This window comes from Gymnogyps californianus, chromosome 4 (assembly GCF_018139145.2).
Source record: "Gymnogyps californianus isolate 813 chromosome 4, ASM1813914v2, whole genome shotgun sequence".
In the NCBI taxonomy this organism is placed as follows: Eukaryota; Metazoa; Chordata; class Aves; order Accipitriformes; family Cathartidae; genus Gymnogyps; species Gymnogyps californianus.
In genome coordinates, this window is record NC_059474.1 from 57,040,103 (window position 1) to 57,112,191 (window position 72,089).

General features: G+C 38.0%; 1 protein-coding gene across 1 annotated transcript; it reads right to left on the bottom strand.

The window, feature by feature from the left end:
* Nucleotides 1-1,707: 1,707 nt before the first annotated feature.
* On the bottom strand, nt 1,708-41,494 carry TACR3 (tachykinin receptor 3). Its single transcript, XM_050896264.1, has 6 exons — nt 41,401-41,494; nt 40,706-41,162; nt 25,419-25,607; nt 23,846-23,996; nt 4,964-5,160; nt 1,708-2,023 (listed from the first exon to the last, which is right to left on the bottom strand). Exons 1-6 carry the CDS (start codon nt 41,492-41,494, stop codon nt 1,708-1,710), a joined length of 1,404 nt encoding a protein of 467 aa, XP_050752221.1.
* Between the last annotated feature and the right edge of the window lie 30,595 nt (nt 41,495-72,089).

Here is a 72,089-nt window from a genome sequence, read left to right on the forward strand (position 1 = left end):
GCATTTAAAAGGAAAGCCATTAATGAACTTTGCTTCAGTGGATTTAAGATCAGGCCTTGGATAGGAAAAGTGTGAGTCTGGAATTGTGATACATTTTTAGCAGAGTGCGATACTCTATGACCAGGTTCTTCAGTTATTCCACACGTGGAGGGTTTAATGTTAAATACCAGATTTACTTATTTGAGGATATTTCACCTTACGCAGGATTTTGATTTAGCAGAGTGACACAGCAATGCACTGAAATCACAATACAAATACAAATTACACTTAGCAGAACATAGCAATTGACTATACAGATAAATCACAGTACAAACATGATTCTCGTTACTAGTCTCTTAGGATATGCTCACTGTCACAACGCTGGGCATCCCCAGTCACTGGGAAAGGAACGTGGACTAAAGCCAGCTCAAGCCTTTCTCTCTTCAAACTTCTCTTTGTTAATTGCTCAGCTTTGGTACTGTATTGGGTTGAGCCAGGTATACACTCCCTTGTGCTGGTCTGGCTAACTCAGGAAGACATTCACACTCTTTTGCTTAAGTTTTGATTAACTGTTTGAGAACAAACATTCACACAACCAGTTGATCCACGCAACTGATATAGCTGTCTATCTAAAACAAAGGCTGCCCTCTGGTCCCTTTTGTATTAAGTTCAGCTTTCTTTGCAACAGTGATGGTCAGTGGATTTTGACTGAATTGGGTGGGAAAGTGTCTGTGTAATAATGCCTAGCATGTTTTCAGATGCAGGCAGAGGAGTATTTTTACATGCATCTAGCTATGGAAAATTTGGGAAAATAGCCCAAATATTTTTTTTCCTGGTGAAGGGGTTTCATAGTGAAACATGTTACTGTGTCTTCTGCAGAGAAGAGTTCATTGACACAGTGGTATTTTTCTTATACGTGAATCTCCAGTTTAAAATATTTTGACCTTTCTAAAGTCAATCACAAAGCTCCTGTTAGGGTTACTGGAGGAAGATCTTACCCTTAGCACTAAGATACAAAGCTATAGCACGTTCATCTAAGCAATACATCCTCCTGGAAGTACACATTCCATTGGAGTATAATGTTCACTAATATAGAAAATTCAGTGGAATTTAACTTAGTCTCTTAGAGATTTTCTCCTTTTTAAAAAAACATTTTACATATATATTTGAAAAATTGTACTGTCGCAGACAGAGCTGAACTTCATTCACATGAACTTCATTTTGTCTGTTTGCCTGGGAATAGGGCTAAATTGTAAAACAATTGAATACACTTGCAGCTCATTAGGTCTTCATTATAAAGAAATTTTTTTATCAGATCTTATGTAATTTCGTTACTGTAGAATTAATACACTCATAATAGAAAACATGGTACATTTCAGCTTCAATAAGTAAAGGAGCCTGTTACATTTCAGTAAGTGAAACATAAATGCCACAGGTCAGATACAGTTTAAACAACGTTTTTTATGCCATTAGCTTATTTTAGATAATCCCTACAAACATTGCCGTCTATAAGGTGCAACTGTGCTTTCGGACTGATGCATACATATGTCTTCAAGTTCCTCTTTCTCTCCAAAGCAGAAAAGTAAGTGATGCCTAAAAGTCTCATGATATTTATGGCTAGGGTTGTCAGTAGAATTATGTTTTTTTTCCTGTGGTATGAATATCTAGTCCCAAAGTAGGAGAGCATTGTCCAGTGCTGCCCTTCTAGCAACTGTCACCATGAAATACTTAGGAATAATCATCTACTGATGTGTGCAGTGAACTGATGAGACTTGAGGCTGTGGAGACGGTCTTGGAATTCCTCCATGAACAGCCACTGAAACTCGTATCCCTTGGAGCTGCTCTTTTCTTACGGCTGGCGTGGGTGTTGTCTCCATCATTAGTGTTGAACACCACTGTCATGCTGGACTCCATTCGGGACACAGCGTATAGGCTACTTTGCCGGGTGGGATGAAACCTGGCTGCCTTGAGCTCTAGCTCGTCATAGCTGGACACTTCAATGAAGGGGCACCAGCGGAAAGCTCGCTTGAAGCCAGCTCGGAACCTGGGAGAAAAGATGCTTGGTGAAAGCCTGTGCTTGTGAGAGCCAGCCACAGACCTTCATCTGAAAACATATACCGTGCTGACAAGGACACTGAGTCGGCTAATTATCTTGCCCCTAAGCCTGTTTGTGGTGAAGTCAGTGGGAGTTTGCTTGACTAAAGTCTGAGTAGGGTAAAAAAGATAGCAGTAACAGCTCATTTCTGTTCCTGATTTTCTATATACTTTCCCTGCATTTTAACATTGGTATTTTCCTGATACTCAATTTCCCTTCCTTTGCCTGTACCTAAATAAACAAACATCAGCTTTCATAGCACTGTCTTCACAGAAATTGTTTTGATTTGACCTATGATGAAATCTGCACCTATATTTTCATCTTCTCTCAGCAAGAAAATTTGTAGCATTCTTTTCTCTAAAATACCATCCCAGCTTCCAGATTCCAATATCCCTTCTGTGTTTCCCTCTCTAACAGAGATGCTTAAATGGGAATGATGTAATGACTAATAATTGTTCATATAAAATATTTGGAAAATCATTTGTAATAATTCAAGAAGATCCTAGAAAGTTGACAACTGAATGTGAACAACGTACAAATGGGAATTTTGAAGCTTTAGCGCATTAGTGCTTGCAATATTCATACAGTGTTATTTTATTTCAGTTCAGAGGCAGAGATTTACTATAAAGACTATTGTTACTTTTTGCGTGTATGCATTTCCAGAACAGAAGTTAAATATATTAGAAAAACAATTCTCTGTATATTTACATATAACCTGAAAAAGAACACCTTTTCACCTAGACCTAAAAGTTATCAGACTTTCTCACTTGTCTTGCTTTTCTTCTTTTTGTTTCAACAATCAGCTGTGTTGTTTATTGTGTTTGTAAGCTTTTTGGACCAATGGTTCAGCTACCACAGTGATGACTACAGAAAAAAATTTAGATTGTTTTCAGTGAAAGTTGACTGATCTCACAGAAATAACTTTTTTTCCTCCTCAATTTTTTAAGTTTGCCATGGAGCTGTCACATGATGACAAACGAGCAGGTAGATTGCTACTCTGCATTCCTCTGTTTAAATGCAGTCCACATTATGAAAAAATATTGAAAGAACCTCTGATGGGAATGGATTTAGTGAAGGAAGCTGTAAAACTGAAACATCTTTAGACTCTGTTATTTTTCATCTCACCTTCTATCCTCTTTCTCATTCAAGGCATGTTTTTTCTTCATCTTCAAATAATGCTGTCTTTAGATACGTTATATCCTAATTAGCCTGGAAGATGAGGCTGGGGATAGGCGTTATAACTCCGTCTGATACTAGATCCAGCACAGGTAACAATACTGCATGCATTGATCTGACTCCCAGCAACAGACTATATTTTCCTACTGCATGAAAAAGAAGCAGATGTTCCGGCTTCTTGATTTCAATATGGAACTTAATTATAAGAAAACTTTCACCAGTATTTCATTCTTGCATTAAATTCTGGACAAGGTGACCTTTAGTGTGTCTCAAAATTATGAAATTTTTGTTGATTTGTATTCTTTAATCCAGATGTTTAATTTTGCAGTGTATGAGTGTCAACATAAGCCAAATCAGAGATATTAATTTTTTATTAATAACGTCTTTTGTAACTCTGCCATAAAAAGTTTTTGAAGAAAATGGCAATGTTTTAGAGGTTTTATGGTAGTAATTGAGAAAATATGAGGCCTGGTTCTTCCTCACCTTTGATTTTGCAGACACTGGACACCCAGTGAAATCTGGTTTCTATTGAAATTAATGGGAAATTTACCATTTGAGTTAGGATTTTGTTCTGGCATACTAAAACTTTACCTCTTCTTTAAACAGTTGTAAATGATCAAAAGGGGCAGAAGGCTGTATGAAATCAGGCATTACCTTGACATTTAAAAAAATTATAAATGTTAAGCATCATAAGCTATCCTCATCAAGGAGGCAGACTCCAGTGTTTTTGCACCAACAAAAACTTGGCAAGATTTAGTCACTTCGCTTTTGATTAGCCTCCTTTTGACAAGTATTGCATGATCTTTAGTGGAGTTTTATAAATATTTAACAAAGTTGATATAAGGCTTGTCGGCAATTAAACTTGACACTGGGTGCTTATTCAAAAGAGATTTCAAATAATATTTAAGATTACTTATTCAATACTGATTCATACTGACTGAGTTTGTGAACTAATTCATTGTTCTTGGTGGTCTTTATCCAGTAATACTAGAAGAAATACTGAAAAACAGGATGGCCAGGATGATGTTTGTTTAGATCCTGGTCGTACAAGCTGAAATGAAAAACAAGAGTTCATTCTGCAATCCAGTAGTCTCAAACTGCCAAATATCCATAAAATCTCACCAAACTCAACAAGTGCAGTGCCTTTGAAATTCAGAGCATAATGCGTTGCTATCAAACAGTACTGTAATTTAGTATTGAGTAATGAGAATATAAATATTTGTTTTATTAGCCTGTTACAGACCTCAGAGCTCAGTAGAAATCTAATGGTGAGGTATAAAATACACAGTAAATCACATTTTATATTATATTCTTTCAGCACTGCAAAACAAATTTGTGGCTACAATTAGTTAGTGAACACACAGATTGCACTGTATATCACTGATGACTGTCTTTACTTCTTTATTTTAATGTTTTGCAAGCCAAAAAATATTAAACTGCTATAGATTTTAAATTTTGCATATGGAAATGGGAATGGTTGGTTTCTGAATACTGAATTTTGCTCTGAAATTTTAAGTATTTACTGGAAGTGCACATTTGTTTTTTTGGAATTCATTTCAAGTACAAACCTAAAGGAAGTTTTTGTTTTGTTTTGTTTTCTTTCCTACTAACTGAAAACCATTCCAGTGAAATTTCTTTGTCTTTTATCCCATTTAAACCATTTATATTCTCATTGGAGTTATGCATACCAACTGTTTCATAACCAGCTCTTACCTCTTATTAAGACAGCAGTAGATAATGGGATTGTACATTGTAGAGCTCATGGCAAGCCAAAAGCTGGCCAAATAGATTTGCTGAATGTATTTCCACCGATTTAATTGTTGATAGATCCCAGTAACTATGAAGTAAATGTGGTAGGGCAGCCAGCAGATGGCAAATGTCAGCACAACCACAATCATCATTTTTACCACCTGAAAGAAGGAAGTAATAATGCTATTTTATAATATACCTTAGCCTTTTTTATTTGGACTAGTATTTCAACATCCATTAATAATTTTCTTGCATTTGATTATTAAAGTTAGTCAAAGCAAAGAAAAATATGCTTTTATATAATTTTCCTTTCAATCTGACTTTCCTAAATTTCTGTTTATTTTCTTTCTTTTTTGTTTTTCTTGGCTGAAGATCCTCCTTTTCCTAAGGAAAATAGCATTAAAATCTTCTCTAACTTTATTTGTATTGATTCTTCCAAGCAATATATTTGCTTACTTATATTTGGCTATCTAAAATATTACTTTTTTCTGTACACCTAATCATGGAATAAGGTTACAGGGTATTTTATTTGGAGGCCTCATTTTGGCCTTTATCGACCCTGGTGTCTTCTTCTGTTGTGGTCTGCAAGTATATTCCTTGTCCCCAATTATTAGATGTGATTTAAGTAAACACTAGGTTGTAGGAAATGAGCAAATGCAGTATCCTGTTTAATTTCCATGGCTGCTGATCATTGTTTGTTGTTTTCTGCAGGCATTGTAACATCTGTAAACTACCATAGTTTCCATTAAGCACAAATGAAGAGGAGCTCTGTTTTATGCTTGAAACACAAGAAGAAAAGTTGCGAGTCATGTAAAATTTTCACTCCTGTCTTCCTGTCTTCAGCTATGCCAAATACTAGCCCAGCTACCATTTTCAACACAATATGTCACATGTTTACACAACAGATTTTCTTTTTGTAGGTAAAATGAAACCAGACATGATAGATCTGTGCTGGGAGGTCTCTTGTTCATTTGTACTGTGAATGCTGAGGAATAATAGGAATTGCTATCAACAGTTCCTTTCATTTCTCTGTATAAGATGCCATTTCCTACTGTTTGTAGCTTTGCCAGGAGGGGGGGGGGGGGGGAAGAGAGCCAAAATTTCCCATACCTACATGTCTTAGGTTGATATTTTTATAAAATTTCAGCTAATGTAATTAAATTATTTTACACATAAAGGTCATGGTGCCATCCTTAACTTGTATTACATCTTCCTGTGGGAAACATAAAGCAATTTTTCATTTAATATCTGGCACCAGTTCACAAGCTTTCCTGCTGGCTGGGACTGTACTGTACAAGATTTTGCTTGTGAGAATGTCATTATTACTGATACATATACCGATCGTCACTTAGAGATACAAAAGGGGCATCTGTACACACATACAACAACACTATTAATATTTGGTTCTTCTAAAGCACTTTTCATCAGTGAACTGTAAAACATTGCAGAAGGAAGATCAGTATTATTATAAGGGAAGGCAACACACCAAAACATAGTATCACTTTCACCTTTGGTGAGTGTACAACTGTATGTCTATATCTAGGCATGTATAGATGTATATGGGACTGTATGTGAGACGTTTTTTAGGGGAGGGAAGAAATTGTGACTCTGTGTGAACAGACATTTCTGGACTATATTATGTATCTATCTGAAATGACTGTCAGATCACAGTCTATCATTAAGTGGCATGTCTTTTCTACTCCTTTGGACATAACTTCCACTATTCTTCTGCTGGGGACTTACACCTGTGCCTTGCACACATTGTACAGGTAGAAGACTTAACTCCATAGGTTTACCACAATACTTAAGCCCTCTGTCCGTTGATTTACAGGTGCACTTTGCTTGTTGCTGTGTTTTTATACCTGCCAGGAATGATAAGTATTACTTCAACACTGTTCAGGATTTCTGTAATTTCAGAACACTTGAGAGTCTAATTACTTGCCTTGATATTTAATTAGCAAGTCTTGCAGTACCAGCTGTGCATGTGAAATTATTCCTAGAATTATTTATTATTGGAATATCATAGGTACTAAATGGAAGGATTTTTGTCTCCAAGTTTTCAAAGTGTAATGAGGCAAATCCATATTTATACTGAACATTTAATCTGTGCAGTGCTTGAGAACTGAAACAGTAGAGCTTTCCAGCAATAAATGTAGTTTAATCTGGTTGAACCCCGTGTCACTCATGCCCCAGAGCTGCTAGAAATCACAGTAAGAGTGCAGGTTGCCGGTTTGGCCTACTAAATTGTGTTAACAACATTTTCAAAAGAGAGTTGTTTTTCTTTTGTCTAACATCCAAATTCTTATTGGCCAGTTTTCTGTGTTATATTGAAGGGCAAGGCAAGCAGTGCTTCAAGAGTCTACTTAAAGGTCTCCTAAAGCTAATAAACCTTCATAGGCTGTACAAATAATAGCTTTTTGATTTCAACTGCTGCACTCAAAAATTAACACAAAATAAATTAAGTTTTGGTTTAACCCGAATATAGTATTTCAGGTTTTCTTCAGGGAAACAGAAATCCCAAAATAACTATTTACACTATGACCCAAATAAAATCCTCAACTAAAAATTTTTTGTCACAATTTCAGGCAATTTTTTATCTTTTTTTTTAAGTTTTGAAATGAAAAATGCCAAATCACCCCCAGAAAATCACATCTTTTTCTGCAAGGTTACTGCTTTGTTTAAAACAAAACACTCATCTTTAAAAACAGTGAAATCAGCATAAAATTTTCTTGTTGCTGTTTCTGTCTGGAAATCCATGATTAAATATTAAGTCATCATCATCCTGAAAGCAGAAATTTCTGAAGCAAATAGTTAAACTAGACAACAAGCAAAAGATGATTGTAGATGGAAATTAGTGTTTGATTTAATTTGTGAAGTAACAAGTCACTGGAATGACAGACAGTGAAGCACACTACGTTCTTAATCATTCAGGTTTGCAGCTGGTTTTCATAAATAACAGAAATTGCCTAAAAATTTAAAGTATCATTTTTCTCTCAGATAAGGCTATATCAGTCTGAGTTTCACTGAAGTGAATGGTAATATACTGATATATGTATGTTTAGGGGGAGACTTGCAATGGCGTTTCCTTGTTAATCTGTAAAGTGTTTTTTCCTGGAACAAAAAATTGCTAATTTTTCCAGCAAAAAGGAACGTTTAAGAAAAATCAAGGTTAAGTTGTTATTCTTTTGAGTATTTCTGTAGTACAATGCACTCATTGACGTATTACCTAAGAAGAAGAAAAGTGAAATTTTGCAAGTCTGTGTGGCATAAAATTGTTTGAAACACAGGGCAGTTACAGTTGAATTTGAAGTCAACCACAGAAGTTATGAGAGGAATCAAAAAGCACTATTCTGTCCTCGTTTCATCAGCTAAGAAATAATATGTTGGCAGAAATGGAGGAAAAGAAGAATAAAAGGAAGCTGAAAAGGAGGGATATTATTCCCAATTTCCTTTCCTCTTTCAGAGACAGGCACACACACTGTGCAAGGCCATACCTTACAGTTTATGGCTGCGGTTCTTGTCCATCCCCTTGGTCTTTCCAGTGTTAAGTTTCATTTCTTGATGATATCAATAACTGAACAGAAACTGCCTTCAAGGTCTATAAACCCAGAGCACCTTTATTTTACTTGGTATAAATCCTGATGAATGAGTGCCAGTAAACAGTTAAGCTCAATTAGGGCACAGGGAAAATAAGTGAAACAGGCCAAGTATGAATTTGCCACAAAAAACTGATTGTCTTTTCCCAGTACACTGTGATGTTTCACTAAAAAATCTCCAATGACACTTTGCAGGTTCATCTGCAGAGTATAAAAGACAGCCTCAATGGGGTTGTTTTTTTTTTTTTTTTGGAGTACTTAGACCTGTGGCTCTGACAATACAAAGTTCTTTTATTTTGTTTCTTTTTAATATGCTTGTTCTGCTTTATTTTTTTGAGATATTACAATTTTTCAATTGCTTTCTTCCTCTGCTCTGTGTTGCATAGAATTAATTAATAAGGGTTTGCTCTTGTGCATTAGGAAAAGTTTCTAAAGCAAGCAAACCAGAAAATTACTGAATTCAGTTGTGCTTAATCTCTAGCTCTGTTCCTGCCACCATTTCACCACGGAGCTTTCCAAAATGTGTGATTGCAGTGAACACCACCAACGTGTGTCCCAGTGGCACCGTTTTCCCCCGGTATTCTGTTCAATTTCCCTTTGTGTATTATGGGCAGCATGGCTGGAGGAAAGGGGTTTTTTTCTGTTCCAGGATTTTTGTTAAAATGAGTTGTACTGAGTCTCTTAGTTGTGCAGCGTTTAGGCAAGTCTTGAGGCTAGATTTGGAATATGATGGAAAATCAAAGTGTTTTATATTTTTATTTTCATCAACATGTTCTGCTGATATTGTTGTACTTCTGCCTATGTCTAAGAAAAACTATGTCTATATAAAAAGTTAATTTATGTGCTTTGTAGTCTTGCCCGTTCCTTTAAATCCTTCCTCTCTGAGTAAGAAGCATTCTCTCATTAATGAATGGTATGTAATGAGAAATGGATTTGAAATGGATTTAAAAGAACAAAACAGACATAAGTTCATTGGAATTGGAGTTTGCAGGTTTGCCTTTGTTGTGAAACATTTGAAGTGGTAAAAGTGAAAAGGAGCTAACAGATTCTGCTACACTTGGAAAGAGCAGCAAATACATTTTTTTTTCCCTCCTGTTTTTATTTTGCATGAAAAATAGCTAGAAAAATGAGTCTGATTTAGATGTAGCATTGAGAACAGCTCTTGAAAGATTAGGAATAAAATATGCTTTTCTGAGAGACTCAGTTGCTGCTGGGGGGCTATAGCAATTCACATTGCAAGGCGTTGATTTACCATCAATACCTAAGACTTAGGCCACGGAATCTTTTCCTTTTCATTCTGCTCTGCAGCTCCTTATTGCCTTTCTAAGTCATCTTTGATATTGCTGCTTCTACAAGGTCAGGAATTTGGCTTCTGCTTTCATTTGCACCAATATGCCACACTATAGCTTCATTAGTTTCAGAACTTTTACTTCTAGGTGTTATGCAGATGTAAATGAGAAGCAGAGCAAATACTTTAAGAACATATACAGTGTAGGAATGTCTTTGTTTAGCCACTCATGGATATCATTTGTCCATGCATACAACTTAAACACAGTTCACAGATAATCTCTGGGAGTCATAATGTGTTCCTCTTTCTGCTCTGTGCTCTTTTGGAAGAAGTAAAATCCCGAACTACCATTGCACAAAGTATTTCTCCCAATGTGTTAGGATGCAATCAGTAAATCCACTTCCCAATCCTGGGGAACATACATGGCACTTCTGCACTAAGCACCAGAGAGAAGGGAACACCATTAGGTCTTTGCTTCTCCACAATGCTTAGTTGGAGTAAACTATCTATCTTTTGCAAGAAAATTAGGATTCAAAGGTAACTCTACTGGTATTAGTACAGAGATAGGACTGATCTCTGAGATACCAAGTGCTGTGGGTTTTCATATAATTTTGACACGCTCAGGGATTCTCTGTGCTCTTTTAGCCCATAGAAATGATAGATTCTTAATAGCTGAAGGAGATGCACATTTAGAAGGAGAAAGAATCGGAGAGCTTGGAAGTCGTTCAATCAGGTAAGGTACTTGTCAATTCCAGTGCTCAACAAATAATTTTATTCTTCTGACTTATACTTTCCATTCATTTTTTCTCAGCTGCTTGAAATAAAGAAACTACTTTTCATTTCAATTTGCATAATCCCTTGCTGCAGACAGAATTCACAATCACTTTGTTATTTAAGCTGTAAAGTTGAAAAAGATATTCTGTTCTAGTATAAAGTAGCTTTGAATCAGATTGCTGTCTTACCAATGCTAAAATGTGGGGTCCCTCCCTCCAAATCAAAGCAATTCTGACATTTTTCATGAACGGTCTTAGCTACTGCCATTTTTAAATGATGCTTTTCTAATGTTGCATGGAACGCAGCTTTGACAGTGACTTTAAGGTTCTCTCAACATGTCAAGAAATATCTGTTCCATTGAAGAAAAGGAGTAAATCTTTTGCTCAGGCTTTTTTCCTTGAGAAGACATGATTTTACAAGTGTCTGACTGGGGGTGGGGAGGAAAAGTTGCCACAAGTCTTATGTTACTTTATCTAAAAGAGATGTCTCAATTTCTCACAAGAGATTGTTAGATAATAGAAAATATGCTAATGTCTGCTGCTCAAACTAAAAGAGTTTTTTTCTGTAACCTAGATGACAAGTAAAAGTAGATGGCCTTGTATCATTGCCTTGGTCGTCAGCATGGAGTAGCATAAGAAGTTTCTGTTCTTTAGAATATTACTCTGAGTGGTTGTTGTGGGATCGGCATTACTGGATATGGTTATCTGCCTGAGATCTAGTTCTGAAAAAAGTGAAAAAGCTGACCTAATGCTTTTGTACTTAAAATTCACACCATCAGTTATTTTACAGTAGTTTCCTTCCTGACCTGGAGTGAGTGATGGGGCACACTTCAATTCCATGCTTCCAAGCAGAGATGAGATTTGGTAGGGGGGAAACAAAATAATCGTATCTTCTTTTGTTTTCCCAGTAGGAGTAGTTGGTTCTTAAGTCTGCTTTCTGCCACAATTCTGAAAATGTTCTGGGACCTTTAATTCTCATTGAAGGCTCCTCCAGAACCTTGCCAATGTTTTAAGACTCACTTGAATTATCCATATAAGACTTCAGAGGGATTGACAGATGTGAATTTTTTCTCTTGGAAACCAGATCTTATATTGAACACTGCAATAAACAAATAAGGCTATGATGAATTATGCCAATGAATTATTCAAAAGTATCCCTACACGTGGTTTGCTATATCTGGACTCCTATCAATGGAAACTGCCCTCTTCAACCTAAAATGAGATGGGTACCTTTGGTTATCTTCAAAATAGGAGCACAGACTCTTATTTCATATGGAAAGTCTACAGTCTTTTGGATTGTTTTCTTTTCAGCTTATTTACTTAGAGGAATTAAATAAGTGATTTATATAATTAGAAACCATTTTAGTGTTTACCATATTTCTCTATAGTTTTGGCACAAGAACATCATGAGAAAGAATGCAGATTATTTAATACATAGTTTGAAAAACCTCTTTCTTCTCTTTTCTCTTGACAGGAATAAAATTGTGTTGCCTGAAGATGAAATGAATTATTCCTGGACTGTAGTTGTTTAAAATGCATGGCAAAATTCTGTTCAGAAAAAAATACAGTTAAAGCTATTCTTTTATTGCCATCATAATTATGCATTTGCAATGGTAGTAAATCTTCCCTTTTAAAGTTTGAAGCAAAAGTGTTTATTACCACCTAAGAAAAAACCAAAAAAATTAATGATTGCCCCCAGTCTATTTTAATTTAAACTGAGTTGAAAAGAAATTGTTAATGTCAGTGATGCTTGAGGTTTATATTTTGCATTTGATGTACTTAGTTTATTTTTGTTATTCCACAAATGACTGTACAAGGTTATGAATTTATTAGGAGAAGCAGACTTGTAGCTCACATACAGAACATTTTGGAAATATTTGGTCAGTAAAAAGGCGATATATGCTCTGGTCAATTATTCTTGCTAAAAAGTATCAGGAGTGTCATTGTCCTGACAACATCTGCTATTTCTGCTTCTGTACAGGCATTTTAGCATCGCTTCAAGTATTAAAGTATCCACACTAGTTGGTGATAATGGTCAACACACTGATCATTACTGCACTCGTTTGATACTCCTGTGGAATAAGGTGTAAGCTGGCCCATGCCAGGGTGGCTGAAACTGTTTCCTAGGAAACCTGCTCCAAAGCCTGTAGAAATCAAAGAAATTCTATCGACCCCAGAAAATGAGTGATAACATAAAGGTGCTTTGAATAGGTTGTTTACAATGTTGCAGTACAGAAACTTCTAAAGTATGAAGTACTTCAGTTAAAGGATTAAGTTTGTTAGGTGAAGGTATCAATAGACATAACACAGACACCCCTCTGTGTGTAGGCGATAATTTTCACCTGCTTCTAAAAAAGCACATTTGGAATATTGTAGGTTCTCTGCAGTTCAGCTTCTGCCACCATTTGTGACGTCTCTGGGCTGTTTCATCTGGTTTCCTCTTTGTAAGTTTATGCTGTAGCAGGAGTTTAGTGAGGTCTCTCATGCTAAGTCTTAAGGAAGTAGTCACATAGCCTTCTGCTTTAACTCAGAAAAAGATGTGCTGAAACTATGTTTTATTTTTACATGAATAGCAACATGAATGTAAAAGTTACAAGTGCAATACTGGAACTGCAGTTCTGCTCTGCTGAATATACGGCTCTCGGCACTGCAGTCCTCCAAAATGACTGATCTGTGTCAGGTTTCCTGGACTTTTCACCACACAGGTGCTGGGCACCATTCCAGAAAGCTCAACAGACTCAAAACTCATGCTAAAATTAATTTCTTCATGAATTCCCTACAGGGACTCATGAGGAAGGGGCTTCTTATGAGCTCTCCCTTATCTGTATATAATATACGTATACACAGACAGGGCTGTACATGTGGTCGCAATTTAGTATATGCAATGGGATAACTTTGACTGCAGATTAGATGAGACACATTCAGAGACAACAGAAGACCTTTTGAGGTTTTCACGGTTTGTTTGTATGCTGGTGAAAGAATTTGCTTAAAACTTAAAGAGCATACTTTGTCCTGAACATGGGATATTAAGGTTATCTGTCTGGAGAGTCAGGTCCCAAACTTGAACTTGGGGAGAACTACACAGAGCAAATGAGGGCTGTCTTAAAAAAACCCAACTCCATAGTTTTAAACATGGCAATCATAATCTCCATGCTTAAAATTTAAATTTTAAAAAAGAGACAGATTTTGTTTTTATTTGTCTTTCTGGTAGTTATCTTGGTTTTATTATCAAGGAACGTATCTAGTTCAATTCAGCAGTGCATTTAAAAACACACTGAGTTCACTAACATTGGAGTATTTTGTTGAAATTTTTGATCTGTTTAACCCAGTGTTACTTCCATTCTTAAAAATATGAGGCATTACTAAACAGAAATTTGTGCCCTAGGACTGTAACTAGACTTAATATTTCACATGAATGTTCTGCCACAAGTGATCAGAAATATAGAAATACAGATGAGAAGCATCACAGAAATTCTAAGTGCACAATCCTGAGCCTACTGACTGACCATGCAGAACCAGTCTGTTAACTCTGCCCCTGACCTGGTGTTGTTGCCAGCTGTTCTATAAGAAAGTTTTAACCAGAAAACTTGCATCAGTCTGTCAGTAAGTACTTACACTGTGCAAGGTTTATGCACAGTATAAAGCCATTTTTAGAATTTACTATTCTTTTACTCCCCTGTGGTTGCTGCTTGAAGCACGGACAATGAATGTGATGTGTTCACAGTTCATAGCTGAGTTTTAGGAAAACTTGAGACAATGAATGGAAGCTGGTACTGTTGCTGAGTGTGCTGTAGCTATTTGGAAGATAGAGAGCAGAGCAGGGCAGCTTCCAGTAATTTTATTATACTTCACTGTTTTAATGCTGTTCAGAAAATGATCAGGAGGTCTGACTTTATTGTTACCTCAACAGGAAAAGTTGTTCAAAATGTGGGCAAATTATTAAAAAGAGAACAAATTCCTGGGGGAAAAAAAATCCTTAAAAAAAGAAAGGATGAACCCTGTTTTAAAACTTAAAAAAAAATGTTTTCTTAGAGTATTGGTTATGCTGCCTCGTACTGCTGGAAGAAAGCCTCTCTGTGTGCATGTATTTAGGGAGGCAGTCATGCATTGTCATTAATGTGTTGATGGTGCAGAATTAGAATTTAATTAATGGTAAATAAAAATGCCCAAATCAAGTTTTCCTCTCTGTGTTCTTGCTGAGATTTTTAATAGCTATGGGAATGTATTACTGATCAAAATAGGAAAAGATATCTTCTTCTGCTAGTAGATTCACCAGACATATTCATATGATATTCTGGCCCTTATTACCCTTTAGAAGCTTTTGTTAAGCTTATGAGAAAATAAGGTAAAAAAAATCCCTATTCTGCAAGCTTTTAACTGTAATAGCAATTACTTGCAAGTAGTGACTTTCACTGTTGTGTTAATAGCAATCCGGTGAGTCTGGCAGGGTATCTGTCTTTATAGGTATGGGACAACTGCTCAAAACGTTAGTGGAACACTAACATTTGCAGTACGGTCCAACAATCTACTCCATCACCAGTGCTGACGCACCCATGCAGAGCCATGGAGAAGAACAACAGACAGAATTACCATCAGTGCTTCACAGGAAGCATGCTAAGAAGCATGCTACATCCCCTTGTGTAACTTCATCTACAGTGTTACAAAACCAGTTTTAAGCATGTGTAACAGTTTGTGAAGTCAGGCTCTAGCTTTATTAGGATTGGTTTGCATTTACCATGTTAACAAAGATATTTCATACTTCCCATAAATTGTCAGAGTTAAGGATATCATAGTAAGAGGTGCCCTGAAGCAGAAGCAGAAGAAACCTATCTTTAGTTATTAATTTTTGCAAGTAACTTTTACCTATTGCATTTCACTACTGAGCATGATTTGGGAAACACTTTCCACTGGAAAAGTGGGGAGAACCATTTTTTATTAGAAAATATTTACTACTAACCTCCCTACAAACCAGGATATATTCTGTAAGTGTCAGTCTTGAGATCTGCCTCATTTAATGTATTTACTGAGGAGTTTAGTACAGAAGAATAAGAGCATGCCAAATAAGTTTCTGCAGCTTTGCTGCTACAGAGACATAGCAGAGGAAGAACTTGGATGTTGAAGAACTGCGGGAGCAGAAATGCAACTTCAAAGTGCTAATTATATACTTAGTGTGATACCTGTAGCGATTGTGTCTCTAAGTGGGGTCATGGCAGTGACAGGTATCACGGAGCAGATAGAAACTGCTGGATTGGTACTGTGCTATTTTGGGGGGTTGTTTTACACTATTCTTCCATAGGTAGGATCATACTCAGAAAACTTCTGAGATTTGCTGAATTAAGGACTAATAAAATTTTCTGCTGTGAGTTGTGGAATGAACTGTTGTGAACAAATGAGGAGGAGACAGATGTATCGATTCATTACAGCACGACCAGGTCATCAGTATAATGAGAGGAATAAATAAGATATTAGGATGTTCCAGATGAGGCATTTTCAGTGGAGACAGGAAACTTATTACCACGGTGCAGGGCCATGGTGAGACTTCATTTCTGGCATTCCTTGTCTGGTTTTGGTCACTTGTTGCATACAGATGTTGTTATATAAAAGAAGACCAGAAGCACTTGTTTCATTTATGTAATGAATGTAAATAAAGGCTGAGAGAGGATATGGCTATAAAAACATCTGTAGAGGTGGCACCACTGAGGGATAATAAGTAATCAATTAAGCTAACAGAAAATAATGGCATAAATAGAGCTGTCCATAAATAAATTTAGCCTGGAAACTGGAACTCTAGGAGTGGTGAGATTTTTAGAACACTTTCCATTAGATGTAGTGATCCAGCAGGAAAAATGGTTTTAAGATGGAGATTCAAGGTGTTATCAGAGGAATTCTGTTAGGGTTGCCTGTGATGACAGGTCTTGGGCCCTGAGGCTGGTTCCTGTCCTGTTTTCATTTAACATTTTAATGTTGAGAGAGACAAACTGACACTCAAGGACTAAGTGGAGAAAGCTGTGGACACAGTTCAACATCTTCCAGTGTCTGGCAAACAAGGGATGAGTTTGCTTTTGGAGGAGCCTTTAAAAGCTCCTGAGAATTCCTTCTTCCTGGGTTGTTTTTTCTTTACTTTAAGCAAGAAATGTGACAATGTCTAACACAACCACAGATAAAACTGATGTTTAAAACTTGCCATGTCTCATTGATATGAAAATCTTCAAATGGATTTAATTTCTAGAGTAGTTTCACAAAGTCTAACATATATGACTAGGTGAGTCTAACCTCAGAGGAGACTGATAGCTGGGATAAATTTTCCTTCAACCTGATATTACTTAGTCTTTTTGCTTTTTGAATGTGCTGAACAATGCTTGCTAAATTTATGAATGGCTACACTGACGTACAGCTGTGGTTTTCCACCACAATAAAGCTTTGGCCTACAAGGCGCTTGTAATGCATCAGCGTTTTGGATAAATAACTTAACTGTAGCTGTATGAAATTTCAGGTAGTCAAGCAATATAGCCATCTACACAATATAAGCCATAGTGCTATGTCTGCTAGATCAGTGAGACCACCTGTTCTTAAAATAGGGTTTAATTCTCCAGCTTCCTCTTCTCTGCTGTTTCTGTTCTAGCGTACCCCTATCTTTTTTTCTCCATTTTATTTTCATTGTCAATCTCTGCAAAGTCAAAGAGTAGACCCATTTACAGAAGAGGATTACTGATGGACCAAAAAAATACACAGGCACCTATTTTTGGCAGGAGGTATATATTATTCATAACAAATTGAATTTCTGCACCTCATTACTCCACGATAGAATGGGTAGGTTGTTTCACTTATCACTCTCAGAAATGTAAAATCAACCAAAGGAAAGGGGTACCTTCCCAGGGGGGAAGCGCACATGCCCCTTTCTGTATGTTTGCACAGTTCTGGAGTGGGTATCTTGTCAGTATGTAAGCAAAGTGCTCCTACATCACCATTGCAGTCATTTTTGTCCATGAAGCACAAACACAAATGAATCTACAAGGTGGAAACGTTCATGTGCATGAATAAATAAGTGGCAGGAAAGGCACGATGGCAATATAAGTCTCTTCCACAGTCTGCTGTTACATGGCCAGTTTGGATGAGCTGTAGCCCAGATGCCTTCCCCCTGTATCTGTGTGCTCCAGGATTTGGTTCTCTTTGCATACATAACATGGAGAAGTGAGTATTTAGACATATGTGCAGCCTTGGTAGACCATTACCTGAATAAAGGCCAAAAAATTCTGTGGTTATTACTATCTGACTTTTAAAAAACGTTCATAGGTGATGATTCGGTATAGTCTAGGGTGTCAGCTGTGAAGATATGGCTATCCCTTGAAGTCTGTAGTACAAAGCTCTGTAGAGTAGTGGATTGCAGCTGGTGGTTTTAGTGGAATTTAGGATAATCAAGTTATATTGACTTTCTGTTGTATTAAACTGTTTGACTCCTTTATGCCGTTTTGAAAATGGAATATAACATATAAGTTATTGGAGACTGGAATGCTGGTCCTCATGCTGGGAAAAGCTAGGAGAAGATGGATTGCTTACATAACTGGGAAGATATTAAACTTACCATGTCTTTGTGCAGTCGCCTGGGATAGCAATTATTTTCCAACCTTGAAGAAGTCTGAACAAATGTCTAGGATGAAAGTGGAGTTTCAAGATGGTGTTGGAAGGAAATAGGAAGTCACATGAAAGACAGATCCTTGGACCCAGAGTGTCAAAACATTTTGTTTCTTATGGCTGGATGCAAACTTTCACATGAGGTTTTATGAAGGGGGCAGTATCTAACTAGTCTGTCCGTCTAGACTTAGTAGTTGCTTGTTAACAATAAGGATCTTTGATTTCAGAATGAGTTACCATGTGACATGTGAGTTCATAGTGTAATATTCTCATCACTTATTTTTGATGAATAAGCTTTATATTATGAGTATGGTCTTGGTTTTCAAAATCTGTGTCAGCCTTTGTGGGTGCTCGTAATTAATTCAGTGTTCCACGAGTTTTGATGCTACACTGTAATGTTTTGGGCTTTGACTCTCTTGCCTTTTTTTTTTTTTTTTAGTTTAACAAAATCTACCCGTTAATAAACTACTCCATAGTGAAACAATTCAGCTTCTTTCTTTCATCCTGACCTGGTCAGCTACCATTTAATGCCAGCAAAAGTATCATTATTTCTAACTAGTGTTTTTCTTATTTTGTGCAATGTAGTATAAAATGTATATTAACATGATTTCATGTCATGTATTCATATGTGTTTAAAAAAAAAGAAAAAAGGAAAATCTGCCTTTTTAGTTGCACTGAAAGTCAGTGAGAAGTCAGGAATAATATGCTGGACTATATTTTTATAGCTGTACTGCTACATAAAAAAGGAACATAAGGACATAGGACAATTCCTCCTGGATCAGACAGTTGTCCATCTATCCTACTATTCTGTCTCTGACAGTGGCAGTAGGAGGTGCTGTTTAGGGAGATCCCATGAACCTGGCCATTTTCCATCTTCTATTTTAATAATACTGCCCCAGCATCCAAAATTGTATTAGAGAGGGGTGCATTCCTGCTTCATCCTTTCAGTATCTATTTATGAATTTATTGCCTGTTAATTTGCCTGATCCCTTTCTGAACCTTCTGAGATCGTAGCATCTGGCAGGAGACAGTCTCAGAAGCTCTTTACCAACTCTTAAATTACCCTCTCTTAAAGTACTCTTTCTTCCACCTGCTTTAAATTGCTCTCTTATTAGTTCTTGTATTTCAGGATTTGGTGACCAACAGTTCTTCAGTGACTTTATCTACCACCTTTGTGATTTTGTAAACCTTGGTCATCTCATCCCTTGGCCTCCTTCTCTCCAAACTGAGAAGTCCAGGCCATTTTAATCTCTTCATAAGACCTTTGATCATGTTAGTTGCCCTTCTTTGGACTTTCTCTAAATCTTTGAAAGGGGGGGGGCAGAGAGAGAGAGAGAACAAAACAGAGAAATATGTGTAAGTGGCTACATGTGAAGTGTTCATGCAGTAGTTCTTACAGAGACCATTTGTTCAGATCCTGTCCTGTTGCTTACTTCTATAGTCTATGAAAGAGGGGAAATATTTCATGTAAGTATGTCAGAAAATTATTTACAATTGTTGGGAAGCCTTTTTGTAATATTTACTTGTAGTCCTTTAAGACTTCACCTGGATATTTCTGTTTATCTAGCAAAAGCTTTTCACACAGTAATTTTGAATGATTTTTGAATTTACACGTAACTGTTCTGACCCTGACTTGGAAAAGTGTGTCCTGCTGTCTTACTTGATTTGGCTTCTCACACTACGTAATATTTCAAATTCCTATTAAAAAATGGTTCTTGTGACATCATTATTCCTACAGTCCCACATTGTTTTGAATACTATTTTCTTTTCAGATGGAAGTCTTAAATTTTCTACTTTTTCATTTTCTCCTCCACTGTGTTGCATATACTGTATTAACTAATTAGTAGATGCATTTGACTATAAATGGATATGGGATGTCTACTTTTACTGTCAAAATATGTATATAAAACTTTGAAAATTTCCTTATATAGTTAGGCTGGTAAACCTGACCATCTCTTTAGTGATTCCTGTAATACTGTAAGTCACTAGCAAACATACAGGATTTTTTTCTGGTTTTACGTGCAAATTTGCATAACATTTTTGATATTGGAAAAATGTGGCTTTTAATCAATCTTTGTTGCAGTAAGAAGTTGAGATGACACCTCAAGCTGTGTTAGGAGAAGCAAAGAATACAGGCAGAGGCATAAGTATGGAGGAATCATGAAAATTGCTGAAAAAGATGCACAGTGACATATTATCATAAAGTTAGTAGGTAGAGGTAAGGGGAATTCTAAAGAAAAGATATAAAAGTTAAGGAGAGTATTTTCTATTCTTCTGTATTCTTCCTATTGGGACAAGGCAATGGCATCTTCTGTTGAGAGAAACACTATTTTTTCAGAAGACAGTTGTATCGGAACTGCAGAACAGTAACTGATTGATTTTATTTACAGTACATGATTATCCTCTCTTACAGGTTAAGTAAAGTTGGAAGAGGGATTGGAACAGAAGGTTAGATAGAAAAAACAGAGCGTGGAGGCAACATCTGAGAGCAAGTCTCTAAGTATTTGCGTTGAATATAAAGAACACTTTGGCCTAGTAAAACCGATAGTAACATTATGAGCCACCTATATAAACTTCAGTTATGTATGACAGTATTGAAACTATAATTCTGAGTTGTCAAAATGGGAATTGCAGGAGAATAAATGATGTTCAGCTGAACATCAGTCAGTCTCATGCCAGGCGCTTTAAGAAGAAGGGGTAATGGCTGCAAAGTCCCCACATGTAGCGAATGTTCAGAAATTCAAAAGACTGATGTCAGGTAAATTTAAATGGGTCAGTTCCTGAGACATTCGATCTGTCAAAAAAAAAAAAAAAGTAGTGGTAGTAGTCTCATGCAGTCCTGAATTTCTAAAAATTTCAAGTCTTTGACCCTTAAAAATACTAAGTATAACTGTGTTGCCCAACCTGTAGTGCATACTGTGAAATTCTTTGAATCCTTTGTTCTTTGATGTTGCTTTCAGAAGGATTCAGGGTGCATTGCACAGTCACACATATGAAGTGATGAGACTATCGAACTACTAACAACTTTCTCAAGCTTCAAATCTTTTCTTGGCAAATATAATTTCTTTTAAAGTTCTGACATGAACTGTTCACTACCTTCTTAACATTAAATACCATTTCAAACAATCCTAATCAAACATCCTTTGCACTGTATCATTGCATAATATGAAATATGCAGTCAGCTATTTTATATTTCTCCTTCATTATAAGTGCAGCCAGTACAGACTTTCCATATGTCTAGGTATCTGCATGCTAAATAGCAAGAAAAGCAGATGATTTCTTTGTTTGAATAAAGGAAAAACAATAGCTCTGTTATCAGAGGCAGGCTGAGTGATAGCTTTATTTGGATTCCAGTCTATTAGTTCATCTCCATGAATGACCAATTATGATTCATCTTTCCAAATACCAGTTATTTCATAAATCCTGCCGGAGAGCACAGCAGTGGAACTGAAGAGCTGTCATGGAGCTCTGCCAATAAAGTCACTGATGCAGTTACAATATATCTGCACATAATTTAATCCCCTTGTTGCATGTGTTGAAGGCATGCATTCCAGTACTCTCACATTTAAAATCCTTTAATTAAGGATGCTACTCCTCGTCTCTTGCATATATTTAGAGTTCTAAAGACGTGCTGTTTTTAAAGCATTTGAGGGATTTAATTGGACCCTTCATAGCATATAGTAAAAGCCAGCTTTTCTCTTCAGAGACCTTTAGTTTTTATGACATAAGATGTTTATTTTACTTAGTCGTTATGATAACAGGTGCTGAAGTTCTGGGATCTCCTGGTTCTCCAAGTTAGCTTTTAATAATTTTCTTTCCACACTTGTGTTTGCAAACTGTGTCTGTTACAGAAAGTGATTCCTCAGTTTGTCTTTACAGTCAGACCCCAGGCACCCTCCACTGAGTATTTGCTTCCTTTTTTTCACTGGCTGAAAAGGCAGTATTGGTAATAGCACAGTTAATTGACCAGTGAAATCTTTTTCTGCTTATGCTCTGTAGGAAAGGTAATGTCGTAACTTTGAAAATACACTTTTGGGTAAGTGACAATATGCATGGCAAAGACTGTAATGGTAATGTTGGACTTTTATGAATAATGTTGAAGAGTGAAATGATGATCTTTTGAAATGCTTTCAGCATTTCTGGAAATTAGTCCAATAATTTCCCTTTGGGGCAAATATGCAAAGCATACTGGTTAGTTTTCCATGAAGATTTTTCATCATTTTCTCTCCGTTCACATTCCAAATAATCTTTGAACTTTTACAAGGCAATAGTAGTGATAATAGTAGTCAAACTGCAGTTTGCTTCCTTAAGAGAGGCTAGCATTTTGCCCTCTTAAAAAAGCTATGTAAAAGTGAAAATAAGTAACACCTTTGGTTTCATAGGAGGCATTGCACATCGTACTATAAAGCTGTCTAGGCATGCCTACCATTCTGACGACTGAAACTTGTCACAGAAAGTTTTGCACTCTTATGTGTCTCTCATGAGTCTGAAGATGTATGAATGAGAAAATGATCCTAATCTTTCCTTTCATATATCCTCTGCCGTAACAACTTTTTCTGTGTAGTATGTATGTGGGGAAAAAACACTTTCATATTCCTGGCAGTGTCCTGAAAGCAATGGAAACATCAGTGTTCTCCAGTATTTGCAGAAGATCTCCTATTGTCTCAGGACCCAATATGCTGCACTCTGCTATTGCTACAGCGTGGTAGCATATAGCGCTGTTCAAACACATTCACAGTGTCAGGAAGCAAACTGAGCAATTGAAAATGTGCTCATCATTGTGACTTAGAAGTCCATATTTGTGTACCATTTTTTCAAATCCGAAAGGTTAAATGGATTTTAGTATTAAAAAAATGTCAGAAATAAAAAGCAGAAGGAGAAAAGTTAGGTTAAGAAAAAGAACGTTATAAGAAAGAAACGTTTGTGGCACTGCAACATCATGAAAACTGAACTGGAAATAGTCAAATAATCAGTTCATAAGCAATTCACAGTCTTGTTAGATTAGGCAATACTTGCAGTGAAAAAGATTGAAAGAAAATAACTGGGAAAAAAATAGTTTGTATTTCTCACCAAAAGTTATTGATTTAAAACCTAAATTTTTCGATATGAATAGGCCAAATAGCACTCATCTCAAAGATGCACGGGCCTTAATCTACTGAAAACTACAGCAAGATTCACTTTTCTTTCAGTAGGATGAGAATCTGGCCTAAGAGGAGCTAATGGTTTGCTAGCCCATTGTTCAAAACTCAATATTTTAGCTCTGTAAGGGCTTAGTTTCCACATATCAGACACACTATATGCTGTTACATGTGGAGTAAGAAGTTAAAATCCAAATGTTACCTTTATTTAATGATGAACAGTAAAGTTACAAAAAGAACAGCTAGTGAACATAGAAGACAGCTTGTCAAACTTAATCAAATTTTTTATTGAAGTAGATCTCTCATTACTGTTATTTCAAGTGACCTGGTGTTTCTGAAGGAATATACTGTGATACTTTGCAACACAATTGCAAATGATGTTATCAGGATTCACTTAGTGAGATTTAATGGAACAGTACCTTTCTCTTAGCTTTGAGCTGCTCGTGATATTTGTCGGATGTGTCGCCTGGTATTTCTCCTCCCCAGAGGGTAATTCCCACTATGGAATAAGTGATGCCCATGACAAGCAGTGGAAAGCAGTAGACCAGCACAATCACAATGACATGATACCTGCAATGAAAAAGCATTAAGCTGGTAAGTGCTTTCAGAGGAGCTATGCCAATGGAATGGGCTGCTAGAAGTCAAGAGTGCTACTGTAGCACAAAGCATGTTTTATATTGAATGGCTAGTCCCTGGTGTTTTCACTGTCGTTTTGAAAGCCTTGAATTGCACTGCAAATTTATTTACATTTTAATGCAAGTGCTTTATGGAGTTTCTAGTTCTGATTCTGAATTTGCACTAGCATAAATTAAGAATGACTCTATAGTTATCATGATTACTGACTGCAGAGTAAGGTATGTTTGTCCTAACTAGCTGAGTTGATTTAATTATTGCACAGCCAAGTATCCTAAGGGCAAGCTAGGCATTTTGAGCTCTAGTCTGGACCATAAATGAAAGAGGAAAATAAGTATTTAAATGGTATATTTATATAAAGGCCCTGATAAGTGTCCTGTGTTACCCAATGTACTTCATATAGCAGATCTGTCGCCTATGTGCAACATAGTCATCGCTGCTGATGTAAGCACTGGGGGAAACAGATAACTTCTTTTGCCTCCTGTTAGTTCCTGGTTAAATGCCATCTTCAGATAAAATCCCAGTGAATGATCAGTGAAGAATCCCCAGCCGTCACTGAGAGTGACCTTACTGCCCTCAAGAGAAATATCTGTGCATGGCTTCTGAAGTGATAAAAATTATATATGACCAGGGCCTTTTTCACTTGCCTGAAAGAGAGCAAAAGGTCAAATTTGATGCTGGATGGTTACACAGGCTTTCAGCCTTGAACACAGAGTTCATCTTAAATGCCAATGAAGACATGAAAGGGCAGATAATGTTTCTATGGCCAGGTAACCACTTATTCCTAATTCTGCCAGAGGGGAAAATAGGTTATATTCAATTTAACTTACTGTTATTCTACACTTTCAGAAACTGGAACCAGTTATAGGTTTTACAATTTTCTTATTTGGACTGATATCTGGGATAAGTAATTGTGGTAGTGTAACAGAATGAAGTGGGAAAATCCAACCCTCTCATGAAGAGATCCAGAGAAAAAAATCTGATTAGGACAAGGAAAGGCTGGAAATACTTGTTTTCCCAATTAGGATGAAAAGGAAGCTTGCTTTGAATTGCATGTTCTGTCCCCATTTCTGACCATCTCTCTCTGTATAGAAGTAGCCATCTTAAGTGAAGCAATGATGGTAAACATGCAGCATGGGGTGGAGAACACACATAGAAGTGGAAGAGAATATATGTGTTCCATTTATCACTTAAAATGCTCTATCTTCCTAGCTTAGAAAACTTCCTTCACATTTCTTAATGATCAATGCTGTTAGTTATTCTGCATGTAGAGTATCCGCACGATACTCTACAGCTTTTGGCAAGTCCATTGCAAGTGTAGACACCACCATGCACAAGTTTAAAAGAACAAAAGCTTACGTAAAATGCTGTTTTGGACCACCTGGCCATGCTACATAGCAAAGAGTTCTCCCAGGCATCACCTTGGTTATGGAGTATAGGCACTGGGGAAAGGCCAACAGGAACGCCAAAATCCATATGCTCCCAATGACCACCTTGGTAGCAGTTGCAGAGAGCCTAGGTTTCAAGGGATCAATAATGGCCATGTATCTGTAAAAGAAAGCAAAAACCTGTGCATAAGAAACCTTCAGAGATTAGGATGTATCTAGAATCAACCAAAGCTTAGGGTTGGGAGAAGGATAAAAGCAGAGATATTTGTCTTCCTGGAGTTCTGATGGCGTTGTTCTCTTTGGGTAGTTCAGCCTCCATGAAGGCAGTGCTGGAACAAAAAGAAGGTTCATTGAATATTATTTAAAAGCTGTGGGATACCGGTTAACCATATGTGTACCAATAGAGCAACTATTTCTCAAAGAGTTAGTTAATCCTGTTACTGCACAACCTGATTGAAAAGCAACAATACAGCTGGATCCTCTGTTACTCTGCTACATAGTACAGGGTTTATCTCTAATTAAAAAATTAACAGCCAAGCTGTCAGGATTATTAGTCATCTGTCCAAAAGCTCCAGGAACCTGATAAGTCCACATGCATTTATTTCAGTAGATGTAGACCGGCTTTGGATTGTCTGCCAAAGAGCCCCAGGCTGCAACTGGTTCATACAGAGACTGAGAGGAGCCATATGAGCATGTCCTTGGGCAATGTAGAAGCGATAAAAGCACCAAGAGAAATAGATGCATAAAGCATGAAAACATCTCATTTGCTTTCTCAGTTCCTGTGTTCTCAGGTAGGATAGCATTCTTCTTGCTGCCCTATAATTGTATTGGCAATCCATATATACTGATAACTTTAGAAGAACATGCAAAAAATCACTAAACAGTTTACTCTAAGTAATTACAATTTAAAAGCTTAGGAAAAAGGAGCAACAGGAAGGCATCAAGATAGACCGTAAAAGAAAAACAAGTCTTGTTTTCTGTCTTTTGATCTCTGTTACAGATGCAAGGAACAAGGGAGACGGAAATTTTGTATTTTATATACTCCATATCACATACTTCATGTGTTTTTCACGTTTTTCTTAGCATGACTACTGCTTTGATTTCTGGGCTAAACTCTGAATTAACTTATTTTCCACCAAATTCCTTGATTACACTATTTTGTTTCATTTAACAGTGACCAAATAATGACTTGCAAAATCATTAATCATATTAATTAAATAGGAACACTATTCAAAATTTCTTCCACTATTAGCGGGAATGCTGATCAGTATCAGCCAGAATCACATTTAAAGAAATCTTTGTACTTCCGTAAAACCAGGGAGATACTGGCTATATGTATGTCCATATTGTGTTACTGATATAGCATACTGAATAACTAACTACATGCTCTTTAATCTGACATCCTAATGTTTTCCAAAACAACACAAGGAAATACATTAATATTTTGCTTCATATCCAGAGGTTTCCCACAGTACATTAAAAAATCCTTTTATTCATGATTGAAACACAATGCTGTTTGTAAGTTAATGTAGGAGTTAACGGATGAGCAATTTAAATCAAGAAGTTTCCATGGAAGTATTCAGTGTATCTGTGCTTACTCAGGAAACTGAAGATCTGCCCTTCTGCAGTCATTGGTAGCGTTGACATTCTACACTGTGTTTCCCAAACCATTGCTTTTCTGAAATCAGAATTAGAATAGCAATGATTTAGAAGCTCCTCAGGAATAACTAGGGCAAGTCAAAAGGAAACTAACAAAATTAAAATATTCTTTTCTGTGTTTCCTTGGTTTTTTTATTTTCATATTATATGAAAACACCTGAAGCAGATAGGAAAGTGGGATGAATATGAAAACCAGCCTGAATGTTTTACTAATGAGAGTTTTCCAAATTTCTAGGAGAATGTCTGGATCAGTTTCAACAGTTTGTCATCAGTCACAGGGATTAGTACTAATTCTGGAAGAAGCAAACTCATCGCCAAAGAATAATTATGGCCCATATACTTTCACTCTCTTTCACAGTACACATGTCGTTTTCTGATCACCTCTGACAAGATAATTGGAGTACATCAGTGATGTCCTAAAGGTCCCCTTTGTGTCCATTGTAGGTCTCCAGTCTTCAGGCCTAGTAACTGTCCTTGTCCCTGTCTGTTTCAGGTTTTAAATACAGTTAGAAAGTCAAACCACACCTATTCCAGCCTACATGTGTAAAGAAAATATTTTCAGAACTTTCCAGTATTGCTTCCCTCCTTGTGTCATTTATACCTCCCAAAGGAATTGCAATAAGTAAAAGATGTACTATGGCTCTTAATCTACTCTTTCTCTACATTTCTACCTCATATAAAGATAGATTTTTCCCACAGGGTAATTAGTTCCCCTCTCCTTTACCTGCTTTTTGTTTTTTTCAGCTAAACTGGTGGTTTGGGTATTACATACTAACTATGAAATAGCTGTATTCGAGTGCTGAGTGTCTTATCCTGACAGAGCAGCAGATCTCATGAAAATATACATCAGTTGGATTGTTGCCCTCTACCCCCTAGTTCCCTTCTCCTCCAAAGAGTAAATACAACTTGATAATGAAGATAAGTTTATAGTCATGAGTCCTGTCTTTCAAATGGGCTGGCTCAAGTGTGGGCTGCCAGATACTGTCCAAAATGCTTGATGATCTTTACCTGTAGTAAGTGATAATCCATAAACAAATTATCATTTTCACATACTTGTGGGACTCTTAAGGCATCTCCGCCTAGCTTGGAATCATTCCTTTCAATTGCTAGTTTTCTTCAGATTGCACATTGACATTATTTTATGTGCTATTGTCAGATTTCTATTGCATTCACATTACTCTTATTCCCAGCTATATTATTCTTATTCCCAATAGGTACCAGCAGTAATTCTCTTTGGCTAAGATAAAATTCTGTTGTTTTATCTCCCTGTCTGGTGACTGCCCTTTAAAGATGTGGATTGTTTGTATGAAATGACTCATACAGCTGTACTGATGGAAATTTTAACTATTGGCTGTCTGAGTGAGGTAAGTCAAAGGACAAGGATCAAATGAAAAGCAGGCTACTTGTCTGTCTTGTTGAAATTTGAGTGATAAGCCAACAGCCTAGCTTTTGCACAAGATGGATTACAAAAACGTAGCAGGCAGTCATTCTAACGAACAAGATGGGGAGGAGGTGGAGGAGCCTTGACCATTCCCTCAATAATGCCTTTGTGCAGGAAGGACTTAACTGACCAGAGAGTATTGACAGCTCCCTTCTGCTGAGCCTTTGATAACAAATCTAATTTATTCTAATTTGCCAGTACACTAACAATTACAATGAAGTATCTAACTTGTTCTCTAAGTGGCTTTTCTTAGAAACAAAATTGCTTAATTAACATAGTGAGATACTGCTTTATAGCTGCAATTGTTACACTCACTCAAATTTGTCATATAAATTTGGTAGCATTTTCCTAGAGAAGCCATCATTGCCATAATTAAGGATAGTGGAAAATGTGGAATGACTCTCAGCTGCAGGTTAAAAAACACCTCCGTAGTTGATCTGTCTCTGGACGTTAATCTCTGTAGCCAAAAGAAGCGCAGAAGAGAATTGAGTCCTTCCTGCACTGTTAGCTGTCATTTGCAAAGGAGGCTTAGCCACTCTGCCTATAATTTTGTTTGCTGGAAATGTTATCTTGCCATTACTGGTACCTAAGGGTGGTAAGTTGTTTGTCTGTGTCTTTAGCCTCAACCTGAAGGAGCAGTAGCTGTTTTTCAGTTGGTCCTTGCCTTTGATCTCAGTCCATTTTGGCCAGGGTGTTTCCATCAGGAATGAAAGCTCCTGCTAGCACAGGCTAGAGGTTCCATGCTTAGATGTTGCTCAGAAAATTAGAGAGGTGAGGAGGCTAAATATGGGATAATATGTATGTATGATGCAGGATATTGCCCCTATATATTCCAATTACCCACGGCTGACAACTGTCTGTCATCTTTCATGGTGTAGCTCTGTCATTAGGGCTCATTTCCTTACTCTGTTTGATACCCTTACATGTATTTTGTATGGCAAAGTGCCAGTTACAAGGGGGAGCAGCAGACATGCTGTCTGAATTGTGCACTGAATGGTGCTGAACATGGTGTAGAAAAAAGACGATCGTGTGAGTAGGCCAGGAATGAAAGGGAGAATGATGAGATACAGGATCTGGAGCAAAAGCAAAGGAACTGAGACGGAGGAACAGTTTTCTGAATGCAAAACTCGGAATAGAAGTGAAACAAGACTAATGAGAAACTAATAGGAGGAGAAGCAAAGAAAGGAGAATTGTAGAATAACAGTAGATAGAAATTGTGTTGAGAGAGGAGAGAATAAGAAAGGAAACTAGGGTGATGTAAAGGCAAAAGACGTATGAGAAAAATCAGCCCTAGTGGACCAGAGATTCCAAGGTAAGTAGAACTGGTAGAAAAGCACCAGGTTTTAACAGTAGGGCTCTGTGGTGGCAAGCCCTTTTGCCTCTGGAGAGAGGCAAAAGGAGAACTCTGGAGAGAGTTCTCTCTTTTGGGAGAGAACTCCCAAAGAGTTGTTCTGTCTGTGATCAGCCAACCATAAACTGCATGCAAGGGGAAGAGCTGGACTTGTCTGATGCTCTGATGTCATCTGTCTTAATGACTGTTCTGCTTCTCCACTGTTCTTTCAAGTGGCCTGAAGTTCTGCAGTCCTTCTGAAGTCAGTGAAAGTGGCGAGTGCTGAGGCCCTCATAGGTCCACCGTGTTCTGTGATATTTATACACAGACCTTGGACCTCCCCACACCTCTGTCTCTAAGGACACTAAAAGATGGTAGGCATTTGAGCTGAAGGAGGATTTATAGTGGCTACAAGCAACTGAAGTCTTGTTACACTGCTGAAAAGCGTTCTGTAGCCACACAAACATTATTCAGTGGGATGCTGTGCCAATTTGCTTTGCAGTCTTTGGACATTTACTGTTCAGTCAGTCACCAGGCTGGAGCGATGGGGTCCCCTGCCAAACAAAGGGCTCTGAACTCTCACTGAGGTTGTTTGATTTCAGGATCGAACTTCTAATGTTTTCTCACTCCAGTGGGAGCTGCTGATAATGCCACAGATAGCTTGTTCCACACAGTAAAGCAGGGATGCTGAATCCAAACTACATATCAACTGAAAAGAATTAACTTATTATGCTCATTTATCACAACAAGCAGAAACCATTATTACCCCATCCAACATAAACACTAACACTTGGAATATAATTATAAGATGGAATATGCACATTTAGGAATTTGTAAATATGTGCAGGTAGAGACTCAAGCCAACGCTTGCAAAAACGTGGATTATTCAACATCTGCACCATGTTCTATGTATTACTCTAAAGCATTTTTAGGTAGCGCTTTAGTTTCAGCACTAGAATCATTAGTACATGATTTTGTTTATTGTGATCATGCTATATCCCACTGTCATCACTTTTCTTCCAGCTTTGGCTTGTGTTAGTCTTTGTCCCTAGCTAATTACTGCTGAAGTCAGCAAGAGTCTTTCCATTGAACTTAATGAGAAATCAGTCAGTCTGCAAGACATAATGGCTGGTGCATCATGGTGTGCTTGCTGCATTGCTCTTTTCCTTCAAGACTGTTCTCTTATCTGCTGGGGTCAGAATAGATCTAGTTTCCTTCAGAACTGCTCAGTTTGACTGGAGTCTACAATTTACTGTTTGGTACTTGTTTCTTGGGTTCATCAAATCAAGAAAATCTGTTTTCTCTGAAACAATAATAGAGAAAGTCCTCATTTGAATAACATTGATAAAGTCGTTAAGCCAGTGGTTATAATGACAGCATAATCATGTAGCTCTGTTAGAGTTTGCAAATAACGTAAGAGACAAATAGCCGTTAAGTACTGTAAAAGCTTTTGAAGTTTGTGTATTATGGTCCTGACAGTAGAAAAGATAAAAAAATAATCTTAATTTATCTTTTTGTAAAACAGCATACACTGACTCATACAGGCAGGAAAATCTTCCCTCTTTAACACATTATTTAGAAAATTGTAGCAAAGATACATAAGACATTTTTAAAACAAAACAATGTTCAAAATTGGATCCTACAAATGCCCATCTGGAAACACAGTTGGAACCCTTTAATCATCCTAAGTGATTTGTTTCACCTGTTTACAGTGTGTTTATAAACTCAAATGGGAACAAAAGTAATCAGTTCAGCCCCAGATTGTAACAGGAAATTGCGACTTGACAAAGGAAGAGACTGAGAGAAAATCATAATGCTTGCATGTAAGCGGCTTGTCAACAGCAGACAGCAGAGTGCACTTCCTTCGTGAAGGAACAGATGCTGTTATTCCCTCAAAACAGAAGCTGGTTTTGAAACTTTGTATTTGGAATCAAACAGTAATTAAGAACCTTAGGTAGGGAAATCGCTATGATTCCCTGCCCTTATTTAAAACATTGCTGTGGAAAATCCTACAAAATGTCTCTGTAAGGTAGATACAGTATACTAAAGAGGATGGAATGAACTGTGAGATTTTAGAGGCATTTTTTGTATGATGAAAACCAAATCTTTAACTTTTGCGTTCTTTATCTTCTACCTACTAGTGCAAGGCTCCGTCTTTTCTTGTGGGAATGGTCTGCATTCATTAATTTAGACTGATTTTCTCTGCAGGAAGAGTGGCTACAGGCGTTTTTGTAGGACTGTCTCTGACTGTTGATTAAGACTGGTTTTGGTGTCCAGAAGGCTCTACAGTGAACGACGTTACTGTTACTCAGTGATCACCTTAAAGCTGACAGCATAAAGCGTGTATGACAGCATGATAGAAAAACAAACGTTGTACATTTGAGAGATCAGTGGGCAATATCCCAGAAGGATAACTTGGCCTTGATTTACCCAGAGGCACATGTGCTGCTCTTGGTGAATGGCTGTCATGCTTTGAGCAGGGGGTAACACTGCAGTTTTTCTGAAATCAGGACTAGCGTCAATGCCTTGCTTTTGGGTACATCTTAACAGAAACCTTAAAACAAGAATATTGAAATTCTTCAGTATAGCTGAGTTCTCATAAACAGTGCAATGCTTTCTACTTGAGGAACATTTTGGTAACTGACAATGGGCTAGATTTTATAAGTATGTAATTGGTTTTACACAATGTATTCTATACCTATGCATATTGATAGAAAAGGGATAACACTTTCCTTTGGTCTGTCTCATAAAATGATGGACTAACTGATTTCCCCTGACAGAAGGGCTTCTGTTTCTCCTGTTCTTTGAATACAATCTACCTGGGCTATCAAGGACCAATGTCGATGCAAAGTCTGCAAAACCAGCTCCACCTGCACAGACTACAACCCACTCTGTTATTGCTTACATTTCTGACACTGTCATCTGAATGGCTCTCTTCTTGTTTCTGCAGTTATTTTGAAATAATTTTATTTTAGGGAAGCACAAATATGTGAATGATACAAATTTCTCTCCTGGTTGGTAAATCCGTCAGAAATATATGCATACAGGCAATAATATTCAAGAAAAAAAAAGAAAACAAAAAAACCCAACCCTTGACTATCTTTGAAAAGTACTGCAGGCTACATTACATAGTAAACCACAGACACATCTTTTAATAGTTTTCATTAAGCTATAAATAAGGGCACTAAGAAAATGTATTTAAGGCTAAGACTCTGTCTAAAATGAACTTCTCATTTGAACATATGGTTCGAACTTGTCAGATGTTGTTTCCTGCCTGAAATAAGAAGACTTGGGGCTAGTCACTGTTGTAAATGTTGCTTATACTCCTCAAGATACTGGTGTATCAACCTCATTTTTTTCACTGCATCTTTTGAAAGCAGCTTGTTAAATAGAATATTTACTCAATGCAAAACCAAGAGGGAAAAAATACCTGTTATGCCTATATTTATTCCCAAACTGTCTCAGTATGTTATCGATAACATAATTCTGACATGAATTTTGACCAAAAACCAAAAAGATGGTGTCTTTTTGCCTGATCATTATGAGTTTGTACCATAGCAAGAAATGGATTATTTTTCCTATGTCTCTGACAGTCTGAATCTTGTAGCCATTGCATCAGGATGTTCTGCAGAAACTATTCCACCTCTTTTCTCAGAAAGAAAGAAAGAGAATTGTCAAACCCAGAAAATCATTTATGTTTCACCTCTTGATTTTTGAACCCTTAACGCTCTCCTCTTCAACTTTTTCTCTCCAGTTCTGAGGACTAGTATTTTTCAGAGGGAAGCCGAGATACTGGAATTCAGAAATATGATGTGCTTCATCTTAAAATACAAGTTGGGAAACACAGAGAAATGGGGAAGGGATTTCCTATTTGAATTCTATAGTTTGACTGGCAAAGTAATAATAGTAATAATAGTGATAATTTTAAAAGCGTATCTTGCATTTTTCCCTTCATGATATGCAGTGACCAAGGCTGATTCATGAAGTCATGATTATGAAGTCATCCATTAGTTTGGAAAAAAAGCTGTATTGAACTTTAGTTTGGGGGTAGGGCAGATGATAGAGTTTTGTATAGTTATGTGACACCAGAGGCACATAAAGCTAACTAACAATAAAATGACATCTTGTGGAAAAAACAGCACAATGAGTTTACAGAAACTCCCTTCATCCATTTCTCTGGATGAAAATGTTCTCAGATATGAGGGGGAGATCTGTCTGGGGAAAATAGCCTGTAAAGTACAAGAAACCTGAAGAGAAATCTATCTAGCTTTTTGTTTTTCTTGTTCTTATGTTCATATCTCTCTCCCTGGTCTTCAGTGCAAATTCTCTCTTCTTTTACATGGAAACCATTTACTTTGAGACAACAGAGTTTGAGAGAAGGGGAGTGAGAGAGGGGCCAAAGGCCACAGTTCTGTTTGGGCTGAGCTCTGTGCAGGGGATGGCAGCTCGCTGGGAGATGCAGGTTTCCTGCCTGCCATTGCTTCAACCTTCTCTATTCACTGGTGAGCCAACCACAAAACACTTGGTACCAAGCATATGTACAAGAATGCAAGTATCAGTATACATCTTCTTGGTGCACATCTTTTTGCTGACGCCTCTACCATATGACCACAACATAGGGTCATGCCCTGTACACTCCATATCCTAACCTGTTAGACATATTTGAGATCGTTTTTTCACATACACGTTTCCCTATACTTCAGTGTTTCTGAGCACACAGGACAGGTAACAGATACCTAACTCCCAATTCAGATAATGTTATTCTACATCAAAGATGGCTGTGTATAGTTTGGCAGGAGTATCAGTTTAAAATGTTTATGGCACATGAAGGCCTTGAGCAATTTGTCCCAGGAGTAGGAACACATGCAGAGACAGATACCAAAGTGTATTCTACTGGAAAGATAACACATTTTTCAGTGTGCCAACTGCCTACTTCAGAATTTCAGTAACAGATTCATTTATAGCGCTTGTGGTACTACTTTGTGACAATAATAACTGCTCTTACAGCATACACTTGAAGAGAATGAAGAGCCTAAGTGATATTTTGAGGATCTGAGTGTGTACACATGATGAATTTAGGTTTCATTTGATAAATTGAATCGTATTTATGCCTCGTAACTCTCTTCTGCTACAAGCTTGTACCATATTACTTATGCTGGAGTCTAATAAGTGTATAGAGGGATTATTAACAGCTATCAGTAACTGAACAATGTCACAGAAAAATAGAAAACTGACCCAGTATATGTGTGCCTCTGTAGACAGAAGTCTAAGAAATAAGGTGGGAAACTAGAATGACAAGTTTTGAGTAAGGATATTGGTGTAATAGGCATACTAGAAACTAGGTAGGAGGAATGTAACACTGTAATACTAAGGTTCATAAAAAAGAGGGATTGTACAAGAGAAGGAATAAAACAGAATGTTAAATGTAGTTTAAAATCAAGTCAGGTAAAAGAAATGTATTCATGAATAACATAGAATTTTATGGTTTGAAACTCCAAGCATGCCTCTGAAAAAATAAACTTCAGGATTATACACTCAGCTAATTCACAGTAACAATGGTGACATGCCAAACGAAATTAGAAAGGCTGTGATAGCAGGTAATGCAATAATAATAGAAGATATCAGTGACTTTTGTGCAGACATAAAATATATTCTTGGTCAACATTAATGACTGCTCTATGGAGCATTTACGAGGAGAAACCCAAAGTAAACAAGGAGCTCTTGAGTTGGTCCTGAACACTGTATATGGTCAGGCTTAAATGTTGTTATTCTTTAAGTAGTGTCTAGAGTATGACTGGTTTTAACATCTCTGCAGAAACAAAAAAGCTGCTATGGTAGTGTTTCATTTAAAAATGGGGAGCTATAAAAACTTGAGAAAGCTTATTAAAAAGAAATGAGAACGGCAACCAAAAGGAAACAGAGACTGCTAATAACAAGAATCAATCATATTCTGAAACATGGAGATTCTCTAATTATCTAATCTTTTATTAGTGAAGCTTAATTTGATTTTGAGCCTGGTGTTCAGCAAAGTGAGCGTAAGGGTATTGGGAAAGAGAAAGCTGGGCCCATGGCTCTTGGATTCTGATTCTTATTCTGCTGCAAATTGTTTGTTTATTTGATTTTTCAATCAAATTTTTAAAAACATCCATCCTGATGTCAACATGTTATCCATGTCAACAACATGATGCTGTGTAGTCACACTTAAGTGAGCTGTCTGGAGTACCAGAGGTAAGAGTGCTAATACCTGTCTTTTAGCTCTAATTTTAATAGCCTTATTCCTTCTAAAAATAGAGTCACAGACACAGTTCTGCGGAGTAAATACAAATAGGAAGTTTCATAACAGCTCTATTGGACTAGACAAATATAGAATAAAGTTCTATATCTGCCTGTAGGTCAAAAGAAAGGGCATTTCATTCTATCAGAAGGACAAAAAAAGGGGAAAAAGATGAAGTTATTGAAATCATAATGGGACTTTGGGACATGATTAAGTTTTAAGTTTTAAAAATGGTGATTTACTTTGATAATCTCCTGATTTGAAGTTAATTATTGGACTTTATTAATGGCTCACTGAGGCAGCAAATTGTAACAGCTCCAGAGTTTACATCAACACAACATGTGAGGAAAGTTTTGTGATTAAAAAAAAGTGCATGAAAGTGGAATTCTCTTTAACATTGGACTTTATTTTGTCATTCTTCTATTGCAATACCTTTGACTCTGCAAGTAGCTGAACTGAAAAATGGGCTGGGATTTTTGCAGAGTATAGGGCTAGGATAGCTGGGTAACATTTGGCAGAACCTGATCTTTAGAAAGGATTAGGTTAAATCCATTGTTTTTATCTTTCCTAATAATTCGTTAAAAAAAAGTTATGTAGGTCTTTTTGATGCTATTATGTTGACCCGTGCTGAGCAGCAGTAAGCCTTGTAGGCTGTTTTGCAGTAATGCAGAACATTGGTGTATCATAAACGTAATTTTATTTACATTTGTATGAAATATTGGCATATATATGTCATTCTTTTCAATTACTTTTGCGTATAAAGAAATCTAATATATATGTAATAGCTCTTCAAAGACCAAAAGTTTGCTTGCGTACTAGGAAGAAAAGAATTGCTAAGATCTGAATAGGATCAGCAACTACTCACCATCACTGTTAGAATACATTGTTTAATTCCAGAGCAGTTGCTTTTACAAAGAGTTAAACTTGTTGAAATGAGGAAATCACTATGGAATTGCTGAGAGAACAATAACTGAGAAAGTCATACTGTAGATGTGCTAATAACAGGAAAAAATGCATAAAAATATACTAAGTGCTCTACTGAAGGCATGTTATTTTAGGCTATATTGCTACATCTCCAAACTTCCACTTTAGCCATCAGATATCTGCAGAGAATTTCTAGGACTACACACAGAACTGGTTGTATAATGAGGCAATCTTGGGATTGGAAATTAATTGCCAGCATACACGAACCACCTCTTTTGCATTCTAAGAACTAGTAGGAAGGGACAGTGGGTCTTCAGTGGCCAGGGCCAGATGGCTTAAATTCTGCCTCAGTTACTGTCTTTAATATGTCCAAGAACTGTACCACAGCCAGTAGTCACAGATGGAGTGAAGACACATGACCCTTTAGGATCATGCACTGGCCAGTGGCAAGGGCATATTGGCTCCAGAACTATCCCCTATTCAGTTTATCTTAGGCTATTTTAAAAGTTTATCCCCATAAGGTAGCTAAAGGAACTATAGTGAGCACTGGAGGCAATGTAACTATGGTACTGGGCAGCATGAGCTGCAGAAGAACGGATGAATGAATGCGTATGAAGCAATACCGTGTAAAATCTGTGCTGCTTCTGATACTTGAGCTGGCTTGGTTAAAGCTACCTGTGGCATCTCTGCAGGAGACAGCAAACAGCCTGTTGGAAAAGAAGCAGAAGGCAGGGGGAAAAGACCACCAGGAAGGGGTGGTCAGAAGTGTGAATAAACCCACATAAATTTGAGTCTATGTTCAATGACCAGGTGGTCATACAGCAGTCTTGGATACTTTCATCCTCAGCTCCAGATGCAGCACACTGCAGGAACCGCCTACTCCACAGAAGTCTGTGTCAGTCCAGTAATTTCACAGTGCACACAACTTAGACAACATGGCCTACAGAATCAGGTGTGAAAGGAGACATGTACTGCCCGTGACCTCTCCTCAGTGATGTCTAGAATCACAGTGACTCATTCATACTCTGTGAACATTTGGACGTTCTAAAACGATCAATGGAGCATATCGCAACATACTTTTTAGTGAGTTGCAACCCATGACCTTTCAGTATTTTGAGATGTTAACAATTTCTACTGGAAAATCATCTGATACGATCCCATCATTTCAGTTCCCTCAGTAGCTTTATCCTAATTTGTAGCTTTTTAAAAATTATTTTTAAATGAACATGAATGTGTAAGGATGAGTTTACTGGGTCAAAACTAAAGCAGAGTGTCCTGTCTGAAGCACTGGCTGAACTTTTACAGAAGGCAAATGGGAACTGAAGTTTTAAAAAATATCCACCCAGCAGATCTGTGCCCTGGAATAGGGCAGTCTGTACATCCAAGGACATTCCTTGGGATTCACTTTGGCCCTCAGTTTTCCTCTTGACTTTGCAGAAGTGTTCTGCAGAGGTAGCCAGGAAATGGTTAAAGGTACTGAATGCATCGGGTGTGATTTGGTATAAAAGGAAAAGGAACAGCAGTGTGAATAGGGAAGGAGGGATAGACTGCTCTTCTGTTTGTACTACATGATGCTCCTTGGTACTACAGAGAGCTCACCTGAACACAGCTGTGGCATTGTTCACTGTGCTCCTCCCAAGGGAAGGGATTTGTCTTTGGGGGCAGGTGAGCTTGGAAGATGTGGTGGCGTGGGACTTGTGATTTCTTCAGGGGATTTTCAGACAACAAATAGATCAGAGTGAATAACAGTAGTAATTGACTCACTTCTCAGTACCAGTGTCTCACATTGCTAAACCAAGGAAAACATTTCCAGTATATTTGTATCTGACCTTTGCACTTCAGTCAGTGTGGAGCAGAGTTCTTCTTTACTCACTCCCAAAATGCACCCTTTGGATTCCCAAGGAACTGTATTCATCTTTGTTTCCAGTTTCCTAGCATAAATTTAGGAACTTTCAAGGTAGTAAGTACTACATCTCTGTGGATGTTTTTGTCAGAAAAATGAAAAAACCTTACTCAGAGCATCCTAGTAACTGCTCAGCTAATGACATGATCAGCTGCAGCAATAACAGTTAAATACTCAGCATCAACTAAAAACCTTTTATCTTTCTGAAAACCTCAAGCTAGATGAGAATCTTAAGCTAAACCAAATTGACAATGGAAGAAATCTTTGCCTGGTTAAAGATAGTATCACTGGTTTTACACTACCTACTCCTTTATTAATGGGAAGTAATGGGAACAAGATACATCACTGGCAGGAAGAAAGTGTACTGATTTCCTCCTGTCTTCACCCATCCCCAGAGCAAAGAGGTAGAAGAGTTGCTAAGAATCTCATTTTCTCTTTCATTTTTAGCTTTACGGAACAGAAATGCATCGGGCTGAGAATGTCACCTAAAATTTGCAATTAGTAGGGCCAACAGAAAAGCATTATTATGAACTTGTCCACAGCACAGATAAAAGGTACAGCAACATCTTTCCCAATCTTTGCACCTGGAAATGAGAAATAACTTTTCAGAAGATGGATTGAACCTTATAAAATCTTAACTACCATCATCAGAATGTGCTGCAATTCTGCCAAGTCAATTCAGGCAAGATGCATAACGTGATTTGAATATGTAGAAAGGAGTTTTGTGAGTAATTTCAGTGCATTGCTAAATGGAATAAAAGATCTGAAGTACAAAGCAATCTGTTTTTCTGAATGAAAATTCAGGAATTTATTGGATTTCTAAAGCATGGGACAAGTTATCTTTCCAGTACAGCAAATGTGAAAATGATGACAAAGAAAGGAGCATTTCCTAGGGGAGACTCACAGCACCTTCTGAGAAAGATGGTCCATCAAAGCATCTCTGTTGGAAATCTGACAACTACATCTCCCCTTTACTCTATGGAGACTAGAGCTATCCTGTTCCATTATTGTCAAGAGCACAAAGGTAAAGTTTTTCCCTGTCCAGTTTTCTTTCACAGTCACAAAGGCTTGTTTTGCTGCAAGTAATCAGAAAAAAATCAAGCACTTTGAAACCATGTTCTTACCAGACCTCCGGATATGCACAGATGGCAACATAAATAGTCTCATTAGTTAAAAATCAGGAGGAACCAAGCAGCTCAGAGCTGTCTATGAGAAGAGCTATTAAAAACAGAGTCTGAAGTGATTTCTGAGGAGGAGGCAAATGCCTCTGCCAGCTGCCGAAATACAAAGACGAGGGAAATTTGAAATCCCCTCCCTTCACACACAATTTCTACAACTCCTTATCAGTATGAATTAGATGACATTCGCTGAGGGGCAGATACTGTTTTCACAGGTGGGGAAGCAAAACCCTGAGCAATGGCTGCTGTTACAGAATTAGCATTAAAAGGTGGAGCACAGAGAGCAGCTGAAGTCAAACAGAGAGAGGAAGTGTTTGTTGTAAAAGAAAGCAAGAGAGTAAAACCAATGAAAGGCTGAAGGAGAAAGACCAAAGACAGGGAGAAAAAGTGTGTTAGGGAGAGATCTTAGAGAAGCACAGAGGAGCACAATCCATGAACTATTGAGGGCTCTGCCTTTCATGACTTCATAATTGTTATCTCTGTGTTTTTGTTTCAGCAGAGAATCTGATCTCAATCTCTCACCCCTAAACTTTTCCTCTCTTTTCTCACCTGTCCACAGCTATCGCTGTCATGGAGTAGATGCTGGCGAAGACAGCTGTGATTGGGAAGAAGTTGTGGAAGCGGCAGTAAGCCTCTCCAAAGTACCACTCGCTGTGCAGCGCGTAGATGAAGTTGATGAGAGTATTGAAAGCAGCCATGGAGGCATCGGAGAAGGCCAGGTTCACCAAGAAGTAGTTGGTCACTGTCCTCATGCGCTTGTGAGCCAGGATAATCCAGATGACAATGAGATTTCCAAAAACAGCCACTGCCACCACACCACCATAAGCCAGAGACCACAGGGCAATGCGCCAAGAGGGTTGCACAAACTGGTTGGAGAAGTTGGCTGCTGAGGATGCTACAGGGGGAGAAGCATTTCCAGCTGGTGCTCCCAGTGCCTGTTCCCAGGGATCGCCTGCTGCACCAAGGCTCATGTTCCACCTGCTGCTCATGCTCACGTTCCAGTTGGCTGTGGGGACAGAAGTCATCTTGGATGTTCCTCTCCTCTCTTCCAGGAATGATGTGCCTTTCCCACCTCCCTCTCCCAACCGTCCAAAATCCCCACCAAGAGGTAAGAAGAGGAAAGAAAGAAAAAAGGAAGTAAGGCAGCAGAGCAGGTACAGGGGAGGAGAGATCTGTCAGAAAAAGCTTTGGCTACACTGTTCAAACTGTTAGAAATGCTGTACCAGCTGAGACAGGAGAGCTACCTCTGGGTAGAACAGCATGCCATTCCTCCTCTGTATGGCCACCTCTTGCTTTTGGTTTTGCTGAAGGAGAAGGGGACTGGAAGCCAAGGCACATTTTATAGGCTTGTGAGCTCCCAGCGTCATGAAGGGAGTGGAGCGATAAGCTCCGTCGGCTGGTAAGATAACACCTCTCTCTCTCTCTTCTCCCTCCTCCCCTTTTATTTCATTCATTGCCAGCAGCAGGCACTTTCAGGAGCTGTGGAGAGCACCACGGGGAAAATGAATTCTCGTCTCGTTTTTGTTGAGAGATTTGTTTTATATTGCCTTTCTTTAAGTTTCATTATTGTGCTTCCTTTTTAAATAGTCTTTGCCCTGTCTTTGCAGGGCTAATGAGCTGGCTTACTTGAACATCCCAGGACTGAGACTGCTTTTTATTAAAGCTGTTTCCAGATGAATTCATGAATTTATTCCAGATGAATTCAGATCTGCTTTTTTGCTGCTGTCTTTTCATTTAGTACACGCTTTCCTTTTAACCATTCTGTTAACTGCAGATTTGGAATAGTGACCTCTTTCAGATAAAGAAATACATCCTTCTGCTCCCTAATTTCACTTTTCAATCTGTAATATGTAAATGACATCAAGAAACATTTATAAAATTAAAATGTGACTCCCTTTTTCTTACAGCACTAACTTTGGTGCCTGTAAAGCCATTTGCATGTTCAGCAGACACTGACTTTTGTTGAAACACTATGCAGCCCTAAACATAGATGTCCTTAAATATGGGTAAAATGGTAGGGGTTTGTTTTCTTTGTATCTTTGAAAAAAAATTTTTTTTAGTTCTTTTACTTATTAGCATTTATTCCACACTTAGTGCTCTTATTATTTTGACCAAACAATGTTTTTATATGCAGTGATTTCTATACTGGTAGAAAAGGGTAAATGAGGAAATTTAACACCTGATATTTTCACATCCAAGAAATCAGTTTCATTGTTAATATGTTAACAACAGCTGGCATTGGGAATGCATGCTTTATGCAAGGGTTGATTGCAAGGGACTTCAACTAGCAAACCTTTGTTATTCAATAGGCTGCAGTCTTTAGGGAGAAAATGTGTTTTAGTGCTGATCTGCTGCATGCTTCAACAATTTAGAGCTACTACTTGTCATCAGCAGAGATTTCAACTGTATCACAGCAGTGGGAGCTATTCAATACCCCTATCAGCAATGACACATTCTACATTTTTTTAAACAAAAGCTTCATACAAATATCAAATATTCCTGTGTGCCACTTCCTCCCTGCTGTATTTACCCAGTGGAAGTAGTGTCTGCACTTTAATTGTCAGGTCTTCACTGCAGTTTTAATTTGAATGACTGCAATTGTGGCTGTTTCTATATGCTTCTCAGTTCTTACCAGCTGACACGATCCCAAGCAGCAGCCCACCCCAGGCTTAGAAGCTCTGCTGAAAACCACCCTTTGCTACAGCATGTCTAGAACCTACCCATACGCTGCAGGTCCTTGTCACAGGAAAACCACTGGAGTTAATCCCACAGTTCCATTTCGAGTCCCACATCTTCCATCTGCATTGTCTTTCACCCTCTCCCTGGAGGTGAGTCTGCAGAAGGGAATAGTAGTTCACACGCTGTTTCCCCAGTAGGCTTTGTGCCGTGTTCTCAAGAGATCCCATAGGAAGAAGCACAGAGTCGGCAGAGACTGTATTAGTGCTGAGTGGGTTGAGCCACTCTTTAAGTTAGCTTAAACTACAGCAAACTGTAGGATATATTTCTCTGCCTTTTGGGCATGTATAGAGGGGACTTTGGGAAGGCAGTGAAGAATAAGCAGTTGAGTAATTCAGGTGCGCTCTCCTGGTAAAATCAGTGGGGTGCTGGCCAGAGGGTTAGTAGCTAGGGCTCCTTGTTGTAACATATTGTCCAAAATAGGCCAGTGGGATAGACTGAGAGAATCCCATACCTGGGCAAAGAAATCTGACTTGTAATAAATGATTGTCCTCGTTTCGACTGGGATAGAGTTAATTTTCTTCCTAGTAGCTGGTATAGTGCTGTGTTTTGGATTTAGTAGGAGAATAATGTTGATAACACACTGATGTCTTCAGTTGTTGCTTATACTAAGTCAAGGATTTTTCAGCTTCTCATGCCTAGTCAACAAGGCTGGAGGGGCACCAGAAGCTGGGAGGGGACACAGCCAGGACAGCTGACCCAAACTGGCCAAAGGAATATTCCATACCATACGACATCATACCCAGTATATTAACTGGGGGAAGTTGGCTGGGAGGGGCGGATTGCTGCTCAGGAACTAACTGGGCATTGGTCGGTGAGTGGTAAGCAATTGCATTGTGCATACCTTGTTTTGTATATTCTAATTCTCTTAGTATTATTATTGTCATATTATTTTTTTTTTCCTTCCTTTCTGTCCTATTAAACTGTCTTTATCTCAACCCACGAGGTTTGTTTTTTTTGATTCTCTCCCCCATCCTGCTGGGTGGGGGTAGTGAGCAAGGGGCTGCGTGGTGCTTAGTTGCTAGCTGGGGTTAAACCACAACAATGACCTAAGTCACAGGCAAAATCCAAGTAAGAAATTGAATTAACTGTCGTAAAGAAAATCTCTGTGAGTCTGAGTGTTGAAAGAATTCAAATGGTGGTTCCAATGAATGAGGAATACTGGACTGACTAGTTATAGCAGAGACTTGGACACTCAACTCTTGACTCTAGAAGATTCACTCAAGATTTTCATATGGCTATGAGCCAGAAAGCACAAACCCCACCTTTATGCCCAAACTAGGAACTCCAGACTGTATCCTTATACTAAGCTGATGTTTTTTCCACATTCCCACACCAGCTGCCCAAGTCCTTGTGTCCCATGTTCTTCTGTTGTTTCCACCCAGCTCTCCCAGCCTCAGCTCTATTACTCCTTTTCCTCAGTTTCAGCAGAGACACAGGGACCTTACTTCTTGCACACGATACTGCTAGGCGTACAGCAGAGTGCAAACCTGTAGGAACAGCAGACAGTATAGCACCTGCAGTAACTTACCTTGTATAGAAACATAAAGGATCTGTGTTTGAACTATATTTGCTCTGCATAGTTCATGGAGTCACATTCTGGTCTTGTGTGCAAATTCTGTCTCAGTTGTGAATTTCCCTAAAAAAATGTGCAATATGCAGTAGTTCTGCAACAATGCTGCAAACTAGGGGCCGTATTTTGACTTCGAGAGCAGGAGTCTAATTTCTTGTTCCTCTTTTCTCACAGAAATAAAGCTTGTTCTAGCTCTCTGTCTTGGAAAATTGCTTGCCATTGCATACCGCATGTTCTGGGGAGACCATTCCCATATGTATTTCCCTAATCCTCTGCAGTGCCCCCAAGGGAAATTGTTCTCCTCAATACATTCCTAGTCACAGTGTGAAAAGTTAGTACAAGTCAACACCTCATTATGCAAGCAAAGCTATCAGTAAATTGAGTCCTTGAGACTTTAAACAAAAATCAGGAAGCTTTTTGTATTCTGTGTTTGTGAAATGTCAGCCAGACCACCAACACAGTATATGAACAAAAGTGTCAGCTTTGCAGTGTAGAAATGAAAGTATCATTGATTCCTGTCTTCCTCTTCAGGGGTACCCTGAGGAAACTGAGGAAATATTCCACTCGTGTAGGGAACTTTTTATATACTGTGCTCTTCCCCATCCCCTTTCCTCCACGCATGAGGAGAAGAGAAACTGTGGGGTACCATTAGCATCGTTCCATAATGGACAACCTAGATTTTTCATTAGTCGCTTGCTCAGTAAGCTGGATGTTATCTGTTGTGTTGCAGCAGGTATCCAAATCTGGCAGAAGAGGTGGCTGAGTATCTGGAGCTGTTTTGTTTGGAGAAATTGAACACTGAACGGCACAGGGCAAATGTTGGGCAACTGGATCAGCCTTCCATGGGGAACATTTACAGTTTCTTTTGGAGATGACTGTAAAAATTTGCTAGAATAAATTCTCCTGTGCTCTAGCTTTCATTCTTATTGAAACCCTAGAGGAGCAGTCTCGTGCAATCAATTGGAGCAAAACCAGGTCCTCCCGCATCCAAAAGACTACAGCAAAGAAATAGGTTGATCTACCCTTTAGTACCTGTCTTGGTAGCATTTTATTTAACTAATTAAGGAAAGAGGTTAGGCAGCCAGTAATTGGCTCTTGCTGAGAGAGGAAATTCACTTGGACAGTGAAGTCAGCTGTGCTTCTCCATAAAAATTTGTGTTGATTATACATGTACTGATTGAAATTTGGTCAGCTGAAGGTTATCAGCATTCAGTTTCTCAAATAAGTTCCACAACAACTTTGGTGAAAACATTTGTCTTAATAACTGGTGTGTAGCAAAACTTGCCTGACTGTGGTGAAACTTATGCAAAGGAGTGGTACAAAAGACAAAGATCTGTGGTTTTTCTCAGTCTCTTGTAGAAAAATAAGGTAATTGTAGAGGATAACCATGCTTGTGTTTTCTTCTAAAACTGTTACAGGTACATGATTTCTTACGTTAACTTTTGCCCATTGCAGCTTATGCATATTCACAGTGGGAATGTTTCATTTTCCTCTAGGTAAGACTGTACTCAATTTTAGAGTGATTGCTTTCTGGTCATCTGCTATTTGCTGTTCTCTTTTGCCCTTCCACTGATAGCTGCTTTGTGCTTGTACAGTCAGCTGTGGTTAAACTTGAGGCTATTAGCAGTTCCCCTTTCCCAGCTTCACCGAAATACTTAGAAATGTGAAAGAAATATCCAAAGTGTGATCGGGAAAGTAGCTGTGATTGTTTGTAGCTCTTCCTTTGTGTTATATAGCTTGAAGCTATTTTTTCACAGTTCCAGAAAAACCTTTCCTACTGAGCCCAGAGTGGAAGATAAGATCTTGACTTAGCATCTTGACTACAAAGTAGATTTAGAAATTATTCTATTCTTTGCTATTTCTGACACTATGATTTATTCTTCTACAGGTCTTCTGGTGTACTTGAAGTTTTCATCTGAAGTCCCTCTTCCACTAAATTCATCTGTGTGCTTTGGGAAAGAGAGCCAGAGAATATCAGCAGTAGTGCACAAGTAGGGATTTGCAGCAAAATAGCAGCCTGCACAGCATATCTATGTAGCGTAAGTGCTAACTGCACCATTGTTAATTACAGCAGTTCTGTTTCACAAGATCTGTCCTCTGTGGTTCCTTTCTTTTGTATATAGCACTGAGGGCATTGCTAAGTTTGCTTTTGTTTTTCGATTTGCTTGCTTGATTAGGCTTAGCCTAATGACCTCATTCCCTGCCTCCTTCCTCCAGCCCCCAGCTGGAAGAGATGATCCTTCAGCAGCAGCTTTGGTGGTCCAAATTTTTTCTTCAGCTTTGATATCTCCTGTTCATCAGTCAGTCATGCAAAGCTTTAGCTATGGCAGGAGAAATTTTGCAATTTAAGGATGCTCAACACTGTCCTATTTATTATGGCTGCTTGTTAGCATTGTGCTGCTGTCATGACAATGTCAGCCTACCTGGATTTTGAACAATTTGCTTTTATTTGTGTAGCTTAAAACACAGCTGGAAAACTCAGTTTGAACTTGGTTTCTGATTATTGCTTACAAATGCAAAAGTCTTCTTCCTGGCACCAAATGAAATCAGGCAACTTCACAAGCATGTGAGTAAGGATGTTGAGCAAAGGGGTAGGCCAAAACCAGAAATATTGTTTGTGGCTCTTCATCGTAGCTAGAGGGGGCCAGAAGGGTGAGGACAATCAGAGCCAAAGAACTGATTAGAGATAAGTTTTCCTCTGGAATATGATGCTGAGGTACAACTTCACTGAAACCACTTTTAGAATAAAGTAAAACTCAGCAGGTCTAGGGATAAGTTATGGGAAATTAACTAACACTAAATAGAAATGAAGACTATTCTGAATTACAGATAATATTCACAAATTATTTCGTATGAGAAAACTTTTATTCTTCTTTAATGAAGAAAGAACCAGCAGGATTTCTTCAGCCATTGAGAGTTTGATCTTCTGATCCTCCTGAAAGGCTAAATACACTTGGTTTCCATTGTCACCAGCATAGCTTAGCCCTCTGTTTTTTAGCTGCTGTACATAGGACATGACTGAAGGTGCTGAATAGCTGATACAGTGAGGTGCCTGTGTCAAAATGTAATTTGTAGGGTACAGTTCTGTGAAAAATAATTCTTATTCATTTGCTCTCCTGGTCAGCTAGGGCTTTGAGAGGAAAATACATTATACAAAGTGAGATACTAGCAATTTTTTGGAAAAAATTAAGTGAATTGATTCAAGTGGTTCTTCTACCTGACAGCAACATATCTGGAGAGGAGGGAAAGGCAGAGTGAAATGGGACATGATATAATAAACATTTTCTTGGGCTACTGTGATAAGTCTTCTTTCCTGCTACTATTCTTTTCCTCTTTACATTCTTTGTTGCAGTCCCTGACACAAATTAGTGTGAAATTTTCACTGAATTAAAATGTTTTTCTTCTAACTGCTGTACATTCTTTATTTTCTCCACTGGGAGACAAATTATTTGCAATTGTAATTCCAGGCACCTCTGCCTTTTCATCTTTCTCCAACTGCTCAAGTGCCTGTCTAATGTCATAAGTGAGACTAACTAGCGACTTACATATATGTGTGCACTTGTACATGTTTCCCCATATTCTTCTTTTCTTTTAAATTGCTTTAATTTTTTTTTTTAAAGTTAAATTTAACAACAGAATTATAAGGTCACCTAAATCAGAGAAGAAAAGAATGTGTTTTATTAGATCTTGCAGTTTCTCAACCTACAGTCTTGAAACTAATGGGTAGCTGCTGTTGCCACCTGAAGTTCCTGCCGGCCTGTTTGTAAGTCCACTCAAGTCAATAGAAAAGACACCTACTGGCAACACAATTATTTCCTCTGTCTCCTACAGGGCTCTTTCCAGCAATTTGTTTCCTTCCAAACATCCAAATTAAGGGGGATTTTATTGGTGACTTTTCTGGAGTTACTGCATATATGTTATATATAATAAAATGTACATACATATTCATACATAATAAAATGCGTATTTTAAGGTCTTGAGCAAGATGAGGAGGTGTGAATGGAATCACAGTAACTCAGTGCTGAGTGAAATCAGGAAATAAGATTTTCAGGTAGCTTTATCCACGTTATTCATAGAGCATCGGTGACGCATCTGTGTTTCACTGTTACCTGAAAAGTAAAACAAGGAGGCTTCTTGACTTTGCTCTTTAATAACAGGAGATGCTTCCGAGCTATTATGATAGGTCCATAGAGGTATTCACACCAACAGAAAAATCTACAAATTCACTATACCATCAGAAAGTGTAAGGATCATTTCTATATGTAAAGAATGAAATCACATGAATCTGCTGAATCATACAGTATTTGGCATCAAGTGTTATTTTTATTTCAATTGTCTAGTTGTGGTGCTCTGAGTACAGTTGTAACAGGAATGTATTTATATAGGTGTCTCTAAAGTTGCCTTTTCATTCTTGAATTTTGGTAAAGCATAAATCAATTACAATATGAAATAATATTTTGAAAAAAAGCAAGAGATAAATAGAAATTTCATAAGACTTAGATACAGCTGCTTAGTTATATAATGCTGATGTTAAAGTGTCCTCTGACTGAATCAATTTGCTTTTAATAGGTATTACTGGTGTTCATTTTAAAGAATGAATGAAAATTTCAGACTTGATCTGATGAGCAGTTTCCTTATTATCTTTCTATCACTGTCGTATCAAGAGAATATTCGATGTTACTTGCTTCCTTCATTAAAAAAGAATTTTTATGGATTGTTCTTCATAAAGCATTGCAGGCAATTCACAGATTTAGAATACTATCCACAGAGTATTTCTAAAAAAATAATATAATCTCATCCATTTTAGAAGACTAATTGGAATGCTTATATGAGATCATATTCTGACAGCATAGAAATAGTTTGTTACTCTTGTCTTTGTTGTACAAGGAAAAAAGTAAAAAAAAAAAATATATAAATTTGCACATGATATTACTATGTTCTTATGACTTTTGTCCAAAATTTATTTTAAATTCTGAATGCTAGAGCAGGATCAGAGTCAAGTGAATTTTATAATTGCTTATGTGGGAAGCATATAACAACTTAGTAGAAAAGCTGTATCTGCAAATTGTGTAGCAAATATAGGAGGGAGCCTTTTGGCAACATAGCAAATTTTGTGTCTTGAAATGTATCTTTTTGCATTGTAAGTAAAGGATAAAAAGAAAACATTCTCAGCTACTCTCTCAAATGTGGGGAAACATTTGCTTTCTCCTGTTCTGCATTTTGGAATCTAAGATTCTGCTTCAGAATCCAGTATTTCATCTGAGATGCTTCAGGTGGAGGTGGAGAGGGGACCTGAACTTGGCTTTTCTGTATCCTAAACCACTGTCATGTTCTCAATGCTGACAATGTCTTGTCATGTTTTGTGCATTTACTTATGTGTCTGTCAGTGGAAAAGAAACAACCGTCAAAACTGATGCATAAGGATCATTGTATTCTTATGACATTTTATCACAAACATTCTATTTCTAAACTATAGAGTTTCTTAAGCCAAAAGGTCTGCTAGTTAGTTGGTTTTCAGCAGAAATAATAATTTAATTTATTTTTCCAAAATTCCAAAATGTGAGCTGTCTATGTAGAGTTTTATGGAACCCATTATTGAAATACTCATGTCTTAAGAACTATTATTTTTCAATGAAGGTTAATCACTGTTGCCAATTTTTTTCTTTTCCTGTCTTTTCTCCCTAATGCTTAGTTTCTGTTTTTCTGCTGTGTGATCTTTCTCCTTCCTTTGGAATTGGAATGAAAGGAAAAACAACTGTGACTATACCAGTGAAATTAAATTTGTGGCTTCAAGAAGTCAGTTAATCTCTTGCACCTCTTCTGCAAACCATTGGGCCATCTTACTTCTGCTATGATATATATTTACAAAAGAGTTCTTATTAATTTGATTTCCTATATTCATGTTGAAAGAAGATTTTTTTAATGTAAAAACAGGAGTACTTGGCATTTGCCTTTCATCATTCAGAATTAGAATTTTTCAGCGTGAGAGGACTCATTCCTGCAGCCAGCCCAAGGAATGACACTCTGAAGTTGACTGGCCAATTGTTTATTGACTGCTGAAGATCACATACTTGGTTGATGTTCAGCCAGCTGCGCTACAGTCCAAAAAATGTGAGAAAATATGACTAATTACAAATTGACTTGAAGATTTTTGGGTCATTATGACCCCCAAAAAGCTGTGATAGTAAAAGCAAAAAAAGAGGATGAACGATGAAGAGGGTAATTTTGTTAGTTTTTCTAATGGAAGATTTTCTAGAAATATGCTAAATATAATTTCCCTCCCTCAAGCCTTTGAGACAAAAGATATTTTTTCCCACGTTTGCTGCAAATGGTTTTGTAAATTGCTACTCTGTTTCTGCCTGCTCAGTAAACTGTTTTTTTAAAAACATTCTAGCTTTATTCACAAGGTCAAAGAAGCTTTCCTGCTACACTCGTTTTTCTGTATTGCTTAGAGTTTACGGAAAAGCAGAATAATTGCATTTTGAAGCTTTTAGAAAAAGTGAATCATCGCATTTAATATCCATAACCTCTGTGAAACAAACAGATTAACCAGAGCAGATTAAGGAATCAGGAAGAACTGAACATTGCAAGTAGTAGTAATAATAAACCTGAAAAGTACTATAGCACAGTGGATTATTACAGAAAATATATTTACTTAGAAAAGGGGTACAGTCTAAACTCTTCACAAAAGTCACTGTAAGAAAGAATGAAAGGACATGCTGATGCTAGGTTAGGTATTCATGACAGTTTTCGATCTCATTTACACTGATGTTGATCCAGAATTACTCTGATTTCTGGGGAGTTGCTCTAAATTCCTGCCTTTCTAACTGAAGAGCGAAGTCAGCTTTTAACTCTGCATCCAAAAGTAAGGTTTCAGTTTCTCTTTTTAGCTTAGCTATCATTTAAAATACTTAAAAGTTCCCCACTAAAAATCAGTTATAGTGGTGTCGTGGTTTAACCCCAGCTGGCAACTGAGCACCACACAGCCGCTCGCCCACTCCCCGCCCCCCCAGCAGGATGGGAGGAAGAGAATTGGAAGGGTAAAAGTGAGAAAACTCATGGGTTGAGATAAGAACCGTTTAATAATTGAAATAAAATAATAATAATAATAACAACAATAATAATTAAAATTGTAATGAAAAGGAAAATAACAGAGAGAGAGAAATAAAATCCGAGACAGACAAGTGATGCAAATGAAAACAATTGCTCACCACCAACTGACTGATGCCCAGCCAGTCCCCAAGCAGCAGCCCCCCAGCCAGCCTTCCCCCGAGTTTTATTGCTGAGCAATGACATCATATGGTATGGAATATCTCTTTGGCCAGATGGGGTCAGCTGTCCCGGCTGTGTCCCCTCCCAACTTCTTGTGCACCCCCAGCCTACTCGCTGGTGGGGTGGGGTGAGAAGCAGAAAAGGCCTTGACTCTGTGTAAGCACTGCTCAGCAGTAAGGAAAACATCTCTGTGTTATCAACACTGTTTCCAGCACAAATCCAAAACACAGCCCCATACCAGCTACTATGAAGAAAATTAACTCTACCCCAGCCAAAATCAGCACAAGTGGAGATAATCTAGGAAGAGCAGATATAATTTAGATATGAATCAGGCCATAATTTCTGTGTTCATCATAATTCTAGGAATAATTTGTAGTGCTGAATATATTTTCCTTGCTTGGATCATCTTATGCAATAGGATGTGCTAGCTCCCCTGTAGGGGTCTGATCCATCAAACACTTATTCTCGGTGATTTCTCTTCCTATATGCTAGAGAAAAATATTTTCTGGGCTATGTTATTTTCTCATTTACAATGTATTACTAGAGACTTAGCAGAGTTCACGCAAGCATTTTCTTACTAGCTTGTGTTTTTCTAACGTGGCAACTAATGAGGAGAATATTGACTAAAAGTAATTTCTAATTAGAAATTATTTTCAAAACTATTTCCTGAGGTTTTTTGGTTCGAGCTTTTGGTAAAAATATCTAATTTTTCCGCTTTGTCTAAGCCTTAGTTGTGCTGTGGAGGGGAGGAGAGTGAAGGGTAAAGGGAAGAGAGGTCTTTATCACTTTTTGCTTCTTTTAGCACACAGTATTTCAAGTATGCTGGTACTGCTTAGTCTGTGCCTGATCTGCAGTGCCAAAGATTCTTCAGGTGATATATTCTGTAAATTGTAGAAAAGAGAGCCAAGTTGTACTAGTTTTATGTTAGCATGAGATAGTGTTCCTATTACCTCTTCTTTTAATTGAGCTGACCTATTAAAACACTTGGCTGCTACACATTTTTGTTCTACACCAACCCTGTTCGGTATTCTTGACACTGCTTAAAATCAGCAGGTTTTGGTTTTGAACATGTGGAATGTGCTGTATTTACTTGAAAAAAATAAGTAAGGAAAAGTATATTTGTAGTTAATCTTATGCTTTTTCCTAGAGCAGTGACAGGCAAAAGACGATTGGTTGCTGAGTGTTAAGAGCATTGAACTGGGTTTGTGGAGACCTGCATTCTAGTTTGGCTGTAGCACAACCCAGCTTGGAGAAATCAGTTCCTCTCTCAACTTCAGAATTCCCATCCTCCTAAGCTCCTTTGTAAAGTGCTCTGAGGTTACCAGTTACATCAACAAAGCATTGCTGTTAAGGTTGGAAACCAAATGTCTGTAATTTTGTCTCAAGCTTTTCTGTGTATGCCACTCCTTGCAAAAAATCAGATTGCTTTTTTATGTACTAAATCACAAAACTTTTCTCCTATTTCTAGTGTCGGACAGGCTCATTTGGCAGAAAAAGAATCTTATTGCAAATAAGCTGACCTTTCTCAATAATTCAGCAAGTTCCAGAGGCATTGTGAAGACAACAGAGAGGAAGGTAATTTTCTGAGGTGAAACGATTTAGACTGATTTATTTTTTGTGGATACACCGTATATCACCAGATGAGTTTTGAACAAGCAGTAGCAAAGAGGGAGGAAGAGGCACGAAAGCAAAAGGTAGTAACTAAATATAATTTGTGAAGAGTGCATCTTATTTATTTAGACAAGCTCCAAACATTAGCATTCACATTTGCTAACGTTGACTTATTATGTTATGCTTATGTTAATGGTGACTTATTATTTTGGAACTTTGTAGAAGGTAGTTAGATTTTTATCATTGTGTCCTTTTTTTTTTTCAATTAATTCTCCAGAAACAATGCAGCATATGTTTTTTCTGATTTAGACTCAATCTCTCAGTTTATTTTATGTGAAGACAGATCTTGCATGCTCTTTAGCTGTGCTATGCTCTGCTGTACTACACTATACTAAACTATGCTGTACTACACAGTACTATACTATAGCTAATATTGACAAGAGTCGATAAAAATTACTTTCCTTGTATACTCTTTCTAAAGGGACGATCATCTTTCATTTATGAGAGGTGTAATTACCATATTGCTTAATCAGTGGTTGATTTCCCCATTTACCCTGTCCAGCTTACTGACTGATGTTCAGTGACTGGGCTTGTAGTCATAAATTACAATGCAAAGTAGAAACTGCATGGCAAATGCTTTCTTGTATTATTTTCATGAGTGTGAGCATGATTTGATCAGACAACTTTTGTTATTTTCTGTAGTAATAGGAAGATTTTTTCCCCTGTGGAAAACTTGCCTTTATACAAATTTCTTTATTTTTTTTACTCTTCATTTTCTAAAAAAACCCCCCTTTGTCGTGGTTTAACCCCAGCCAGCAACTAAGCACCACGCAGCCGCTCGCTCACTACCCCCCCACCCCTGGGATGGGGGAGAGAATCAGGAAAAAAAACTCGTGAGTTGAGATAAAGGCAGTTTAATAGGACAGAAAGGAAGGAAAAACAATGATAAAGATAATAATACAAGAATAGTAATACTAAAAGAATTAAACTATACAAAGCAAGTGGTGCACAATGCAATTGCTCACCACTCGTTGACCGATGCCCAGTTAGTTCCTGAGCAGCAATCCGCCCCTCCCAGCCAACTTCCCCCAGTTAATATACTGGGTATGATGTCGTATGGTATCGAATATTCCTTTGGCCAGTTTGGGTCAGCTGTCCTGGCTGTGTCCCCTCCCAGCTTCTGGTGCCCCTCCAGCCTTGTTGACTAGGCATGAGAAGCTGAAAAATCCTTGACTTAGTATAAGCAACAACTGAAGACATCAGTGTGTTATCAACATTATTCTCCTACTAAATCCAAAACACAGCACTATACCAGCTACTAGGAAGAAAATTAACTGTCCTAGCTGAAAGCAGGACACCTTTGAAAACTGAAATTTTTCTTAGCAAAAAGTTGAAATTTTCAGTGTAAATTTTCCACAAAAACATGAAAGTTGCTCACTTAGAATGTCTATTTCTGTCAAAAACTGTCTCAAACTAATATTTTGACTGATCTCTTACAGTAACAGTTTCTATTGCTTATTAATTCAGCTACGCTTTTGAAATGCATAATTGTTTAATTGTTTATATGTATTTTTCAATGAGTGGGCTCACACACTTCATAGGTAGACTCTGATTTCCTCTCCTGTCAAAGCAGGTTTCTTTTGTTAAATCTTTCGGAACTTGAATAGTTATGCTCAGAGCTGATGGATTAACTCAACTAAGAAGCTGCTATCAATTTATTAATGTACCAGGCCAGGACCTAGAGATTCTTACTTTAAAGGTTTTACTTGCTTTAGACTATTAGAAAGAATTCAAGGAAGGACTCTCAGATACTAAGCTGGATCCCCTCAGAACATCAACTTTTCTGTTGCTTTTGGGACAGCATAGGGTGGTAGGTTGCCTTAAAATATTTCTTTGCTCTTCTGTTTCAGTTACAACTCCCCACAAGGATTAAAAATACATAGTCAACTCTACTTTGCTCCTAGTTTCTCACTTCTGTAGTGCCTGGCTTTAGGGCATAACAAAATAGCATTCTGCCATAAATCGTGTGTGTTCATGTATATGTGTAATAAATGTTATGCACATACACAAAATACGCACATACACATAGAACATTAATTGAATATACTATTGGTAGGAAAGTTGTCTAATGTGTTTACGTGGAAGGGTACATGTGGGAAAGGACTGTGGTGACTGGCTACTAACGCATCTCCTGCAGGGTATCACATTCCAGTCTGTAGAGCTGCCTGTGCCTTGCCACTTCTTGCATACTACTCAAGTAGCAATGTCTCAATTCTCTCATTTGTCTCTTATTTGTTGTCCATTAGCTGAGAGAGTTTTTCATGCTTGCCTTTTCTTTTTTTCTTTTTTTTTGACATGAATTCCTGGAAAAGATGAATTGCAATTTTTCATGAGGATACTTGGCATTTATTCTTTCCTCTAGGCTACCTGATCCTTATAAACATCCCGTTATGAGCTTGTTGTGGTTTAAGCTTCGTAGGCAGCTAAGCATCACACAGCTGCTCGCTCACTCCCCCACAGTGGGATGGGAGAGAGAATCAGAAGGAAAAAAGTGAGAAAACTCATGGGTTGAAATAAAGACAGTTTAATAGGTAAAGCAAAAGCTGCATGTGTAAGCAAAGCAGAACAAGGAATTCATTCACTGTTTCCCATCAGCAGGCAGATGTTCAGCCATCTTCAGGAAAGCAGGGCTCCATCATGGTAATGGTTACTTTGGAAAACAAATGTCATAACTCTGCATGTTCCCCCCTTCCTCCTTCTTCCCCCAGCTTTTATTGCTGAGCGTGACATCATATGGTATGGAATATCCCCTTGGGATATTGAGGTTGGGGTCAGCTGTCCCAGCTGTGTCCCCTCCTAACTTCTTGTGCACCCCCAGCCTACTCACTGGCAGGGCAGTCTGAGAAGCAGAAAAGGCCTTGATGCTGTGTAAGCACTGCTCAGCGATAACTAAAACATCCCTGTGTTATCAAGACTCTTTTCATCACTAATCCAAAACGTAGCCCCATACAAGCTACTATGAAGAAATTTAACTCTACCCCGGCCAAAACCAGTACAGAGCTCTATCCACAGGATCTTAAAATTATATTTTTTTAATATCCTCCCATGTGAGTTTTTGTTTGCATACATTTTCCAAGATAGGACTTACACTCATAGACACACACTTTAACAGTCCTTTTGGTAGTCTCTTAACTCAATTACAGGTGAGGAGTTTTTTCACTGAGATGTTCCATCTCCATGTCCTTAGATGAAGAAAGGACACACAGCTCTGCAAGAGATAAACAATACTTATAACAGAAAGCAGGAGTTTCAAAATACTGACTGTGGGAGTCAGGCAATCAAAACCCAATGGAAGTAATTCTTTTGGGTAAGTTTGGAAATATCTCCATAATATCTTCTGTTTTTCAAGATTAAAATAAAATTTTGGAGATGTTACCATCCATTTAATGCTATGATATAAAGCTGCAAGCTTCTCTAAAGTGTTCACTTTATTTCTCTTATTCCTCCTCAAGATGGCTTAGAAATAGCTGGGTAGCAAATGATCTGAGCAACTGGGTAGAATTTGAATACCAAGATAGATGCTCAAGACCCTGAAAATTTTCATGGTTGCATTTCTGTGCGTTCCCAAAATGTTTTCCCAAAATGTAATTCAATTATTGATTATTGGGTTTGTTACTGATTCTTTAAACTAAGCAAGCAGGAGATTAGGCAAGCTCTAGATAGCCAATGAAGTGGCAACTCCAAATTTGGAGGATTTCCCCATTACACTTTATGATATGAGGTTTTTCTTTCTTGCTGCTTTGACAAACCCCTCATTCCTGTTTATCTGAAAAAAATTACAAATAGTTCAGCAGTGAACTGAGTTTTATGCACTTTGAATGTATTTAGTCAGAGAAATTTAATTTTCAATAAAGAGATCCAGTTTTCAGTAAGGGTGTTCAGGTTTCACTAAAAAGCATCTTGGGACACCCAAGGATATTACTTTTACTGCTTTCTGTGAACTGTTCCCTCTAATCTCTGATGTTGTAGTATGAGTAGTTGCCTTGGTAGCTATATGAAGAAGATATTCTAACCACTCTAGAAAATTAGATGATACATTTTAAGAAAGATGGGAAGGGGGTTTTCTTTCTTTTAAAATAAAATATGTGAAGATAAAATTATATGTCCTTTCATTCTCTGATGATGATGGGGGTAGCAATCGTAAAAAGCTTGTTCTTGGCAAGAAAAGATGCCTGCTGCTACTTTCTTGACCACAAGAAAGTGTGAGTTGCAAAAAAGTAGAGTATCTGTCCATCCCTCCCGTCCAACACATACCTGTGTATGTACCTGGCTTCCTGTGTCTTGCTAGCATGAGTGATGCCACTCCCCCAGAAAACAGGTTGTGAAAAGTAATGTCACTATCTTTTTTTTTTTAATGTTTCAAATATTGCTGTGGAAAGGGGTTTTTTTCTTTATAAAGAACAAGTATGTCATTTGTCTTTTGAAGAGAAACTCTTATCCAGCAAGTAGGTTTTCAAATAAATGTTTAAAATATTCCCATTCTGTACAGTACAAATGAGTAGTAAAGAAAGATGCTGTATTTTTTGAAAACTGAAAAAACACAGAAACCATATTTTAATATGGGTTAATATTCTATTGCCAAGAAAAGAAGATTTCAGAGAAGAGATTTTTTTCATATTAAGGCTATCTCTGCTCCAAGACTGATGTTGAAAACAGAGACGTGTCCTAAAATCCCAGACATTTTCAGAATTTACAGTTAATTGGGAGTTTAACAAGTTTAGTAATCAGTAAATTGATGCAAAATCATTTTTTTTCTCTGCCACAGGCTTAGAGATGTTTTCTCCCAATTGCAGATTGCAATAATTTAAGTTTCCTTAATTAATCGACTTCAACTTTTGTAGACCTAAGTTGGGCTTATGGCCAATCTATTTGTTGGATAGCTTGTTTTTCCTAGGAGAGAGGGTACTCAGAAGCAAAACTGAAACACTGTGGCAAGTTTAATGATGAAGGGGCTATGATAGCTCCATAATTTGTGGCTAATAAGCCACTTCTGATCCTTGTTGCTGTTTTTGGAACAAGCAAACCACTTTTATGTGGAAATTATAAAGAAGTTAGTAGATAGCACTGCTACTCTTTTCCTGACCACAGAGTCAAGGCAGGGGGATGGACACTGTATCTACATCCATAAAGTGTTATTGCATCCACAATGATGATAGTTGATCATCTGGCAATTTCTCTAACCATATTAATCTGTCAACAACATTATTCTCTTTAAAGGATACCATTCATTTAGAGTTGGCACCAGGTAGCAATCTCGTACTAAAAATGCCTTCTAGCTTTACTGGACTTTTTTAAGATAAAGGTGAAAACCCTTTCCTGTCTATGTAAACAACAAAGGAAATGGCTCACAGCCTGAATTTTTTCACACACACACACACACTCCGGATAAAAGACATAAGAAGATACAAACACAGATGTCCTAAATTCAATTTTTGTACCTTCTAGTTGAATCATTACTTCAACAAGTGACAAATGAAAATGAGTTCTACGGTATTATGAACTGACAGACTAAGCCTTACTATAAAAAACCAGAGGCAACTATCCTTCCTCAGTGCAATGGCTCTTATAAGAGAGTCACTTCAAAAAGGACTATAAAAAGAGTTCAGAGATCTGGGATTTTTAAAATTAAAATGTGAGTCTTCCTTAGCTTTCCTGAGGCCGGCAGAAAAAAAAAAAAAATCTTTTGATTAAATCTCCCATATTCTGTTCAGGCTATTGTCTGAAAATAATTTGTTCTCATGCATGTAGCAAGCACTTGGAATTGAAGCTGTTTTATAAATCTTTTGCTCTTTTAAAACCAATACAGATGGTGGGTGTTGATAAGACGTTTGTTGTCTCACTAAATTGTTCAGATAATTTAATTTTGTCAAGTAGGATTTGTAGTGGTAGGAATATGTGTAGAGGTAGCATTTGTAGGCTGAAGAAACTAATTTCTTCTATCTGACTTCATGTGTTCAGAGTGTTATCTAATGGATTTATTTCCAGATTAATCTGGTGGAGAAAGGGCCCTTCATCACTCTTGCTATAGAGCACACATCTTCTTTTATGGATGATAGAGATAGGGAAATCCTGGGCTGGTGTATGTACTTCGGGTGAATTCCAGCATTGCCCTAATGAAATACTGCTATCCCAAAAAGATGAACTAATGTTCCTGCTGCTAAGCAGCGTTTTTGCCTCATGTTCTTGTTTCTTACTGAGGTAGTGTGTGGGATGCCCAAGAAGGCAAAGCAAAGGGTAATTGGAGTCTGGAGCTGGGGCAGTGGACAATGACAGCCATTAAACCCAACTTCCGTTGAGAACAAAAAGACAGAAAACTGGAGAGAAGAAATCCAAAGGAAGGACAAAAGAGCAAAAGACAAATCAATAAATAGCAGGGAAACAGGAGATTGGAAAGAGAGCGCTGAAGATAATTGGAAGTTGAACCAAATTGTTTGGGGCAAGGAGGGAGGAGAAAGGACAGAAAAACACATTGTTTTTGTCTGTGGTTATATTAACACTTGTATAATGATATATTTTTTCAGGCATCCATAGTGAGACCTAAAAATATAGCAGTTTTATCTGTCAACACAGAGCAGCTTTGTTTAGACCCCTGTCTTTCATTGGCAGGATTTTATTCAGCTTCCATTACCACAGAGTCTAGATGCTTCTCATGTCTCCAAACCTCAAATGAAGGCGTTTGACTTACAGACTGTGGAAATTATTTCTTTCGTAAAATACAGCAGCATTTTGTTGGTGTTTTTGGATTTTTTTTTAATCTAAGCTTTTGAGAATTTCCACTTGGGAAAAAATTAATCTCAAGCTCTATGTTGATGTTTTTGTCTTGATTCGGGACCAAAATATATAATGAAATTTCTCACGGCTGTACAGTGGAGGCTGGTTTTTTTGCGTACTATCCAGCTCCTTCCATCTCTTTACAGGCAGCCCAAAGCCTTAAGGTCAGAAAATAGTGGTTCAATACTGTGGACAGAAAATAGCATGTTTCACTTAAAGATTTTCTTCATCCAGTTGCATCTCCCTTACCCCAGCTGCCATCAATCTGCAGCAATCAACTGTGTTTTTCACTGCTGTCACTTCTTATTTGAGAAGAGCAAACTGTTCTTTTTTAAAGTGAAGTGCAACCTGGCATTCCAGGTTTATATGACTGACAAATTCATATTGATATGCTAATCAATGCATGTTGTCACCTTTGTGCCGAGCTCTTTCCTGTCAGAATGTTCCGAGTCCCACAGGCTTTGTTTTTTGCAAGACACTTCGCTAATGCAATTAATCAGCTAACCCAGGAATTATGTCCCATCACAGAAAATTGAAATAATCTTTTCTGCTATATGTACTCTGCATCTTTTGTCTATGGTGGAATCATATACTCTTAGATAGATCTAGAATGTATTTTATCATTATAAATCATTACCAGAACTAGCTCCAAATCCCATGGAAAGGTGCTGCTATATACATGTATTTTTTGAAGCTTGTCTCTCTTTACCAGTGACTTCACTGAGCAATCGGTCCAGTGGAAAATCCCTCCTTCAGTCCTATGGCGTTAAGTCTTGAAAAGCACACAGATCCAAAAGCTCTAATTCTAAGGTCTATATAGAGTATTTCCTGGTTAGCACAGAATCTGTGAAACTAGATTTAGAGATAAAAATCTTCAACTTTTAATAGAAAGGAAGCTCAGTGAAGTAAATTACTCTCCTGAATTTCCGCTGCAATGAAAATGTTTTTCAACAGCCACTGAGAGTTTCACATAAGGAGTGATGCTGCTGCTATTTTTTTCATCCAATAAAAGAGGCCCCAGTAGTTCCAGGTAAGTACAGGATGATTCGGTGATGACTCTGTAAAGATGGGCTTCTGGGTGAAGACCTGGGCACCAGGTCTTTTCCAGTACAAAGACGGATAAAGCTGAACCCTCTATGTGACTGATTAGCTGCAGCTTTCTATGTCAGAAACAGAAAGAACTGGAGAAGTGTAATACAGTCTTTCCCCTGGTGTGCCATCCAACCTTTTGTTATTTGGTGTCCTGGGAACTTACTGAGGAGACCAGATTTAGGGTACCATGTTTAATAGCCATGCTGAGACCTAGCAAAAGTGTTTTTATTTATACTTTTGGTATATACATCATCTGGCTGCGAAATCCAAAAGTAAACAACATCCTGTGCCAAAATGTATTTCATCTTGTCTCTTAAATTTGTGGCCTGATAATCTCTTTGGACTTTCTCTGATATTTTTATTTCTAAAACTCAAGAAATAACCATTCTCTATTCATTTTCTCCAAATCAGTTAAGCTGTATTAGATGTGTTTCTTTTGCAAGCAGAGGATTTCTAGTATTTTTAAACTCTCCCATGTGTAAACTACACCATATGTCTCATTTCTGTTAAATATTGTTGCCTTTCTCTGCAAATCTTCTAGTTACCTGTATCTTTTTTTCTGAATGGTTGTAGCTGCATTATAGATTCATACTGCGGTATAATTGTGTTTTGTTCTTTATACCCCTTCTAACAGTTCATAACATCCTGTTTGAATTTTGGCTGCTACTGAGCCAATGCTTTCTGAGAATATCTACATTGATTCTGCCATCTTGTCTCTGAGTGAAGACAGCCAGTTAAAGGCTAACATGGTGGGCCAATAGCCACAGGGGTATGTAGTGAAAGCTATTCCATGAGAGTCAATAGTGACTCATTTGGGATCTTTGTATACATGCAGTGTTGTTATTACAGGATTTTAAGTTTCTTTCATTAAAAAAATCTACTACCCTTAGTTGCAGAAGGGAATTTGAAAAATTGCATACATACCCTGAGAAACCAGAAGGCAAATGAGAAGGCCCTGCAGATTTTTAGCCTTCATCCCCCAAGCTGAGGATTTTCAGTGGACTGCTTTGCTTCTACATCAGAATCTAATTTTTGGATCCTGAGATGATTGTTCTTGTGTTGAGATGGTGCCAGAGAGAAGATAGACAGGCTGTAGAAATCTTTGAAGCAGCCGCCCCTTGGGGGAAGGCATAGGTTAGAATAAATGAGACAGTAGAATTGCTCTGGTGGAAGAAAGCTGGGGCTTCCGTCAATGAATTTCTTTTAGAATTATCTTTGTGTCAGCTAATGAGATATGGAGGGGCAGGTTTTTGTTGTATGAGTTGATCATTTATATCTGAGGCAGTAACATGACTTTACCTGTTTGTATTTTCCTGGAATATTAAGAAAAAATATAAGAATTCCTATAGAGCTTTTTAAAAAATATAAAACAGAACAGCAATAGATTGTCAAAACCTGTAGAAAAATACTATTCCCTATTACATGCTACCTGGTTTTTACATCGTATAAAAATGAGTTGATTTCTTCTAACTCCTGTATGATTTTTCTGGTTGGGAAGGTATTCTGAATTTTTAAATGAAATTCTTTGTAGGCTTTAGCTAGAGTTTTGTTGTGGTTTAACCCCAGCCAGCAACTAAGGACCACACAGCCGCTTCACCCTCCCCCCTCTGAGTGGGCTGGGGAGGAGGAAAGAAAAAAAAAGTAAAACTCGTGGGTTGAGATAGGAATAGTTTAATAACTAAAGTAAAAATAAAATACACTACTAACTAATAATAATAATAATTGTAATGAAAAGGAATACAACAACAACAAAAAATAACACCCAAGAAAAGACAAGTGATGCACAATGCAATTGCTCACCACCCACTGACCGATGCCCGAGCACCAATCCGCCCCTCCCGGCCAGCCCCCTCCCCTGTTTATATACTGGGCATGATGTTCCATGGTATGGAATACCCCTTTGGCTAGTTCAGGTCAGCTGCCCCGGCTATGCTCCCTCCCAGCTTCTTGCACACCTGCTTGCTGGCAGAGCATGGGAAACTGAAAAGTCCTTGGCTTAAGATAAGCGCTACTTAGCAACAACTAAAACATCAGTGTGTTATCAACATTATTCTCACACTAAATCCAAAACACAGCACTGTACCAGCTACTAAGAAGAGAGTTAACTCTGTCTCAGCCAAAAACAGGACAAGTTTTTAGCAGTGCCTTTCAGAATTCTAGAAACCACAAAATGTAGAAAAGAACTATTGAATAATGTTGGTAGGTTCAAAGTTTCCAGAGAGAGATGATCATCATGGGTAAAATGCATAGATTCTCTCTATAAGGAATATGCAGTATGGTAGATGAAAAGCAAACATTTTTAAGTAATAAATCTCCAAACAGGGATGACTATGGATTAGAAATGGATAAATGTATCCTTTATCTGGCAAAATTAGCATCAAAAAAAGAGATAGAACATATACTTAATCCCTCATTAGGCATAATGAGGTCAGAAGTGGTGCTCCCCAGGGCTCAGTCTTGGGGCCAGTTCTGTTTAATATCTTTATCAATGATCTGGATGAGGAGATCAAGTGCACCCTCAGTAAGTTTGCAGACGACACCAAGCTGGGAGGGAGCGTTGATCTGCTTGAGGGAAGGAAGGCTCTACGGAGGGATCTGGACAGGCTGGATCGATGGGCCTAGGCCAACTGTATGAGATTCAACAAGGCTAAGTGCCAGGTCCTGCACTTGGGTCACAACAACCCCATGCAACGCTACAGGCTTGGGGAAAAGTGCCTGGAAAGCTGCCCGTCGGAAAAGGACCAGGGGGTGTTGGTCAACAGCTGGCTGAATATGAGCCGGCAGTGTGCCCAGGTAGCCAAGAAGGCCAATAGCATGCTGGCTTGTATCAGAAAGAGTGTGGCCAGCAGGACTAGGGAAGTGATCATCCCCCTGTACTCAGCACTGGAAAGGCCATACCTTGAAGACTGTGTTCAGTTTTGGGCCCCTCACTACAGGAAAGACATTGAGGTGCCGGAGCGTGTCCAAAGAAGGGCAATGAAGCTGGTGAAGGGTCTAGAGCACAAGTCTTATGAGGAGCGGCTGAGGGAACTGAGGTTGTTTAGCCTGGAGAAAAGGAGGCTGAGGGGAGACCTTATCGCTCTCTACAACTACCTGAAATGAGGTTGTAGTGAGGTGGGTGTTGGTCTCTTTTCCCAAGTAACAAGCCATAGGACAAGAGGAAACGGCCTCAAGTGGCACCAGGGGAAGTTTAGATTGGATATTAGGAAAGATTTCTTCACCAAAAGGGTTGTCAAGCACTGGAACAGGCTGCCCAGGGAAGTGGTTGAGTCACCATCCCTGGAGGTATTTAAAAGATGCATAGATGTGGTGCTTAGGGACATGGTTTAGTGGTGGACTTGGCAGTGCTAGGTTAACGGTTGGACTCGATGATCTTAAAGGTCTTTTTCAACCTAAACGATAATATGATTATAAAGCTTGTTGATTAACTTGATCTTCTAATCTGCCTTGTATCTGAAAAACAAAGTCTGTGCCAGAAACACCTTGATTGCACCTTGAATGTCATTCTCTTGGGATAAAACATGTAAGAATTACACTGACATAAGAGAAAACTGAAGACAGCCTAAATGACAAGGGGGAAAACTAGCATTTGCTTCAGAAAGGCAGGAGGCTGTTTACATTTATGTCTGTCATACCTCATTCTTAAAGGTCAATACAGTTTCTTTTTTAGAAAACAATAAATTAAATGGTATAACAATAAGACATCAAACACTGTGACAAAATATATATGGTTGTTGAAGAAGAACGATGACATTTTGCAAGAGGTGTTGGGGGAGTCAATGGAAGACATTGAAGAAGGGAAATTATGTACTTGCAAACATTAATAAGAGTTAGTGGTAATTTTTTAGTTAAACACATAGACTATCATTCAGGAGAATGAAGGTATTTGCAGCTCAATAATGGCATTCATTTAAGGCATTTGGGTCTGAATTTTGATTTAGAGCAGCTGATGTAGAACTGTGAGCCCTTTATCAGCCCAGCTAGTCCAGTGGAAGCTAACAAAACTGCGTAAGGAACTGCTCAGGAGCCGGTGTTTGCATCTGAGCCTGGAGTAAAGCACAATTATTAGCAGTTACTTGATGACAGTCATTCAGAGAATCTCAAAAACATCTAAATTGAGGTGCAGAATTGTACTTCTTGGAAGAAAATGCTAGTTAGTCTTAGTAGACTTACTACTTACTACTAGTCTACTTGGTCTACTTACTTAGTAGACATTCTCTTAGTAGAAGAGAATGCTTGTTAGTCTGTTTTTATGATTTGGGGAAATACACCCCAGTCCTTCCTTTCAGAGCCTCTGATATGGAAGTCCATGAATAAATTGTGCAGTCTGAGAGGGTTCATCATTGCTCTTATAAGGACTTCTGTGCGGTGCCTCCTTGCTGAAGGAGGCACCTTCATCTCCTTGCAGAAACCTGAAAGATTAGTGCTAATTAGAGAGAAGGAGGAGAGCTGAGAAAGTGTAAAGGCACTTGGCTTGAGGAAGAAGCAGCTAGTGGATATATAAAAGCACAAAGGACAGAGCTTACTGTGTAGCTACTGTCCATTAAAGCAAGCCTCTGTAAAAGTAGCAGAATTAAGTTCAAAGGAGGACTCCCCCGCCAACCCAAGCTCTTGTTAATATTAGTCAAACTAAGCTTTTATTAAATGTTAGTCAGCTTTGTTTCCTGTCTCTTCCACCAGTTGTTGTAATAGTATAGAACAGGCTGTAACACAGAACCATCTTAAGCATCATGGCTTAAGAAACCTTTAAGACGTGCTGGAATGCAAACACTAATACTCCAAAACTTTTCTCAGTGCAGGAGGTGAGTGACTGAAAATGGACAAGGATGGAGAAATACTTAAGGAAACTGACTTTAGCAAAGAGGAAAATACTAAGTTCTTAAATCATGCATTTTATTTGCACTGCCTGGAGCAGATGTTGATAGCATAAGCCCACTTGGGCATTACTTGTATATGTATTTTTCTGTATTACCCCACATCTACAGTGTTTGAGAATCTTAAATAAGCATTGTAATTGCAGTGTTGGATTACAGAAGATGTTTTAAAGAAGATTTTTGTAATGTGTTGCTTTCTAATGGATGTCACCAGCAAGTGCAAAACTGCTGTGTTCACATCTCCCATATTTGTTCTACTAAAAGCTAGCAGAGTGCTTCTCTGACTTTACCCGTCTGTTAGGTACAGCAGCTTCGTATTGATGTTTGCTATATATCACTGTGCGATGTAATTTGTTTCTCTTTTCTTAGCAGACATTCATTTTCCTCTATAAACGTGCCAGCAATCAGATGTCTCTTAGCTCCAGCATTTTTTAGCATTCACAAACAGGAAAGTTAAGTAGCATTAATTAAGCCCTGTGGCAAAACTGTGCAAAATGTTTGTGATTTAGGCTTGTGTTTCAGGAGCACTAGCTGTCTTTTCCCTTCATGGTGTTAGCTTAGAAGAGTATTAAGAATACTCAGCTGCATATTTCACTCGAGTACAACGATGTCAATGAGCACCCAGAGCCTTGTTAGGCTTGGAGGACTGAACAGAAGATACAGGTGTGTGGCACAGGGAGCTGTGGGGAGAGGGAAGAGTCTTTGTGTGCACATGCTAACAACTGTCATGCTTGTCTGAAGTTACTCATCCGACTCGGTTTCTCTGGCATGCTTTGTCATATAGACAGTAGCTGCCTGTGAGTCAGATGTTGAATTCATACTCGACTTTCTGTCATAAATCCAAGCCTGAGCCTAAATATCTTTTTAGCTCTATTTTCTAAATATGCCTTGATACTACCTTTGAAGCCATTTTCTGTCTTATTTGTACTCAACTCAGCCAGCAACATAGGCTTTTTTTTTGACAGTTCAAAAGAGTTGACTTGCCCTTGCTCACCTTTCCTGTGCCATTGCTGCCTGGAACAGCCTCATGTTAGAATACAACTGGGAGACTAGACAGAAAAATCTGTGTTTTCCAGGTTGATGTAAGCTGGTGGCAATGCTGTTAGAAAATTTATTTGAACAGATTATTGTACAATTCTTTATCTCTCCTCAGCCCTCCCTCCACTTCTCCATATGCTGATGTGTCAGGCATAAAATACCGATGATGAGACCTATGCAGTATCTGAATCAATTTCTCTCTCTATTACTTTACAAAGTCTAGTTTTTTATTTCAGTTTGCGCTAAACAAAGACCATGAAAGAAAACTAAACCCCCTTAATTTCTGGACCATAAAAAGCTTGACACTGAATTTGTAGGGCTTTAAGATATTCTTAATTTAATCCACAGAAAATGGCAGGAAATTAAAATAAAAACACTTTTTTATGTGTAAAATTTTGAAACGTATAATGAATTAAAAATAATTTTAGTTGATAAGAAATTATCATGATTTTTAAAGGACTTGTATTAGAACATACAATCTTCCAAAATTTCTGAACAAAATTGTTTTGCTGGTTTAGTACCTATCCATTTATATGTCCAGTCAAGATAACAGGACCTTGGACTTTTAGCAGTCATTGATTGCTTTGGCAGTGGTTTTGGCCCCTTTCATGTTCAACATACAAGATTTCAGAAGATACATTTGTCTTTAAAGAAAAGGTTTTGTGTCTTGCATTTGAAGCCACGCATTACAGGCTAAATACAGAATAACACAGGATCAAAGCTGCATTTCTGGTGTCTGTTTCCACAGATACATAATTAGGAAGAAATAGAGGGCAGTGAAAAAGAGCAATGAGTCAAAGTACAGAGCACGAAAAATAATATTATGTGTTTGGTAACAAATGCAAATGAAGTCACGCTAAACTGCCAACTATGGAAACCATACACAGTTGTATAAATTACTGATAAAATTTCCTGGTTTGAAGATAGAAGAGGAGTTGAAGAATGCTTTTAGGAAGCTCTTTTCCTTCAAGGTGATGAAATGATGGCAGCTGTTCATCCTGTGTCTGCCATGCTACAGTTATGAGTTATGAAATTCATTGTTAGAATTGGCCTGTATTTCAACAGCAAAGATGATCCCGTGTTTAGGTTGTGGGGTGGGGATCTGTGCAAATACAACTACTTGCAGAAATTTGGTGTGTAAGATTTGTTTAGAGAAACACAACTAACAACAAATACTGAAGGCAGGATTTGTAATCTTTGAATGAAAGTGGAAGCAACAATAAAATACCTTTTAATAGTTTAAGAAATAAGCCAAATCTAAATTCATTCCCATTCCTGTCATTGTTGGCCAATGGAAACAAATAACACAGTATGCTGCTGTTACAGCTGAAGTGACATGCTTCTCACAGCTTTCATTCCTTGAGTTGATTGACTGAAAAGTTGTCTGTAAATAAGGACTTGAAAAAGAAACACTTGAAAAAGAAACACAGGAACTTGAAGCAGAGTACAAAGGCAGCTGTCAGTGCTGCTAAGGAGTTAATAAAGCACAACCTGGAGGTGATTCAGAGGTGCTACCTTATGTGTCCTCCTTAAGCCTTGGCACCAATCCACACTCTACACCACAGCCTTGTGAGCAACTATAAGGATAGACAGAAGATGGCTGTGAGGGATAAGAGAAAAGAAAAATAGCTGCAATCAGTTGTCTTCTGATTCCTGAGTGCTTTACTATGCTCTTGAGAGTACAGTGTTATTATAAGACCTAGTTTCTTTTCTGTTCAGTACTATTTTTCCTGTAGTTCCTTTGGGATGAACTATAGTAGAAGAGTAACTGTCTGCTAATTTGCATCCAGCTCCTATTCTGGCAAACATCAGGATGGATATTGCTGCTTGTTTCAGCTGAAGCACAGCTGAAGCCGTGCCTCCTTAGCTCTGCTCTGGAGGCAAGGAATGATAAATGACTCCAACGGAAAAGTGTGAGCAGCATAGGAGCTGCCAGGAAAGTAAATGGGCATCTACTGAGCAGCTTGGTGTTTGAGAAGAGGGACAAGAAGATAAATGATCCACATGAAGCAAGTATGTAAGGAGAGTAGAGTGGCCCAAAATTTGTTGACTAGGTGGAGCTAGGAGCCCAGGGTTGTACTGAAAACTTTGCCATTTGATTGCCCACTGACCTTGGGCAGTTATTTCTCTTTGATACTTTTCTTTGAAAATTTCTTGGCGGTCTATGCTGAGTATCAAAGCTGGACTACCAAGAAAAATACATTAGCACTATTCCTGGTTGTCCTGGTTTTGGTTGGGATAGAGTTAATTTTCTTCTTAGTAGCTGGTACAGTGCTGTGTTTTGGATTTAGTGTGAGAATAATGTTGATAACATGCTGATGTTTTAGTTGTTGCTAGGTAGTGCTTATCCTAAGTCAAGGACTTTTCAGTTTCCCATGCTCTGCCAGCAAGCAGGTGTGCAAGAAGCTGGGAGGGAGCATAGCCAGGACAGCTGACCCAAACTAGCCAAAGGGTATTCCATACCATGGAACGTCATGCTCAGTATATAAACAGGGGGGAGTTGGCCAGGAGGGGTGGATTGCTGCTCAGGCATCGGTCAGTGGGTGGTGAGCAATTGCATTGTGCATCACTGTTTTTTTTCTTGGGTTTTATTTCTCTTTTTTTCTTTCCTTTTTTTTTGTTATATTCCTTTTCATTACTATTATTATTATATTTTTATTATTATTGTTATATTTTATTTTACTTTAGTTATTAAACTGTTCTTATCTCAACCCATGAGTTCTACTTTTTTTGATTCTCCTTCCCATCCCACTGGGAGGTGGGGAGGAGTGAGTGAGCATCTGCATGGTGCTTAGTTGCTGACTGGGGTTAAACCACAACACTGGGGTACTCTGTTAAAAGAGCTACATGGGCACCATCTCTTTATGCATCTTGATTTCCTTTCAAAGGAGAGCATGGAGGCTATATTGTTATAGTTCCTAGAATAGGAATGTGATGTGGACTATACTGCCATGCCTGCTGCAACTGAAGGTCTCATTCTCTGCATGAACTAGGTGCTCATGTGCACTAACTGGTTTTGTCTAATGGCTACACAGTGGTTGCATTTTTGTCTCTTTTTGAAGGGAAAAACTAAATGAAATATAAACATAATTCATTAACTGAATCCTTTCCTACACTAGGGATTTTTCTGCAAATACTGCATCAAAAGTGTCTCCCTTTTGGTGCTGAGATCTTCCTGTTCAGTTTCTTTTATAATATCTTGTTATTCTATTTATGATGATGCTTAGCTAGGGTTTTTATGCTTAAAAGATATTGAATGCAGATATCCCCTGAATGGGAACATTTTTTCTTTCCATTCAGAGGGTATCTGAATTCAATTTACCCCTTCTCTCTTTTTGATGCTGTAAAAGTTTAGTGTCATTGGTCTCTTGAATTTGTGTCTGCATCTGTGGCTGAATTTCATTTACTTATTTTTGAAGGGTCAAAGGCAATAGACTGTGAGCTTTTTAAAGTGGGTTTGTGCTTACTGTCTGGCGAGTTCTACAATGCCTTGAGTTATATTACTTTGATATCGAATTGGCTAGATTTAGAAGTAGTTTCAGTACCAAAAGGTACTGCAGTTCTAGTACTCTTTATACCAGTTAAGATAAGGTTATTATTTCATCTACTTCTACAGTTGGGAAGACTATGACAGTCCTACTGTAACTCACCCCAAATTACCACCAGTGGGATTTTGAAGACTTCCTGTGCATTTCCATGACACTATTGCGAGGGTCAACAAAAGCAGGTATATAATATAAATGTGATTTGCATCAGATGCAAATGTGATATGTGGTTAAAAATAAATATAGGTCTAGAGAATTGTTAATAACAGCAGGGTGTGTAAAGGTAACTCTAAGAGCTGTAAGTGGTGAGAGTGTGGAAACTTATGTCTCTGTAGGAATTATATGACTCCCACAGAACATCAGAGAAATACTCTTTTCTACTTGGATCTACAACCCAGAATGTTATCCTGAGCGTTAATGTATCATGAATAATGTTTCTAATTATTCTGTAACAGAATTTATGCTTTTCAGTCATGTTGCTGTTACTGCTGACCATGTAATAGCCAGCTGGCTAAGAGTCCTTATCTATGAAGTGTGCAATCACTGTGAAATCCTGTATCTTGCTGGGTGCTGTAGTGAATTGAATCTGTCTCCAACTTCCTAAAGGTCTGGACCATGAGACTGCTCTGGACTTGGCACTCTTCTGTTGCAATTGGGCCAGTGTCCACTAAAGGACTGAAGAAGAAGCAAAACTGTAAGAGGGTGGGCTTGTAGCCCAGAGATGAGAGCACTTGTCTGAATGATCTGTGTTCAGATACTTACCTTAGCACTCATCTCTCTGTTTTATTCAATGACAGATTAAATATATATCACAGAAACAAGCGTTGCCTGCGATGGAAGAGGTTGCAAATGCAATGGGCTAGTGACTTAACATGTTGTCCTGGTTTCGGCTGGGACAGAGTTAACTCTCTTCTTAGTAGCTGGTACAGTGCTGTGTTTTGGATTTAGTGTGAGAATGATGTTGATAACACGCTGATGTTTTAGTTGTTGCTAAGTAGCACTTATCCTAAGCCAAGGACTTTTCAGTTTCCCATGCCCTGCCAGCAAGCAGGTGTGCAAGAAGCTGGGAGGGAGCAGAGCCGGGGCAGCTGACCTGAACTAGCCAAAGGGGTATTCCATACCATGGAACGTCATGCCCAGTATATAAACAGGGAGGGGTGGATCGCGGCTCTGGCATCAGTCAGCGGGTGGTGAGCAACTGCATTGTGTATCACTGTTTTTTTCCCTTTTTTTTTCCCTCTTCTTTTTTTGTTATATTCCTTTTCATTACTATTATTATTATATTTCATTATTATTATTGTTAGTATTATATTTTACTTTAGTTATTAAACTGTTCTTATCTCAACCCACGAGTTTTACCT

Coding starts and splice junctions, on each gene's coding strand:
- TACR3 (XM_050896264.1), bottom strand. CDS start 41,494: ATGTGCCTTGGCTTCCAGTCCCCTTCTCCTTCAGCAAAACCAAAAGCA. Junction 41,163..41,400: donor GCATGCTGTTCTACCCAGAG/GTAGCTCTCCTG, acceptor CTGTCCCCACAG/CCAACTGGAACGTGAGCATG. Junction 2,024..4,963: donor TACTGCTGTCTTAATAAGAG/GTAAGAGCTGGT, acceptor CTTTTCTCCCAG/GTTCCGAGCTGGCTTCAAGC.